General features: G+C 48.8%; 1 protein-coding gene across 1 annotated transcript; it reads right to left on the minus strand.

The window, feature by feature from the left end:
- Positions 1–411: 411 nt before the first annotated feature.
- On the minus strand, positions 412–55,653 carry adamts18 (ADAM metallopeptidase with thrombospondin type 1 motif, 18). Its single transcript, XM_042340381.1, has 23 exons — positions 55,621–55,653; positions 50,255–50,357; positions 48,877–49,196; positions 31,510–31,774; positions 29,759–29,958; positions 29,414–29,497; positions 28,978–29,137; positions 28,617–28,722; positions 26,268–26,405; positions 25,756–25,909; positions 23,608–23,703; positions 22,118–22,266; positions 16,918–17,090; positions 15,423–15,553; positions 14,980–15,103; positions 14,115–14,359; positions 10,557–10,698; positions 10,029–10,155; positions 4,941–5,145; positions 2,627–2,836; positions 1,791–2,036; positions 1,192–1,336; positions 412–657 (listed from the first exon to the last, which is right to left on the minus strand). Exons 1-23 carry the CDS (start codon positions 55,651–55,653, stop codon positions 542–544), a joined length of 3,672 nt encoding a protein of 1,223 aa, XP_042196315.1. The 3' UTR covers positions 412–541.
- Between the last annotated feature and the right edge of the window lie 16,436 nt (positions 55,654–72,089).

The following is a 72,089-nucleotide window of genomic DNA, read 5'->3' on the forward strand; positions in this document are numbered from 1 at the left end:
AAGGATTCCTCCCCACCCTCCGCTCCCCTCCCCTCCCCCCACCTCCCCCCACCCCGCTCCCTCTGCTTTTCTCTTTGCTCTTTGAAGAGGAGGGAAGGAACAACAATCAAACATGGACCTTGACATCCGAATCCTCCGGGGAACGGAACGAGTTCATGTCCACAGCTGTTCGGCGTAAGAACCCAGACGTCTTCTCGCTCTCTCGTTAAAAGTCTTTCAAGCGATTCCGGGAGGGGGGGGGGGGATCCGCTGCGTCCGTGTTGGGAAACACCCCCCCTCCCCACCCAGCGCAGGCCCCACCCCTACATCAAGCCAAAAAGGCGGACGCGCACACATAGATCTTCCTCTGAGCGAAGCGGGGCGCGGGGGGGCGGGGGGTGGGGGGTCAGTTTGTGTGTCCGAGGAAGGTGGAAGCTTGGCTCTTCTCTACGTCTCTTGGCCCCCAAATAAATAAATTACTGCCGTGGGGAAAAAAACAAAAAACTAGGCTGGAAAATAACCGGGTGCGTGCCAGCGGCTGGGCTGGCGGTGACATTTCCCGCTACCGGCCTCGTTTGCTGCAGGATTTGCAGCACTGTTTGCCGTAGAACTTGTGTCCGCACACTCCGTGCTGAGGCACCAGGTGACACCAGGAGAAGAAGTCAACGCAGCTCAGGTCTGGCCGGTCGGAGAGAGAGGGAGAGAGAGAGGGGGAGGGAGAAATCAACAACAATAATAGCAACAGCGTCCTTCCCATTTGGATGACGTCTTGGAGCACTTCATAATAATAATAATAATAACAATCCTTGTATTTGACACAGTGCCTTATCGCGGCATTGAGACGTCTCAAAGCGCTTCACAGAATATACCGTAAAGTGGAGTGACTTTGTATATGTTGTGGTCGAAACGCGGCAGCCGATCGCGCACAGCAGTGTACCCGCAAACAGTCGTGGACCGAGTGACCAAATTATTATTTTTTTGGAACGGACTATTACCCCCGGAAAGCGATCCGCCAATCGACTAACAACCGGGTTCCTACTGACCGCTGGTAAACAGAGGCGCGTGTGTGGAGTAAGGAAAAGGAACCTAAGTCCGCTCGCTTGCGAGGCGAGCCCACTAGCCACGAGGCTACGGGACTCCACAAATGGCACAACTCTGCAAGAGAAGTGGGATTAGAGGGGAGCGAGAGAGCGAGCGAGGCTACAGGCTTACCTTTCCTGGGGGATGGGCAGTAGTTGGTGTGACAGGCCCTGGACGTGGCTGGCCTCTGGTGGGGGAGACACCCGGTTGCTGGTCGGCCCTGCCTCAGGCAGTGTGCGGAGCGTGTCTGCACCCCTCCCCCGCACGTCACTGTACACTGGACACGGGAGAGGATCAAAGTTCACGGACATTAATTCCCCTGCGCCCGACAAGCCAATGCCACGTCAACACATCTCGTAGGGAACTGGCCTCAGGGTTAATAATAATAATAATAATAATAAATAATTGGCTGTGTTTTTTGTGGGCGAAATATCATTACTATCGTTATGCCCAGCAATGCCCCACAAACAGCCGTAAAGTGAGCGACCAATTTTATCTGGAGTGGTGTGGGAGGGTGGGCGGGGTGGGGGTGTGGGGGCTGGTTGAGGGGGGGTGGTTACTGGCCAGGACAACGGAAGAGAGAAACTCCCTTCTCGTGTCTCGTGGTCTTTAAGGTTCGGCTAAACGGCTTAGACGGGAGAGCTCGGTTTAATGTCTTGTCCAATGTCCAAAGGAGCGCACCAACCGCCCCCACCCACCAAGTCCACCCCCTACCCCTCCACCCTACGTACCTGTTGCCACGGAGACGCGTACCAGGCGGAGGCGACGTTGCTGAGCACCCGTTCGGCCGTGGGTTTGGTGGGATTGTCTGGTTTGGTGGGACAGGCTCCCGGGTTGCAGCCTCGCTCCAGCTCGGCCTTGGGTTTGCTCAGGTGTCGGCAGCGTCGCTGCGGGAACTCCACGTACTCGCCGCTCACCGTCTTCTCTGCGCACTTCATCACCCGCTTCTGCAGCCCGGCCCCGCAGGACACCGAGCACTGTGACCGCAGGCAGGGAAACACCAGCAAACAATCAACACAAGGTCCACACAAGATCGGTCTGGGTGAAGATAGCCCTTTTCCCAACCCCTTCCCCATACCCCCGTCTCTTCCAGAACACCTGCTCCACCATCCCGTCTGCTTTCCATTCCCCCCCCCCCCCACAACACCCCAAACCCCCATCACAACAGCACCAACAGATTACATTTGCAAGAGGACGTCCCAAGGCGCTGGACAGTCAGGGATTTGGACCCAAGCTGGAGGTTGGGATCAGGAGGGAGTGGAGGGCAGGGAGGGTGGGGGGTGACCGAAGGAGCGGTCAAAGTGGAGGGTCTTGAGACTTGCCTTGAAGTAGACGAGGGAGGGAGTGGGGTAAAGGGACTGTGAGATGAGTTTCCAAAGGGTGGGGGCTGAGAGGCTGAAGGCCCCACCATTGCTGGTGATGTGGGCAAGGTGGGCGATGTGGGGCAGGCCAGAGCCCACTATGCAGAGGGATGGTATGGAGCATCGAGCTGCTTTCTCGGGTAGGGGAACAGAGGAAAATCAGCCACCGTGAACCATGAGCCGCGAGAGCCAAGCTTTGCCCGAACCTCGGTCCAGGCTGACGTGATCCAACGAAGTCGTTCGTTTTTCGGGCATCTCCTCAGCACGCACACCTCCTGGCTCTTGGGCTTGAGTTTGGGGTGGCACTGGGGCCCGCTCCCCACCGCCGGGCCCCGGGGTGACCAGGCTGCGGGGGCCTTCGTGCTTCTGCAGAACACGTCGCGCTTCCGGAGGCCTCGCCCACACGTTTTGGAACACTGGGGACAAGTCAAGCGTTTTATGTTATAACACAATAACAACTTATGTTTGTACAGCGACTCTCACGTCGGGAAGACGTCCCAGAGCGTTGAACCTGCTCGCAGCATCGCAGGCCTCGAATTCCCCCACCCCACCCACCACCCCAATTACATTGTCTTCCAACTCAGTATTGGGGCTGAAACCTGGACCTCCCAACCTCAAGAGAAGGTCCAGTGATGATAATCATCACAATCCTCTCATTTTTACACAGTGCCTTCTACGCTTGGGAGGATTGTCGACCGGGAGAAGACACAGGAGAAACGCACGCTGTGGCGTGTTTAACCACCGAAAGCCTGTGCTGCATTTAAAGGGTTAAATCCAGATGAGTCTCTGAATAGTCTCTACACCAATGTCTCGTTGCTGTACATTACCACCTGCGTGATATTGCTGAGTGGGCTCTTAACAGGAGAGGAAACAGGGAAAGGCTCAGGGATTGGCTGGGAGCCACCTTTTAACGCAATTCATGAGCACGACTGTGCCGAGCACTTTACTGGAGAGTCCAATTCCCTTGATCCACTCCAGCGCTCATTGGAACTGTCTCTGCTGGAGCGCCCACCAGCGCTCCCAAGCAATTTACTGGCGAAGCACTGGATTAAAGCGACAAGCACCACGTTAAAATGAAAGTGGCAGCAGTGGGAGACCTGCTGTTACTTTGTGAATCGCACTGTAACAGAACACAAAACATTGCACTCTACAGTGAAACTTGTGAAGTGCTTTGGGTATCCTCCGGGGGTGGGGGGCGCGGGGGCGGGGTGGGGCTGGAGAGGCGGCGGCAGGGAGGCGGATGTGAGTGGGGTCTGGCTCCAAGGTGACGTGCCTGGCAACGGAAAGTCGGAATCGAGCCAGCGCTCTGTGACGGTCTCTCCAGGCTGGTTCCGGAGCCAGGAGGGTGCAAAGTATTCCAGGGCACTCACTGCTGATTACAGAACAGCCCAACCTGGCTCATCGGCAGGACCTGGGAGTGAAGACCAGTCACTGGGGGCAGGTAGTCCTCCCACTCAGCTCCTGTTAGCCCTGCAGCCAAGGGGGACGCATGGAATTCTCAGTTTGGTTTGGACACTGTTCACCACAGTGATGGGTTAACTACAAATAGCCAATCTCCTCTCATCACCTCACACAGGCACTCGCACTGGGAATACTTTCACTTGCAGTGAGAAATTACTGTTTGTACACATAGCCCTGGCTGCCAGTCTCTGTTAAGAATGGCTTAAGTACCTCTTTGTACAACAAAAGGTTCATAGACAAGCCCACGATGGGAGTTGACCATTGCCAGTAACTCAGGGTAAACAGTTTCCAAACCCCATCTCGACAGAAAAAGCTAAAAAGATAAACCCTCATCAAATATTGGACAGAGGACTAAACCACAATCATCACATATAATGACAGGAGCAATAACCTGTACCTCGTCACCCAGGCATTTGTCTTCAAGTCCCAATGCCAACTCCCCAACCCCCCCCTGCCCACCCCCAAAGAAATCATCTATCAACATTCACAGTCCCACACCCCCATGAAGAGAATGTGGCCAATTGATTGACCAGCGTAGGATGGACTGAACCGATCACTCGCTTCCCGGCTGTTTGTGGGGAGGTCGCTGTGAGCAAACTGGCCGCCCCCTTCGCCTATCGCAATAAACAATCACTGCACTTGACAGCAATGTGATGCAGCAGTTAATTTGGGCGCAGCAATTTTCCGAAAGAGCGCCGCGGGACCTTTAACTTCCATCTGAGCTGGTCTGACGCTCCCTCAGCAACGAAGCGCTTTGGGACGTCCTCCTGACGTGAAAGGAGTGACCCCAAAGGGAGGGACGATGGGTGAACTTCAAGGGCAGAGAGCCCCTCAATCCCTGACTGTTCCTCACCGTGAATGAAATCCTCAGGATTACCTATGGAGGGCAGCAGACAATAATAGAGGCACCGACTCAAACCTCACACTGAGGAACACAGGAATATGAACAGGCAGCAGTGCTGATAAGAGGACGTCAGCGGTTACCCAGCGTGTGGATCAGGGGGTCATGCGACCATCCAATGTGTGGACACTGTCATGTTGTTCTGCCCAGACCTTTACCTGGCTCCAGGCCCCGGTGGTCCACTCCGGGGGACACGCCTGGGTGTGACACGGCTGGAGCTGGGCCGGCGTGACGGGGGGGCACATGGAGCGCGGCACCGCCTCGTCCCGCTGGAAGGACGCCTTCCGGAAACACTGGATCTGCCGCGTTTGCTGGCCCCCGCCACATGAGCTGCTGCACTCGCTCCACTTGCCTGTCGACCAGCTGCGATTAGGAGAGGGGGAGGGAGAGAGAGAGAGAGAGAGAGAGGATTGGCAAAGGATGAAGAGCAGAGAGACTCCTGCGGGCCGCAGAATACGAGCAAACAGATGTCCAATTCTAGACAGCCCTCACTTGCCCCTTTGGAACGATCACATGTGGCTGTGGTAACATTCAGGAGCTGCTATTTATAACACGGAGGGAGGATGGGAAGTGCTTTGGGCTGTGCTGTTGCCTTCAGCATTAACCATTGAACAGCTCAGAAGGATTGGCATCAAGTGTTAATTGGTGGGGCGGTGGGGGTGTGGGAGGGCGTTCATTTTGTTCTCTGTATATCCCACCAGGCTCTGAGGCACCATTTAGAATGGAGAGCAGTCAAGGGGCAGCCTGGCTCATTGGGTAGCGCTCTCACCTACCCAGTCAGAAGGTTGTGGGTTCAAACCCCCTCCCACACACACACACACGCAGTGCTGGTCTTGTGAGGTAGGTGGGTGGGGGGGGGGAAAGAGAGAGAGTGCTGCATTGTCAAAGGTTCAGGGTCCAGTGGTGAGACTCTCTCTTTACAGTGTTGTAGGAACCCCCTCGGGATGTGAAAGGCACTTTACAGTATAAATGTAGACTTGCCTTCGCCGAGTCTCCAATGTGAGACTCTCTCAATCTTTACTGCTCAGTTTCAGCACAAAGTACAAAAGTCGTTAAACCACCCACAACCTTAACAACCCAACACGACTGTGTCTCAGAGGTAAGAATCCCTCTTTAAAAAAAGCGGTCTCGATGGTGAGACTCTCTAACTACTGCACCAGTTTGACCACCGAGGCACAAAAGCCATCTGTTGTGGCAGAACCCACTCACAACTTTTAACAACTCAACACATCTGCGTCAACTCGTGAGCCTTATCTCCAGCGATTGCCATTGCCAGAGCCTCTCCGTGGACTGACAGCTTCAGTTAAGGGAAACGGAGACTTATTTTGGCAGCGCATGAAAGATAAAGAGACCCGAGAGAGAATGCGCAATGGCAGAGATGATGATGATGTTAAATTAGTGCTCGGGAAATACAATGGGACACTGGCCCAGGCTGAGAGGAGATGTCACAAAGATTGCCACGTCAGCCAGATCAAAGTTTACAGAGAGAGCGAGACAGAGAGCAACACAATGAGAGACGGAAGTGCGAGCGAGAGAGTAAGAGAGCAAGAAAGCAAAAGAGGGAGCGAGAGAGAGAGAACAAGAAAGCGGCAGAGAGAAAGAGAGAGCCAGAGTGTGCCAGAAAAAGAGCGAGAGCAAGAGAGAGGGAAATGAGAGTGAGACACCGTCCCGTGTGAAATTGGTTATCAGCATCATGGCTGTTTGTGGGACGTTGCTGTGCGTGAACGCACTGTCACTGCACTCAACGGCATTTCATCACCCGTTCTTACAAGCAGCACGTCCACCCTCGCCTTCGCTTCTCAATCCCCACAGCCAGGATTTCTACCTTTTGCCAAAAGCAATACACTTTCCCTGACTAATGCAGCTCTTGCCAAACTTTCCAGATTCCAGATTGTGGGTAGCCTTAGGCCCTCCCTCCCTCCCTCCCATAATGCATGTTTCCGCTAGCATCAGTTCATACACTGTCCACAGAAAGCCCTGCTCCATCGCTGACAGCCATGTATCAGCCACACCATCAGTATGTTGCTTCAGGTATTTTATCCTCTGCTGACCTACCAGTAAGTAGGAACCTGGTTGTTAGTCGATTGGAGGATCGCTTTCTGGGGGTAATAATTTCGGGGGTAGGTACAATAAAAAAAAATCCCCGACTGTTTGTGGGAACGTTGCTGTGCGCCATTAGCTGCTGTGTTTCGCCCATAAAATATAGCCAATTCGCTTTACGGTGTATCCTGTGAAGTGCTTTGAGACGTGTTGAAGACCTGATAAGGCGACGTCTCAAATGCAAGGATTATTATTATTATTATTATAATATTTTGAGGACTTAGCTTCTGACTTGAATCCCTGGTTCCCACTTGCAGTGAGAAGCTAGGAACCTGTGCTCCCTACACAGCGACCTCTGGGCTTCCCAGTCCGCCTCCCGGTCGATCGAGTGCAATCGCAAGCACGAGGTCTGGCCGTGTTACAACAGAGTGCGGGAAAACAAAAATGCCCACTTCCTGCTCGTTGGGAAGGAAATGGGTCGAGCTTCCGGCTTCACTTCCTTCGTGAGGGTGCGCGAGACAGCTCAAGTGCAATTGTTCCAATGAAAATAAACCTGAAACACGAGCTGGCCCTAATAATAATAATAATAATAATCCTTGCATTTGATATAGCGCCTTATCATGCCTTTGAGACGTCTCAAAGCGCTTCACAGGATACACTGTAATGTGTAGTGACAGTGTTTTGTGGGCTTTCCTCTCTTCGGGGCCTGATTTGCAATTTCCCGGCAAGTTCTTTTCATTTAAGATTTGCCGCTCCCCCTCTCCCCCCCCCCCCACCCCCCACCCACCCTCCTCGCCCCCCCACCCTCCCCCCGCTTTTTTTTCTCCCCTTGTTATTACAAAGTGCTGAATGGACCCTGTCAGATTCTGTGTATTTAAGACATCAATACAATATTCCTGCAAGTTGGACAGGATCCCAATCACACACAGACATACACACAGACACACACACACACACACACACACACATATACACACCCACAAACAGACACACACACACACACAGGCAAGAGAGATCAAATCCATGTATTTATCCAATTTGTCATATTTTCCCGATCTTCCATGTTACGACTAAAACCCACAGGAAGGCGATTTCACCTGTCAAAGTCAACTCGTCCCACCAACAAACACTCACTGATTGAAACCTCCCAAAACCAAGCGCTCCCTACAGCTGCCTGTGTTATCCATGAGAGAGCCGGGAGTCAACCTGGCGCCTCCGGTAACCCATTCCCTCGAGTACTTAGAGCCCGAACTTCTGACACCTCAGGGCTGACGTTCCCCACGCAGTTCTTATATCATAAAACGCCCGTGTTATTTTATGATAATAATCCTTGTATTCGATACAGCGCCTTATCACATTGTTGAGGCGTCTCAAAGCGCTTCGCAGGATATACAAAAGTGTAGTGACTGTGTATTTTGTGGGTGAAATACGGCGGCCAATTGCGCACAGCGGCGTCCCACCAACAGATGCGGATTGAATGACTAAATATTCTTTTTTTCCGGCAGGATTTTTACCCCCGGAAAAGCGGTGATGCATCAATCCGAGCGCAAAACACAAAACACACCCAGTCACCGGAACCTTTTTGGTTATCGGCGCACCAGTGAGCAGGGCTGTGAGGGCTGGAAGCGGCGGCTGGAGAGGGAGTGAATGATGCCAGGGACAAATTGCCATTATGTACCAATTTCCTCTGCGAGGATCCTGCCAGAAATTTCTTGGTGGATTTGAGTGTGTCCTGTATTGTGTTACGTCTCTGGTTTAGGATATATATTGAAGGTGTAAGCAGTGTGGACTACTTTGACTTGATATTGGCCAACCAACTCAGCTCCTTGGCTCAGGCACAGAAACCTGTATCAGATCCAATAATTGTTTAGGGGTTCAATGTCGTCTGCGCAGGTTATAAAGCTATGGTGCTCTGGATTCCTTTCAACACAAGCTATTGGAGTGGGCCAACCTTTGACAACTGTCCAGTTGGCTACATTTGGGTGAAACAAAGCTGTGTAGATTCGCTTTCCTCAAGGAAGCGTTCAATCTCAGATATAACACACACACACACATCCGCACACACACACATACAAAGCCAACACAAATACTCCACAAACAATCATGTTGACCTGGCGATCTTTCTTAAAGCCTTTGGGGCTCCGAGTTCCACCTAGTCTTTGCCCCACTACTCCACAGCCTTGGTACATCCTAAAGCAATGATCTGGGTTTTACTAAAGCTCAACCCAGAGCTATCAGCTCCCCTCATTCGCCCCCCCCCCCACCCCCCCCACCACCACCACACAGTGCTCTGCTCTCTGAGCTACCTGGGACGCTCTGCTAAAGCCACGTGACTTATTGAACTCTTAGCACTCGCTGCCTGTATTACACGCCTGGCAAGATGTTGCTTTGCACCATCATCGAGTCCAATGCATTAGTAACCCGGAGAGATTCACCCACGGAGCAAAGTGAAACGCACAGAAGCAGCCTTTGTGTAACCTACACGTGGGGATATAGGCTCCAACTTGTTTGACACTTGAAACTACAAAGTGAAATCCATATAGCTCAGCAGAAGAAATTAGCTGGAGGGGGTGGAGGAGGGGAGAGTGCGGGGGTAGGAGTGGGGGAAGCACGGCAAATAGATGAGTCCGGGCCTGCAAGCAGCAGATAAAAAAAATTTAAGCCAAGTGGCTTTAACATCTCTGTGGAATTCCTCATGAACTTCCTATTGATACCATCACCCACCCCATCCCCCCACAGCACCCGTTGAAATGTTATTAATCATTTGGGTTTGCGACGCTGGTTGGCTAAACCCAAGAGATATTCAATGTAGTGGCCGCTAGTCATCAGGGGGAGCAAGCAGGGAGGGCGAGGGATGGGGGAAGAGAGTAGAGGAGAAGAGACAAGGCAATGGCAAGACCTGGGTGGTGGATAGGTTGATATGCTCACAGTCAGCGGTCACATCAAAGTCCCTGTCTGAACCCCATTTATTTCAGTGGAAACACGTTCACGCAGTGAGGTGGGGGGGGGGGGTGTGCGGGTCGTGGTGGGGTGGGGGGTGGGGGGTTGGTGTGATCCGTCTCTCTTTTGTTTGTTACCAAAATGTTGCGAAAGGCTTTGGTGAACGCGGGTTTTCCTTTCGCGTTAATGTTCCCCAGGCAGTCGGGGGTTCAAGGCGGTTGCCCGCCTGCGCTGTGCGTGGGCCTGTGGAGTTGTTGGGCTCTTACCTGGCGGGGCAAGGCTGAGTGTTGCAGGTGATCGTTCCCGTGGCGGGCCTCATCCGTGGCTCACACAGCGAGGAATTCACCTGAATGAGGTGGTCCTGAAGGCAATAGGCCGTGGTCATCATTTTACCTGCAAGGCAGACGGCAAATTCTTTTATTTTTTTTATTTAATTGGGTCAGCCGGGGGTCTGACACATCCAGAAACCCATCGCCGCTGTTTAAGAGTTCTCCAAACCCGAGCTGAGAATTCCACGCGTCCCAACTACACATGGAAGTCCCAGAGATAGATTGTTGGAATGGACCTTCTCTCTCTCTGGAGGGACAGACGCATCCTGGGGATCGGGGATCAGGAGGGGTGGAGAATAGGGACGCTGGTGGGGGGGGGGGTTGGCACAGGAGGGTGACAGAAGACGCGATCGAAGAGCAGGGTCTCGAGACGGGCCTTGAAGGAGGCGAGGGAGTCACTGTAAAGTGTAGTGACTGTGTGTTGTTGTGCAGGTTCACCCTCAGGCGAAGAGGGCAGTCACTCACCTCCAGCACACGAGGCAGAGCAATCGGAGCGCTTGACCAGCCAGGTGTGATTGTGCCTGGGCAGGGCTGCCTGGCTCTCATTCCCTGCCTTCGCTATCGTGTACTCCCAGCCGATCCCTGGGTTCTTCCCCTGTAAGAGGATCTGGAGAAAATATACAATACAATACATAAAATAAAGGCAGACAGGAACATAGGAACAAAGGAACTGGAGGAGGCCATTCAGCCCTTCGAGCCTGCTCCACCATTTCATTAGATCGTGGCCGATCTGTACCTCAACTAATCCTTTCAATTCCAATTTCCTGCTTTCTTCCCATATCCCTTAACACCCTGACCTACCAAAAATCTATCAAACTCACTCTTGGAAGGTGTGGATGGATCCAGCATCCACGGCCTATTGGGGGAGAGAATTCCAGATTTCCACCACCCTTCAGAGTGAAAAAAAATGCTTCCTGATTTCACTCTTAAGTGGCCTCTTTAAGACATTTACGTTATTGTAAATAAAGTTACTGCGGACTCCCAGCAAAAGCCGTCGAGTGGACTTTCTACACAGTGGCACGGAGATGCTTCACCAGTTAACATGTGAATTGCTTCCTGCAAGATTAGCAAAATGATAGATTCAGATTGATACTGGGAAACCTCGATATAATAAGGCTGAATGAATGGCGTGCTGTCCTTAAAATAGGTATGTAAGTGTCTGCGTGTGTGTGTGTATATTTGCGTGTGTACGTATGTGCGTGGGGGCGGGGGGAGAGGGGAAAGGAGAAGGAGAAGTGGTGGGTGAGAGCATGCGTTCAAATCTCAATCTGAGATGCAGGCTATTTATTGTTCTTCACCGTACGATGCCCATCAGTGACGGCTGGATGCACAGCTGGCCTGAGCTTGACTGTAAAGCCTGTGGCGTACCAGTGGGCAGACAGCCTTAGCCTGGCTCCCTCACTGCAGCAGCACTCCGCCACTCCGAGCAAGCCAGGCGAGCAGGGATTAAACAGCTACTATAGACAAGATTTGTCTTGTGATCTGTGTCTCAACCCACCACCAGAGCGTTGACCCAGCAGTAGCAGTCTGGCACGGCAGTTTTCAAAGCAATTATCAGAGCATTTTACGCTTAATGTGACTTAATCCGCTCGAGATCACCAGGGCTAAGTCCCCCGCCCCCCTCCACCCACCCTTTCCGAGGACCGGACACATTGACTCTACCAACTAACCAACCCTCACGCCAACCCCCAGTGTGTGTTTCATCGTGCAACCGGGAACTGCAACGAAACAAGCGCAACCTTTGGGGGGAGGGCGGGGGAGCGTTTGGCAAAAGGGGAGGGGGACATGGAAATAAGAAATTGTAAAGGTGTTGTCCTTTTTTGGGGGGAGTGGTGAGGTGAGATATTTGCAGGCTCGGAGGGAGTAAGGGAGAGAGGAAAGAAGGAAGGAAAGAAAGAAAAGAGAAAGAGGAAAAAAGACAGAAAGAAAGAAAGAAAGAAAGAAAGAAAGAAGACAGAAAGAAAGACAGAAAGACAGAAAGACAGAAAGAAAGAAAAAGGCAGAGGCGAAGGGAATGTCACACCTGAAATTCCCAGCTATCTATGCATCAACGTGCAGAACCCTCCCCAGCGGCCAGGCCAGACCAGGCTATTCTGTGGGCTACAGTGCGAGGAATTTACAAGCCAGCCTCGCTTACAGGCACTGACCTGCACAACTGCATCCCTGCAGAGCCTGACATTCCAGCACAGCCAGACACCCGCCAGGTAACAACTGGTCCCAAAACATACAGCTGCCAGAGAACAGAGAAACACCCTCAGGTAACCAGCTCCCTCCCCCCACCAACCCCCAGTTTCTTCGCAGGGCTCCGAACATCTGCCCTTATATACGGGCTCTGGCTGACAGCGAGGCCAACGAGTTCCCCTCTTTGAACCTTTGGGTTAGCGCAGTGCATTTTACAGCTTCTGAACACGCTCCGGACACGCGGCGCTGGGATGAGCTGGATTCTTTGTTAAAAAAAATGTTTAGATCACCTCTGAAGACAAACGCTCGAGGCGAAAGACAATGGCCGGGGCTGGGGGGTGTGGGGGGTGGTGGGTGGTGGGTAGAGGACAGAACACTCATACACTCACACATACTCACACTTACACGCACTCACTCACACAAAGACCCGAACCAAACAACAGAGCATCAGCCTAAACTGTGAGCTCAGTCGCAACGGGGGGGGGTATTCTGAACCCCCGCTACCTTCGGACTTGTACATGCCTCTGGTAGCAAATAAAAACAACAACAACAACAACAACTTGCATTTGCACGGATGCATCATTCACAGGGAAACCGAGACAGACCTGCGTGGCAAAGTGGGCGAGGATAAATTCCTTTCACCCCGGGGACATGGAATTCCAAACCCACGGCAGAGAGATAACGATCTTCTTCTAAGAATAAAACAGCAACAGCCTGAGGGACACTGTCCAGGTAACAATCCCGCAGGTAAAATTGATCACCCCCTCCCCCCCCCCCCCAGCTGTCTGCTGGACCTCTCTCTGACCAAAATTGCTATCTGCAATGCCTGCAAACACACCATCATTACGCTCAACAGTAATTACTGCTGGGCGTTTAAAGATGTTTTGACGTGATAAGGTCCGATAAAAATACAGATAATAAATAGTCTTTGCATCTTCTTTCTTTCACCCCTTCACCCCCGACACAAGGCTCAGCCCTTATATCCTCAGACCAATCGAGCATACACTTCATCACTGTTTGCCGGGAGGTCACTGGGCACAAAATCGGCTGCTGAGTCCGTCCACACAAACACACTGTGCTTTGAGGCGCCCTCCTGACAAGAAAGGCGCTGTGTCAAAATATGAGGACTGCGATTATTATTATATTAATATTATTATTAATAACAACAACAACAGCGGGAGAGAATGGGTTGCAGGGGAATAAAGGCAGCAGCACGTCACAGCTACAGGCTGCTCTTGAACTAGGAAACAGATAGTCGCTGTTTATTAACACGCGCTCTCGACTTTACTGATGTGCTTTTTTGACTGAAAATTTAATTGTTGTTGTTGATGTTTTAATGAAGTCTTGGACTTCGAGGTTGACCAGCCACATCTGCACTGATGTATTTGATGGATCTAACCCACTGCTCTCGGCTGAAACTCGCTTTCATCTCTCGAGACATAAGGAGGGGAGGCAGAGTCATTACATCATCCTGTCTGGGCTTTTAATGTCCGCACTGAAAAGGGAAGAAACACACACACACACACACACCACAGAGACAATTCCTTTTGTCACAGCCCGGCATCTAATGATGGCAATACGGCAGCCAGAGACCCTTTATTCCCACATCCCAGCGTGATTAAGCGCTCCCCTGTTTTGGGAGATCACTAAAGAGCCGGGATGACACAGAGCGGGACTGTAATTAAGGGTGATTGCATGCAAGCCATTCGCGCCCCCTCCATCTGACTGGAGTCTGCCGTTCACTGCCAACCTGTCACTGTTAATAACGCACAGGACACAAGAGATGGAATGGGAGCGGGAGAGGGATGGGGGAGAGTGGGGGCGGTGGGGGGAGAATCTTACTTCAAAGAGCAGCGTCTCATTAGTCGGTCCAGTGGAGTACAGGCTTTCTGGCTTGTTGAAGGAGCGTTGGTAGTGGAATGAAGCTCCCCCGAAGCTGAACTTGCCTGGCCAATCCACCGTCCAGTCTCCTGTCAGGTAGTATTTGTCTTTCAGGCTGCGCACTGCCAGGTAGCTCGTGGAAATGTCCAGCTCGTACAGACGGATGCTGCGAGCTCCAGCTGGCACCGTGACCACTGAGTAATATTCTGTGGTGGGGGAGGGTGGGGGGAGGGGGGGGAGGGGAAGGTGGGAGAGAGAAAACACAACCTCAACACTTGTCGTGAGCTGCGAATCCGTAAAATAAGAATTTCCGATGAATTCCGGTCACTTTTTTTTGAGTCTCGTACGTGGTAAAAGGAACGGGAGACACACTCCTCCTACCACATATACCTCCTCCCCCCACCACGTGCTAACCTCCCCCCACCCATCCCCCCCAATGCACACACACACCCCTACTCTCCCTTCCGCCAACACACAACTTTGCCCAAACCCAAGTTAATCATAACCCGTCCCTCCTTGTGGGGGAGGAAGGGAGGGGAAACCGGGGTCTCCTTGGAGCTGATCTGAACTCCAAGGTGATGTGCTAAGGCAACGGCATCTAGAGATCAAGACCACCTTCTGTGGCTCTCTCTCTCTCCCTTCTTTCATCCAATTCCCGAGCTAAGTGGGTCAGTCCACTGTACTCCCAGGGCCACTGCCAATGACAGTGGGGAGCTTGCCAGTGAGCCCCAATAGCTACCCCTGGACACACACACTCCAAGGGTCCCCCCACACCAAGCCTCGGCTCTCTCCTCCCACCTCGCACCTCACGATCTGGTGTACTTGCCGTTGGCTCGGTGCTGCTCGTGGTACTGGCCTCGGAAGAAGGTGCAGGTGGAATTGTCCCCGTTGCAGACGCCACAGGCGTCCACCACAGCATTTGATCCCAGAACGCGATCACATCCCACTGCCTGGAGCAAGAGAGGTCACAAATTACACTGCAATTTAACCACACGAGGCAAAGGCAGTACTCACTCCCACTGCAGAAAGAACTGTCTGTGGGGACGCTGCTGTGCGCAATTGGCTGCCATGTTTCGCCCACAAAATATACAGTCAATTCCCTTTACAATATACTCTGCGATGCGCTTTGAGACGTCTCGAAGACGTGACAAGGTCCTCGATCAAATGCAAGGATTATGCTTCTTATTCTTATTAGGATCTTGTGAACTTGGGTGGGAAGGTGGCGAGGGGGCCAAGTAAAGCAGGAAGGAGAGAAGCTGGGCATTTTACCTCGCAAATGCCATCGATGCAGACGTCAAACCTGTTCTCCACGCAGGGAGTGCCGTCCTTGACCTTGCTGGACATGGCAAAGAAGAAGTCAAAGTCTTCAGCGATGCAGTACAGCTTGCAGATGTCTTCCTCTGGAAACGCAGCACAAAGCAACGCGTCATTTCTTAAATAAGAAAAAAACCTCTCTCCCCGATTACCTCCTCCACTTTACCTGGGAAGCATTTGGGATGTCCTCCCGCCGTGAAAGGCGCGCTACCAAACGTAAACATTCCAGAAAAAATTGGGTCACTCACTGCTGTTGGTGGGGACGATGCTGTGCGCAAACTGGCTGTGGGGTTTCCCCCACAAAATACACAGTCACTATACTTTACAGGATATCCTGTGAAGCGCTTTGAGACGTCTAAACAACGTGATAAGGTGCTGCGTCAAATGCAAGGAGTATTTTAAGGGGTCGGATTGCGAGGGGCCTTGACCGGGGTCTGGTGTTGATCTCCCCAAGTGCGTCCCCACGACAAAGGGTGCCAGAGTGGGGAATCCTCAACACCAGAATGTGGGTGGTCTCTCGTCAATCACTGCGCTTAAACTCCAAACAACTGGCAATCCAGTTGTTCCTGTCAGATACCTGGATTGCTCCATCGCTGGGTCAGAGAGAAGAGCTCTCTCTGTGTTATCCTGTGGTTCAAAATCAACACCTTCATGTACACGTGCAATGACTGACAGACAGACGCTCTATAGAAAGGCTGAGAAAACACTCGGGCTTGCACCAGCTTGTCAGCAACTTACAGAGAGGCTCAAGGAAGACAGCCCGAGAGAACAACATCCAGCCTTTCCACACTCTCTTCCCCATTTCTCTCTCGTTCCCTCTCTCCCTCTCCCTCTCTCTCTCTCTCTCAGAATGATGTGTGTGTATCTGTGTGTGTGTCTCTCTCTTTCTCTTTTGCTGCTTGTCCTTGCTTGCTTACCCTCTCACCTCGTTCGAACCCCATCTCAAGTCGTACCTCTTTGCCTGCGCTTTCAGTCATCTTTTCCCCTCCTCCCCTTTTCCCAATCGGCTCTCATCAGCCCTCCCCCATCTCCCCTACCCCAACCCCCTCCACCAGCCCCACCATCGCCAGCTCAGGTGCCCGGCAATGGCTCATGACATGAAAGGCGCCGCGTGTAAATGTAAATTGTATTGTGTTGGATTTAAGGCCCAAAAGATGTTCCTGGTCTGTATCAGGTTAACCAGATCCATCGCTGGTTTCAGTGGTAAGAATTCTTGCCTGTCAGGCGCGAGACCCGGGTTCGATTCCCGGCCGACCCAAAGTTTTTTAAGACCCGTGTGGAGTTCAAACACCGACCGGCACAGACGAGTTGGATCGAAACGGCCTGTTTACTTGCTGTAACGTGTTCTATGTCAGGTCACCCCTAGAATTTACTCAACCCCGATGAGGAAAGAAAAGCCCTGATCTCCACGCCCCGCGACGCTGGCTTCCGCACGCACTGGGTGTTTTACCGTCAACCTTCAGGTAGGGTTTCCACTTGTAATACCAGCCTCGGAAGGGCCGGCTGTTGTACTCGGCACACTGCTGGGCTCGGAAGCTCACCGCGTGCCGCTGGCAGGCCTGGGCGTTGCACACGCGGTACACACGGCTGGAGCCGTAACAGAAACGTCCCCCGTACTGAGGCCTGGCAACACACAAACGGGGATGGTGGGATGCTGCTTCTTGTCGGAGTCCGCGAGTGTGTGTGTGTGTGTGTTTTGTCAATGGACCCGGCAGCCAATCTGAGCTCAGCCGTGAAGTGAATCAGGGTTGATGTTTGGGGGTTTTGTGGGGCGGGGTTGGTGGGAGCGGGGGATTGTTGGCCAGGACACCGGCAGAGAGAGAGAGAAACTCCCTTTCCCTTTTCGAGTAGCGCCGCAGAGATTTTTAACGTCCAATCGACATGCATTAAGTGCATCTCAAAGGGGGTTTTGAAGGACATGCTCAAGCTCTGTTTTTTTTTCTTGGTCAGCCATGTGTCTGACACGTGCGGAAACCCATTGCCAGTGTTTGAGAGTATCCAAAACAGACTGAGAGAGTTCCACATAATGTGGAACCTCCACGTGCAAATTTATCCCCTGCCTGGAACGGAATGCTCTCGCTCTCTCTCTCTCTGTACCCCCTGGAGGGATGCACCCTGCTCACTTAATTCCCGGAGAATATTAGACACAGGTTGGCGAGACACAAGACTTTGAGGGGAGTGAGGGGGGCGGGGGGAAAGTTGACCCTTCCAGTGTGGATAACTGCAGGCACTTGACCAGCTAAACCCGTACAACTTGTCATCGTGATCAGACAAGGGATGGGGGTAACCTGAGCGCTGGCTACACTGGGAAGGAAGACGGGAAAGGTTTCCTATTGCAAAGATCAACTCCCTCTTCCAATACGCAGGGTCTGAGCAGATAACCCGATGGGCAATCGGCATGAAAAAAATAAAATAAAACTCTGGTTGAGAAGGGCAGCTTTCTGTCACCAACAGACAACTTTGCATTTTCTGCTTTACCAACAAAAAAAAGAAGGGGGCCGTTTCGCAAACACTTGATTTATTGAGCTGCTTGTGTGCGCCACACACACCCGCCTTGGGGGCCAATCTTAAATCATTCCGGGAGGTTGAGTGAACGGGTTTTATTATTGGGATGGTGTCTGGCTTCCAGGATACTGCACACAGCTGTAAAAACTCCCAACTACTCACATCTGGGCTCAAGTGCAGGGTTAATCCGCCATCGAGCTCAGGGACTGGACACGACCGAGCCTGAAATTGCCCCAAGCTCCCTCTTCCCCCCACACCCCCCACATCTCTCTATCTCCCCCTCTCTCTGACCCAAAGGAAACATCTTGTCTCACCTCAGACACATGTCCTAATGGGAACATTAACATTGTGCTCAGCAATGAGTGGAGACGAGTCCAGGGGAAAAATGCTGGAATTGTGAATTCCAGGGCAATCCTGTTCTGAGCTACATTCCATCAACTGAGTCCAATGTGTGTGTGTGTGTTGGTGGGGGGGGATAGGGAATCCCTGGTTCCCCATCAAAGAGACAGTAAAACTCCCCCCACCCCCCCCACAAAAAAAACATAAGTGTAAATGGGAATATTTTCCCTGTGATTATACTGGAATAATTTCCTTGTAAAGCGATGGTGGTGGGGTAGTGCGAGGAGGAGGGGTGTGTGTGTGTGGGGTGGGGGGGGGGGGGGGGGGGGCGGGAGGTGGAATTGGGGAGATGGGAGGGCAATTTGGACTGCTTTACGTCACTTGTGATAATTATCTCCAAATTTCCCCCCAGCCCGCCCCACATACACATAGACACACACATTTCGCCCACAAAATACAGTCAATTCCCTTCATAATATATTCTGTGAAGCGCTTTGAGACGTGTGAACGACGGGATAAGGCAGAATGTCAGATGCAAGGATTATTATTATTATTATTACTATTTCCAAATGTGCGTCAGCCCCCACTAAGGGCATCAGGACACACACACACACACACACGGACACACACGCATGCACACATACACTCTTATCCGTGAAGTTTTTTTCCACATGTCATTCCGGTCACGTTAGGAAGGAACACGCCATCAGCGTGTATTGAGTGGAGAACGCCATGTGTGTGCCGAGTCTCTAACCTAATTTAAATTACAACAACCCGCAGGCTTGGAGTTTTTTTTTTTTGACATGGTCGTTTGATCACCTGCGCTGGAGAGGGAACAGCTGGCCGTGAGCGCTCGTGATTAATGACGGGATGGAAAGGGGGGGGTGGGGGGGGAACACATTGGAGCGTGACACAGGAGGACAGCCTCAACAAATTGAAGGCAGGTATTAGTGGAGTCATGCAGTGAATTGTTGAGGTTGACTCTAACCTAGTGCTCAGCCTGGCTCAGTCAGTAACATAGTCCTCTCCGCATCAGAAGGTTGTAGGCTCAAGGTACCCCACGTAAGGGGGGGGTTTGAGATCACATAGTCTAAGCTGATGCTCCAGTGCGAGGGGTGGGTGGGGGGTGGGGAGCGCACCTTTGGGTGAGATTTTCAAGATTCCGGTGGTGCTATTCGCAAAAGAGGAGGAAGTTTCTTTCCCCCTCTCTCGCTCTCTCTCTCTCCTGGTGTCTTGGCTGACAATCCCCCACAGATAAAATCAGTCACTCACTTCACGTCTGTTTGTGGGGACGTCGCTGTGTGCAAATTGGCTGCCAAGTTTGCCTGTGAAACACGCAGTCGCTGCAGTTTACAGTAAATTCCTGTGAAGCGCTTTGAGACGTCCTCCCGACATGAAAGGCTCCGTATCAAACGTGAGGACTATTATCATCGTGACGTCTTTGAATGCAACAGTGAAAAGCATTGCAATAATAAAAATCTTTCAAACGAGAGACCTGAGTTCAATTCCAGGCAGAGGGCGAAACCTTGGGCAAGTTTCCTTACTCCACACAGAGCCTAATAATAATCCCTCCAAAACCAAAAACAATAATAAATTGGTCATTTTCAATCTACGACTGTTTGTGGGACATTGCTGTGCGCAATTGGCTGCCGCGTTCGCCCACAAATATACTGTCAATTCACTTTACAGTGTGTTCTGTGAAGCGCTTTGGGACGTCCTCCCGACGTGAAAAGCGCTATCAAATGCAAGGATTATTATTATTATTATTATAAATGGAGCATCCAAACACAATACAATGTAAAATTACTTTCACACGCCTTCACAGGTAATTCCCGTCAAGTGCAGGGACTGTGGCAAACTCAGGCGGCTCGGAAGTGCAGAATTTACCCAAATAATGCGGAGAGATTGCTGGTCGGAGCATTCCTACAGTTAAAGCCTCCTATGCTCTATAAGAAAGTGTGTAGCTTAAGGATCATTAGCGATTCCCGAGAAAACAGTTGAAGTATTTAGCTGCTCTGCTGGGCAGTGCTTTAACAAGCGGTAACATTGAACCTCTACAGATAGAAGTTACAGCTGACAATGTTTATTAACTCTCTCTGATTCGCCTGGCAATGGATTGGCCTCTCCTCGTGATTTACCGTGAGGAGGTTCCCGCTGATCCGGAATGGAAGCACTGACAGACGTTTAACTGTTTGTGAACTGGGATCATCCGGAGTCCTGTGGCGTAGTGGTTAGCGAGAGGACCCGTTTTCGATTCCCAGGTAGGGTGAAACGTTGGACAAGTTTCCTTACTGCACTTGCCTCCGCCTTCAAACCTCCCCCACCCCGCCACTAAATAAATAATAATAATAATAATCCTTGTGTCTGACGCAGCGGCCTTCATGTCGGGACGACGTCTCCAAGTGCTTTGCAGGAATTGTTACTGCGGATAAATATAATATAATAATCCTTGCTTTTGATCTGGCGCCTTATCACATCCTCGAGACGTCTCAAAGTGCTTGACAGTATGACATTGTAAAGTGGATTTGACCGTTTTTTTTGTGGTACTGTAATGTGGAGTGACTGTGTGCTATGGTTTACTCGAGGCTTCTGGAAAAAAAAACGCTTCGGTTGTGGTTTCACTCAATGCGCTCAAACTGCCCCTCGTCTCTCCTCTCTCCCACGCTTTGTAAAGTGCTTCGAGATGTTCACCCCATGAGAAACACACCAAGACACAAACACAAGTCTGGACACTCCAGGCCTTAACAAAGGAGCGATGATAAGACACGCTGTGTCAGGGACGAGGCTTTTTCTCTATTTCTCTCTCTCTCTCTCTCTCTCTCAGCCTGACAACCCCCACTTTCAATTTTAATTAAATTTGATAATCTTGAGCCGTGGCACAAAACGCCTCTTTTATTTTACCCCAATCCCCACCCCGCCCACGCCCACCCTCGGAGTCCCCGGCTTGTGCGAGTTATCTTTGCGTGGGCCACCGCCGCAGTTAAACGTTAAGAAAACAGAGACACTCGGAGGTTGACAGCTGGCATCAGCAGCCTGTCAGCGGTGCTGGGGAGGGCGATACCGGGGCTGGGAGGTTACAGCTCTCAGGACAGACCGGCTAGTTTGGGCCTTTCTTCACTGGAGAAGTTTAAGAGGGGGAACTTAACAGAAATAAAAACAGAAGTCGCTGGGAACACTCAGCAGGTCAGGCAGCATCTATGGAGACCCGAAACATTGACTCACTTTCCTCTCTCCGTAGACGCTGCCTGACCTGCTGAGTGTTCCCTGCGACTTCTGCTTTTGTTTCAGATTTCCAGCATCTGCAGTATTTGGTGTTTTGACCCTAATAGAAATGTTTAACGGTACCAAACAGATTGAGGAGGTTAACATAAATAGGCTGTTTCCACTGGTTGGGGAACCTGTAACCAGGGGAACGTGTGTAAAAAATAATGACTAGCGGGAACCTAAAAGAGAATTGAGGATGTATTCAAGAGGAAGCTTACGAGACCTTCACACGAGGGAGAGGGGAATAGAAGGGTTTGGGAGGGAGTGAGGATTGGGATTGAGGACTCGTGTGGAGTATAAACACCGGCACAGTGCTGTACATTCTTTGTAAATCTTTGTAGCAAAGGGGAGCTTCGGGGGATGAACACAACATATCTGGCGAGGCGACGAGCCATTGAGGAACTGAACCAAGCAGAGAAGGACGCCCCTTTTCACCCCCCCCATCCCCCTCCCCATCCACCCCCCCCCAGCTCTGACCTCTGCTCTGACTGCCGAACATGTTCCTCTCACTTGCTCACTCTCTCGCTTGTTGGGGGTCTTACTTTGGGCTGTCGCAGTGTCTCTCCTTGTATGTCACTCCGCCCCCGCAGGTCCGGGAACACTCCGACCACTCCGACCAGGGAGACCACTGACCGTCAATAGGCTTGGGCCCCTCGTCTCCGTACACCAGGCACTGCCCTCGCCGGCACCACTGTGAAGGGAAAGCAACCGCAGGCGTGAGACTCGGACACGCGCCAATGCCATCGGTAAATTCATCTGGGACTTTGTTCCCAATCATGTCGCAATCATGGCGGGGAGTTGGGGAATGAGACAGTGAGCTTATCTACGTCTATAACAATAACAACAAATTGCTCTCGCCCGAACTGCGCCTGATACTTCCCAGATTAGTTCAGCAGAGTGAGTCCCTCCAGGGAGAGATGGAGAGAGAGTATGCAATCCATTCCAGACACAGGGAAATTTCTGCGTGGAGGAAACTTAGGTATGTGGACCTCTCAGTCTGGTTTGGAGAGTCGGAAGCACGGCGATGGGTTTCCACGTGTGTCCAACAAAAAAGTTAGCAATGATTTAGCTCTATTTTTTTGATTAGATTTAATCCGATAGGTAAATAGGTACAGACGCACTCGGAGAGGGACAGTTACATGTGAGAGGCAGAACGTCTGACTTGGTGGAGAGAGGGCTGCCCACGGAGTCAGGCTGACCCACCAGCAAACTCTCTGTAGTCTCCAGCAGCCTAAATAGTTTGTAAAGAGGATTAACCCTGGAAGCATTATCTGACGGGTATCAGAAGAGCCTGCTGGATTGGCACAGAGGACGGATGTGCGTGCGTGGCTCTCCTTTGGGGTTTGGGGGGGGGGGGGGTGTGGGGGGAGCGAGACCTCCCTGTGGCAACCTGTCTCACAATCGTGTGATGGATATCTCGAGATCCACTTGTTGAGGAGGAAAGAGACAGGGGGTAATTAGTGTTAGCAAATGGGTCTTGGCATCTCGCCAGGTGAACCGCTGGGGCTGAGCGAGTCTTGTGAGCGCTCAGCTACAAACTGATCGGGGTGGGGAGAGCGAGGAGGGGGTGGGGAGAGACTGAGGAAGTAGGGAGGGAGAGCGAGAAGGGGTGGAGGGGGAAAGAGCAAGGAAGGGGGTCAGAAACCACATCGAAACGGAACAGGGGCGGAAAGCTCAACAAAACAAATAAAATCCGTCACGCTCCTCATGTCCTTCTAACCCCACCCTTTGGAACTCCAACCCGCAATCCCTCCGTCTCGCCTTCTTCCATCGCCCCCTTCAAGGCCCATCTCAAAACCCTCCTCTTCGACCATGCATTCAGCTACCCTCCAACCCCTCCTGATCCCAAACCCCAGCTCAGGTCCAAATCCCTGACTGTCCAGCGCCTTGGGACGTCCTCCCGACGTGAAAGGGGCCATGAAAATGATGTTGTTGAGGAGGACTTTGCTGCTATGCACAAATTGGCTTCCACGTGCGCTTACAGCAAATATATATATTATATATATATATACACACTGTGGATATTACTCACCATGTTCAATCCGCAGACAGTGCCTTCAGCGGCTGGCATGAACTTGGTTTCGCACCGGTGCCCACTCCTGTGGCACCAAAGAGCTTTGCAAATGTCCTGCAGCGAGACATGGAAGAGAAATGCTCATTATAATAACAATACGCACTAATCCTTGCATTTGATACAGGCGCCGTCATGAAACCCAGCATTATAGGTGACCATTGAGCTACTACTTAATGCAGGAATACTGACGATGTTGATTTCTATTGGGAGTTTCTCACTATAATCGCGCACTCTAATCAGAGGAACTACTCGGGACTCTGAGTGGCATTGCAGCTCTCTTTACGGTCTCATCTGCAGGACGACACTGCAGTGTGTCGGGGTTACAGCAGCACAGACGATCGTACCAACGACCTCCCTTTTCTTCACAACCCTCAATCCCATTTCCGATCAGGTATTAATAAACAACGTTTGTTCATAATTGCTTCTGTTGATTTGTTTTCTCCGGCTCAGCCTGGCATCCGACACACGTGGAAACCCATCTCCATGCTTAAGAGTATCCGAACCAGACTGAGAGCTCCACATTATGTACTGCCCTTGGGACGTCCTCTCGACGTGAAAGACGCTATACAAATGTAATTTGTTGTTGTTGCCCCTTACAGGTTGTGATTTCTTCGTGTCTCTCTCTCTCTTTCTCCTCTCCATGGAGGGACGCAACCTACTTAACCAATTCTGGAGAGTATTAGGCGCAGGTTGGCAAGAGCCAAGGCTGGGGGGGATCCCAGAGTGTGCGTTGGGGTAACTGCTGGAGTCAAACCAGCTAATACGGTGTAGCTTGTCCATTGCGAGCCCTGGCTGACTCCACATCTCCCAGTGAAACAAGAAAAAACATCGCACAAATTCGAAAAAAATCAAAAAATCTGGGACAGATAATCACATCTGCTGCAAGTTAAACACAGCCCAAAGCTGCATCCCTCCCCCCGGCCCACCTCAAACTATCACACAGATGGGCTCAGCATTTTGCAAAGAAATCTCCCCAATTTCTGAAGGCCAATTCCGCACACAGAAAACATAGGAACCGGAGGAGGCCATTCAGACCCTCGAGCCTGTTCTGCCAATCTATTAGATCATGGCTGATCTGTACCTCAACTACAATTACTGCCTTTGCCCCGTATCCCTTGATATCCAAGGTGGGGAGAGGGGTTGTTTTTAAAAACTGACCTATATATATATATATAACAACAACTTGCACTTATATAGAGCCCCTCATGCAGGTAGGGTCTCAGAATGTTTAAATACATTTAACATATATACTATATAATATATAAGTACACACACAACACATACACACAACACTCACACACAACACTCACGCACATATTATATATATATATATATATAAAAAAACTTTGACTTGGATCCTTTTGATGAAAGAAATAAAGAGAGAGCTGCTTAACACACCCTGTGGATAAACCCAAACCCAAGGTTGGATGAGAGCCAATTGGCAGCGAGTCCTCTGCCTAAAAGCTGGTAACAATGGTACAGTTTGAAAAGTCAATCCCCCTCACCCCCCACTCTTCTCCCGCCAAACCCCCCTCCACACCCACCCCCCACAAAGCGCATCTCCCTGAGTAAGCAATGATAAAAAGCTATTGGATTCACACTGAGCATTTCACAGTTGTGCTCTGCTCATTAAATGTATTGTAGTCGCTTGATTCCCCTCGGAAACTTAATCAGCTGTTGCTCTGAGACGCCCTTTCGTTTAATACATAAATTCCGAAAGCTTAGGGGTTTCTTAGCAGTTTCCCTCCTCCCCTCCCACTGCCGACTGACATAAAACACCCGCTGGTTACGGACATTCACACATATTCACATGCCCTACCCCCCCCCCCATCCTTCACCCAAGCCTTGGTTCTCGCCAACCTGCGGCAAATACACTCTAGGTATTAGCGAGACACGATGCGTCGTTTTGAACGAGAGAGAGAGAGGGGGGGAGGGAATTTCTGGTTTGGTTACTCTTCAGTTTCACATGAGTTTCAGACACTGAGCCGCTGCCCCCTGCAATGCTCATCAACCTGAGCTTTTCTGAAAGGCAAGACACTGTTTAATGTCAACAACAACAACAACTTGCACTGATGTAGCGTCTCGAATCGCTCAACCGGCAGGTACCTTAACAAAGTCCAGAGAACACAGCTTGGCCTTCGGTCCGAACTGCCACTTGCACTGGGTGTCGGCGTCGTACATCTGTCCTGGGAGCCCCGTGGGGTACCTGTATTCTCGGGTTTGCTTGGGTTCGTCCACCAGGCAGGAGGCCTGAGCTGTGCTGTGAAGACATTCCGGGCAGATAAGAACACAAGGATTGCTGGACGAAAGAAGATCAAAGGTCCACCCTGTTCGCTTTCCACCATCCTGGCAGTCGCTTGCATATGTCATTGCCCAACTAAATGCTGTATCCCAAGATAAAGGCAGAGCAAGCCATCAAGCTTACCCCTGGTCAAGCCGATTGAAGAAAAGGGGAGGATGGGGGGAAGGGGGGAAAAGGCTTCTTTAATCAAGAAGCCTGACTGTGATTGTCTCTGTGCATGTGATAATGTGGTGTGTCACTGCGTGTGTGACTGTGTTGCGTGTGACTGCGCAGCACGTGACTGGCTGTATGTGTCCTGTGCTGTACACACGCCTACCTCAGAAAGCGGTTGAGATACTGCCTGCTGCAGGCCGACCAGGAGAAGATGCCATTGTTTCCGGCCAGGGTGGGAGACATGATGTTGCCCTCCGTTTTCCGACAGGGATTTCCCTCCCCGTCGTGGATCATCCCAAAGCTTCAAAACAATCAAACGAACCATCAGTGCCTTACTTTACAAGGGGCGGTGGGGGGAGGGGAGGGTTAGTTGTTGGTCAGTCAGGTGCGGCCACACACAGAAAAATGTCAGTCACCGTGCTTAAGAGTCTCGAAACCAGACAGAGTTCCACATATGTATGCCAAACGTACACATGGAAATTTCCCCGTGTCTGCAATGGAATGTGCACGCTCTCTCTTTCCTTGGAGGAATGCACCCTGCTTAACTAATACTAGAGAGTATAAGGCACAGGTTGGCAAGAGCCAAGGCTTGAGGGGAGGGATCGCTGAGTGTGCGTTAAGGGGGTAACTGCTGGAGTCCAACCAGCCCAAAAAAAACTGAACTGCACAGCTTGCCCAATGAGAGCACTATCTGGCAAGCTTCACGCTGCTTTGTCTTGCTTGGATCACCCCCATTAGGGCTCTGGCTTGAGTTAATAAGAGCTGAGTGGGAAGAATCCCTGGCCCCAGTGACCAGTCTATGATGGCGTTACAGATGTGACTGCATTGAATAAAAGCATATAAATAAAATCTGCTTTCTGTCTGTGGACAGTCTGGGCTCTCAGTCCAGCTCTCAGTGTAGTTTCCAGCAGCCAGATGTGCAGGGATCCAACTGAAATAATACTGTCAGGAGTCTTGGTTGAATGTCAAGCACAGTATTGGGGATGGGAGGGGTAGGGGGGAATTTTTCAGAGGCACTGTGCTTTGGACGCGATGTCCAATTGAGGTCCCGGTCTGTGCCCTGTTCAGGTGCAAGTTAACGGTGCCTTGATACTATTTGTAAAGAGAAGGAAATTTCTCTCTGATAAAATTGGTCACTCGCTTCATGGCTGTTTGTGGGGATGTCGCTTAGCACAGAATTAACTGCCTAGTTCACTCATAAAATACTTTGGGGGGGTGGGGGGTGCTGTCAGCCAGGTGTCTGACACGCGTGGAAGCCCATCACTGTTGCTTAAAAGTCTCCAAACCGAACTGAGAATGTCATGCTTCCCACCTCCCACATGGAAATCCCAGAAAATACAGTCACTACACTTGAGACCCTGTGCGTGACTCTACCTCTGATCATGTGTGACAGAGACAGAGGGGAAGAGATTGAAAGCAGAAGCAAAATGTCGAAAGAGAAAGGAGAGAGAGAGAGAGAGAAAAAGAGAGAGGAGAGAAAGAGACGGGAGAGGAGAGAGAGTGAGAGAGAGGGGAGAGGAGATAGAGAGAGAGAGAGAGAGAGAGTGAGCCTTAGACATTGTATTTCTGTTTAATTCAACACAGATACTTCCTCCTGGCTCCTGCAGTGAATTAGATCCTACTGATGCAGAAGCCAGTTCTCACAGGGCAGAGAGCAAGCTGAGCTGCTCCACACAGCGCAGGCTATCTCCCAGCACCAGCTAACAGTCACTGCCGGGCTCCTTCTCTCCCTCGGCCCATCCTACCCACCCACCCGCCCCCCGCACCCACCCTGAGCCTCCTTTCCCCGTTCGTCCTCCTCATGGAACGGACTTGTCAAAGCAAAGCCCTTTTTTGTGGGGGGAGAGGGACACCCCCCCCCCCCACCCTAAACAAATTTAAACCGCTGACTGCAAAGGAGATGGGTTGATATCCTGGAGGGAGGGATGGATGGGAGGGAGGGGAAGAGCGTTCATTGCTCCGTGATAGCGATAAAACAATCCAGAAGGGTTTGGCCAGAGGCGCACAGCACTGCAGAACAGGATACATTTTTGATGAATAAAATAAAACACACCAGCCCATTTTCTCTCTGCGTGGGGCAAATACTAATGGCAGAGAAGAGGAAGCAGCAGTTTCCTCGGATCATTTCCAGCAAAGAGGCCGACCAACATGTTAGCAAAACACCCCCACCTGCCCTGCCCCCATCCCTCCTCCCTCCCCCTCCTCGGGTCAATTAGTTTCCTGGTGAGTACAATTTCCCGAGCAATCCCAAACCCACCAACTTCCTATCCTCGCGTGAAGCCCACACTTTTCGTGAGAGGTTCTGGGTTTCGTCAAACGACCATGAGGCTGGGCTTCCTGACCACTACGGTCTGCTCTTAATTATAAATAATAATAATCCTTGCATTTCATGTCGGGTCTGATCGCGTCTTCGAGACGTCTCAAAGCGCTTCACAGGATGATAGTGTAAATGGGGGCGACTGTGCGTTTCGTGGGCAGGAATCTATTCGGAGGTCAAACCGTGGTCACTTACTTGTGGCCGGACTCGTGAGCGATGGTGAAGGCCAGGCCCAGACCCGTGTCCTCGTTGATGGTGCAGCTCCGGTGTTTGCTGCACATGCCGCTGATCGGAGCGAAGCCTGCAACACAGGCAGGGTCAGGGCGAGGAGGGAATGGGACACACACACACACACACACACACGTGCCACACACACGTACCACACACACACACGTACCACACACACGTACCACAGACACACACGCACCACACACACACACACACAATCACACATACCACAACTGAGCCTAGTCCTGCCTGAAACCATCAGACACATCACAGGGCAGGGGGATGGATAGGGCTCAGTTCAGGGAGCAGTCTCTGGTGCCTCGCTTACCCAGGGTGTCACAAGGCTCGTTCTTCCAGGAGCAGATGTCCAGCCCGGTCAGTAGCACTGCGTGGTCGTGCCGCTTGCCGTTCTTGCCGGTCAGCCCCGCCTGCCACTGGCAGAAGCTGTTCAGTGACTGGTCAGCGTGATGGTTTATCACTAACCCAGACTGAAGGGAAGCAACACAACATGATTAGTGTTCGTTCCGAATCCAGTCTCAGCGACCGGCAGACACGGGACGGACCCTATATTTATTTACATATAAAACATACAGTGTGTCACTGCTCCCTGTTATAACTCATCCCATTAAAGCGCTGGCTTGTTTAAATGTCAATGAATTTAACAGGAAACTTGACGCATAGATGAGAGAGAAGAGAATAGAAGGTGGGAGGCGGGAAGCGGCTGTGCGGTGAGTTCAGGTGTGAAGACGATAAGAAACACCCACCGGATTCTGTTCCAGCAGCAAAAGGCTAACGATGGCGATGCGGATGTCAGTCCCTATTGTACCATCTTTGAAAAGGCTGGAGACCTGCGAGTCGGGCAGAGACAGCAAATCACCGAGAGCACGGCCTCACACACAGTCCTCTAACTTGCCGATCTGTACCTCAACACCAAATCCCCTGACACCCTGACCTATCAAACATCTGTCCAGCTGCCTGCTCCGCTGGAGCTTTCCATTTGGTTTGGATACTCTTAAGCACGGCGATGGGTTTCCGCGTGTGTCAGACTCCCGGCTGAACCAAACAAAAAAAAATCACCCTCGTCCCCACTATCACTGCAGGCGTCTCACCATGTTCATGACGGTCAGGACGTAGGTGGTGACGTTCTCGTTGCCGTGCTTCTCCAGCATTCTCTTGTCGGCCACCACCAGGATTTCCACCGTCAGCCCCTGCCTCTTCCGGGAGTCCAGCAGCGATCGCTTCCACCTCATCTCGGGGTCTCGTTCATCCAGGGAGTGTCGGGGGTCCTGCACGGGGGGTTGAGGCATGTCTGGGAGGGGATTGTGGGTGGGTGGGGGGGTTCAGGGTCAGGTCGTGTGGGGAGAGGAGATGAGGGGAGAGGGAGAGGGGCGGGGGGAAAGAAAAGACCAAGACAGTTCTGGAGAGAGGTCAAACTTCACTGACTCTGGTTACCTGCACAAACAGAGACGTTTTCTAACCTACAACCCAAGACCCGGTGAATCCAATCTCAGATCCAATTATAACGACTCAACTGTTATTGCCAGCCCAGTAACTTGTCCCTGTTGCATTTACACCCCCCACAAAGTACCTTTCTCCCACCTCCGCCTTTTCTCTCCTTTCCCTCCCAGAAGAGGAAAGTCTTTGGGTGCGCTGTGAAGATGGGCAAAGATGGTGGGTGTGGGGGTGGCGGGGGGGAGGGTCGAGGCGGAGGAATTGAGATAGGGAGTTCCCTGAGCATCAAGGCACAACAGTTTCTGATACCCTTCGTCGACGATGAAGGAAATGTACGAGAGGCAAGAAAGGCAGAGGAATGTATCTCAAACATATTGTGTGTGTGTGTGTGTGTGTGTGTGTGTGGGTGGGTGGGGAGGGGGGGGAATTGGCTCGCGGTTTGCTGACTGTGAAATAGCTAGCCATTTGCAGCCGTTGTTGGGAGATTGCTAAATATTTTGTTTGACTGACAGGTTTCCCCGCGTCACCTGCACCTTACTGTGTTGAGGCCCAAGGCCATACTTATGGGAATAAACGTCTTGGCAACGGGATAGACAAAGCGACAAGGAGAAGATACTGCAGCAATTTGCCAACACGATGACTGATGCGTTTAAAATACCACAGGGCCTACTGTCAGCCAAACTACTCCCTCTCTCCCTGCCTGCCTGCCTGCCTTCCACCCACCCAGCCCAAAGCCAAGCAAATGTTAGCCAGAGGTGCCAAGTCTACACAGGCGTGTGTGTGTGTGCGTGTGTGTGTGGTTGTGGCGGGGAGGCTAACATCACAAACACCGACTCCCCAGGACCTGCTTTCCGCACCAGGGAAGTTAATGTGGGGATAGAGTCCGCTTGCAAACCGGCGTGGGTATAAGAGAGGGAATGGGACAATGAGAGAGGGAATAGGAGTGCGTGGAAGTGGGGGTGGGGGGGAGAGGGGTGACTTTTGAAATTAAGACAATGGTCGACCTTTGGTGGGATGTCCCCCCATTATAAACCGCTTGTCACTGGCCGGTAGTTTCAGCACTAATTGCGTTCGACGTAGAAGCTCTTGGAGGGAGGGTGCGGGAGCTAAACAGGGTTTATGCAGGATTTAGCGCCTTGGGACGTCCTCCCGATGTGAAAGGCACGACACAAACATCCTTTGTTGTTGTGGTTGGAAGCATCCTGTCGGAAACGGGTCTTTGAATTGTAAACATACAGACGTGTGTGTGTGTGTGAGAGAGAGAGAGAGACACACAGAGAGAGAGAGAAAACCTTTTGGCACTCAACATCATTGTTGAACAATTTGAAAAGCGTTCGCGAGTTAAGCTGTTCGCCCGCTCGCCCGCTCGCCCGCCCGGGTGAAGTTTAAAAAGAGGTTCCTTACATACATTTCTTGCGTCGTCCACAGAAATGCTGCTTCTTGGGGTCTGCTCGGTGTCGGAGGTGGGTGGTGGGCCGGTGGTGTTGTTGGCGAAGGTGGCTCTGGGGTGGTGGTCCGTGCCCGGCTCGCCTGTGTACCCTGCGCTCCGCTGATCTCCTGTACAGCACGTGTGGGCGGTGGCCTGGGGCCCAGGTGTAATTGTGACTCAATGCCAGGTGATGAGGTAATGGAGTTATAAGGTATTCAACCTGCTGGCTCCGCACTAAACCCGACTGAAAGACAAATGTGATTTTTTTCTCTCTCAGACGCTGCTAAGTACATGTCTTTCTTTCTTTCTTTCTTTCTTTTTTTTTCTCAGTCTCACAACCCTGTTGACGTCCGGGCCAAAAGCTTTCTAGACTTAACAGTGCCACTCACTCCCTCGCTCCCTCCTTCGCTGGCTCTGACACAGTCCCATGGCCACTAATTCATCACAGTGAGAAAGCTGGCTGGGAGGTGGCAGTAAAAAGAGAGGAAATAAAAAGCTTTGGTGGATCCAACTCTCAGCAAAGAACTGTGAAGCTTGACGTTTGGGCCAAAACACATTTTTACAGTTTTCTTTAATTGCTGGTATGAATAGGACTGGGTTTACAGCACAGAATGGAGGCCATTTGGCCCATCGTATCTGTGCTGGTGCTCGCTCCCCCACTGGAACTCTCTACTCTAACCCCATTCGCTGTCCTGTGTGAGCTCAGAGCTACAAATTCCTCTGCAGGAAAAAGAGATGGTTCCTTTCCTGACCTCTCCAGGGTTCTTTTGAGTTCAACCACAAATGGTTCTCCTCCCATCAAGCTTCCTCCCTCAAAGACAGCTCAAAGACACCCAGGCCTCTGAGTTCTCAATGGCCACATCTAATAGTCTTCCCATATTGGGTGACAGGTTGTGCTCTCTGAGGAAGGGCCTCCAAGCACCCCCCTTGCCCTTCAGCTTCCACCCCCACCCCCTCCTCGCCTTGGGCTTCCCAACCGCCCTCCCCTTCACCCTCCTTTGATTTCAAGAGTTCTGAGAGCTCCATCTGGAAACAGTCAAGGACCACAGAGCAATTCATGTGGTGAGACAGGTGCCAGTCAACAATGCTTCTCGTTTATCAGTCCTAACACTGTGTACAAGGGCCCTGGGCTATGAGGGCCCAAGTCTCTGATCAAACCAATCCTTTGTGCATTTTCTTTTTATTCCAATCGGAGAACAGGCCAATCCAAAACCAAGTTCTTCATGATGATCGCACGGCTCGGTTTTGGCAAAGGGACACGATCATTTTTATTATAATAATAATATAGTAATATAATGTTATATAATACCAATGCCACCCTTCTTCTTCCCCTTCATTCCTAATCATTTCAGCGCTCCAGGATGCAGCCCCACGTGAAGGGCACGGTATCAATGCAAGTTGTTGTTGTTACTGTAGAATTTGCCATCTCTTCACCCCCTCATTCACACTGCCCAGAGTCATCCCTCGAGAGTAACACCTACATAACAAATTCCTGACCAGAGGAGACCAGTTAGTCTGCAACTGGACCGGGCCTCGGACCAGTCAACTGACCACCAACTGACATCAACAAGAGCTCCAAACACTGTTGTGAGGTTTTCTTTTGGTTTCCGCCCCATCATTGTCCGCCAGCAACAATAACAACTTGCATTGACACAGCACCCCTCACGCAGGGTAGAGTCCCAGAGCCAGGCTGGACGGTTAGATCTTGAGCGAATTGCCGAACGCTTTTTTTTTAAATGACAAAGATGGAGCAAAAAAAAAAAAGATTTTAGATTTGATATTTCGGGGGTAAAATAAATCTGCTTCAATCCCAGAGTAACCCTGATCTAACCATAGCATTTCTTGGCAAAGCAATTTGTGTCGATGGCAATTTTTGTTTTACCCCCTTCAGCAATGCACCGTACTTACAAGAAGCGAAACAAAGGGAACTCTGTGTTCTCTGCATCTGTTTTACACCAGTAATTACTCCCCTCCAAGCTGGACTCAACCGAGCTAAGCTAACCCTGGAGCAAACCCTGACTGGCCCAGAGACAGGGAGGGTTACACTAGGGCACATTAGTTCAGGGGAGAGGAGACACTGGTAACTAAGTCAATAGGATCAGACCAGGTCTGATGAGAACATCATATAGATTGAGCCATACAATAATAATGATTATTGTCATTATTATCAATAATTATTATATTAATACCTCTTATTATTATATTGTTACTATTATCCTTGTATTTGATATAGCGCCTTATCACGTTTTTGAGACGTCTTAAAGCACTTCACAGAATATATCGCAGAGTTGATTGATTGATTGATTGATTGATTGACTATTTTGTGGGTGAAACGCGACAGCCACAAAATATTATTATTTTAACAAGGCAACAGTCACTATAATAATAGTAATAATCCTTACATTTGATCGAGTACCTTTCACGTTTGGGAGGATGGCTCAACATACTACAGAAGATATACAGCAAAGTGGAGTGAACGAGGCACCCAATTTACACCCAGGGAAGTGCCCGCAAACAGCCATGAAGAGAACGGCCTATTATAAATGAGGGATTGTCGGCCAGGACACCGGGAGAGAGAGAGAGAGAGAGAGAGAAACTCCAGTCTCTACAGTACTCCATTGGGTGAAGCGCTTTATGTCGTCACCGGAGATTTGGTTTTAAAAAAAAGTAATTTCCTGCACCCGATGCAGCGCCTTATCACGTCGTCGCGACGTCTCAGAACCGGTTCGTGGGATTTTACCGTGAAGTGTAGCGACTGTACATTTTTGTAGGGAAACGCGGCAGCCAAATTGCATGAAGCGAGTGACCAGTTTTCTTTTATTTGGAGGGCTGTTGGCAACGTAACTATTAATTACAATAATTCGCTCATTCCAAAATCCTGGGAAACACAATATTTGCGAGCTGAGTTTTCACATCACCCAAAATGACCCACTCCGCCCTCCTCCTCTCCCTCTCGAGGTGAAACCCTATTGAGCTCAAAGATGTTGCTTGATATTAAATCCCGATAAACAGTCGTCGGTTTGCCAGGAACACTGGATTACGCTGAGATCAGATTTGTTTGGACTCCCAACAACCAACAAAACAAGAAGAGAGAAGAAATGGCCAGTTTGCTAATTGCAGCAGCTTGCCATGAAACATTACACTCGGATTAAGTTCTATGAACAGCTGCTAAAAATAGCAGCTCCTATGTAGTGAGGTGCACGTAATCACTCATTAACGTGAGAGAGAGAGAGAGAGAGAGAAGGGGGGGTGGTGAAACACACATATCTTACGCAATATTAATTAGTGTCTGAAAGCGCCTTATTGTCACCCACAGAACCGTAATGAGCCGAGTGCACAACCAAACGGAGGCTTGGGAAACGTCCAACACTTGAACCACGGAAGAATCGTACAATCTTACAGCACAGAAAGAGGCCATTCGGCCCATCGTGCCTGTGCCACCTCTTTGAAAGAGCTATCCAACTAGTCCCACTCCCCCACTCTTACCCCATAGCTCTGCAAATGTTTCCTTGTTAAGTGCCTATCCCGATTTAACCACTGGCTTGAAACGCGTGTCTTAATTCTCTTTTCAAAGCTGTTTACGGATTCTGCTTCAATCACTGGTTTCGTTCAGGGTTGCCACGTCCCAACAACCCTGTGTGTCTGTTTGTGGTGTATGCCTGTTCATGTGTGTGTGTGTGTGTGTGTGTGTATCTGTGCGCATGTCTCTCTTTATGTGTTTGTGTATGTGAGTGTGTGTCTGTGAATGCGTGTGTGAGTGTGTCTGTATTTGTACGTATATGTGTATGTGTGCGTGTGTCTTGTATGCTTCTGACCTCTGGTTACCAAAGTCACTGATCAGCAGAAATGGTTTCACTCTATTTATCCTATCAAGATCCTCCCTAATTATAAAAACGGAATGAGGACTGTGGACTGGGTATCTGTACTGAGCCAGAATGTGCGAGTGGATCTTGGGCACGAAGGTGGGATTCTATGCTTTGATCAAGTATGTGTTTATCAGGGGCTGTTTTTACAAATCTAATCCACCCATCTAATCCACCTTCAGAATAATTCTAGGTCTCTGCCTTTGTAATAGATGTCTTATCTATCATGCTATCTCTGTGATTATATACATATATATATACACATATAGATTTTTTTTTTCGCAGGCAGCTTCAATTTTTAATTAAAAGCCACTCAGGAAACCCGAAACTGCTTACCTCAAGTGACCGACGAAATCCAAGAGGCGAAATCCGAGAGAAAAATTAATTCAACAATACGGATGAAGAAACGAATTGCAAAGAAAAAAAAACCCCTGAAAAACCTCTTAATCGCATTAACGTTGAAGTTTCCCGAGGAACCCAAGTTCACTTTCTGCCACTTGGCCTTTGATCTCATGAAATGCCAACAGCATCTTTAAATCTCTAAAGAGAGAACAGAGATCTAACCAGAATCCACTGGAATGATTTCAAACACATCTTCCTGTGATCGCTCTCCATGTCAACCCTCGGTTACAGGATATCATTTAATGATCTCATGTGTGGGGGGAACAGACAAGAGAGAGAGCAATTGCACCTGGCTCTAGATTTACTCTATTTATGTCGGATCCAACATCGGGACATGAACTCATATCGTTTAAGCGGACAATGCAACCGCCCACCCACGTGGGTGGGGGGGGGGGGTCGCATTGTCAGAGGTGCCGTCCTTCATGTGAGATGTTAAACCGAGGTCCCGTCTGCCTGTTCAGGTGGATGTTAAAGGGTCCATTGCGATGTTCAAAAAGAAAGGGAGTTTCTCTCTCTCTCTCCCCTGGTGTCCTGACCAACAATCCCCCAAATAAAATTGGTCATTCAGTCCACTACTGTTTGTGGGACGTTGCTGTGCACAATTGTGCTGCCACGTTTGCCTGCAAATACACAGTCAGTCCGTTTCACAGTAAAAAAAATTAAACTTCACATTAAAATTAAATTAAATTTCACAGTAAAATTCCCTTCCTATTTTCAGGTCTCTGCTGAAGACCTTTCTTTTCGACCGCGCCTTTGGTCATCTTTCTCCCCCTCTCCCCGCCCCCCCACCCCCGGCTCGGTCCCGGGATCCGTTCCTGTGAAGCGCTCTGAGACGCCGTCCGGCGTGGGGGGGGGGCGCTATATAAATCCAAATTGTTGTTGTGAAAACCTGCGAAGCGAACGCAGTCACTCCATTTCACTCTCGGATCCCAACCTGCAGCTCGGGTGCAAAGCTCTCGTTGTCCAGCAACTTGGGACGTCCTCCTGACCTGAAAGGCGCTGCATAAATACAATTTGTTGTTGCTGTTGGTTGGTGCACAGCAGAGCCTTGCTTAAAATACCAAAACACACATTAGGGTTAGGGGGAACCTACATACCCCCTCACCTGCCCGCGCGCACACACACACTCCAGTGCAGTGCGTGCGTGCACGCGAATTACCATCTCTGTCCACTCTCACTGCAACTGCACATGCATCTAATACTGTGCCGGTGGTACTGGATCACTTCTGTTTGGAGTTAGAATTCTGTATTTAGTTTTGCTGAACGAGTCCTATATGTCCATCTTAACTTTCTTGGCATGCGGGTCTCACCGTGTCGATGTTATAAATGCTCTTCTTTAATTCTTTCCTGGTTTTTGAGGCAACAAATTTCATTGCTAACTGGTACAGTACAGGATTTACCATGAGCCACTCTAACCAACAATTTTAGCTTCATTCTTAAAACGACCATAATTGCAGAACATATCAGCACAATATTCATAGCTCTGGCACGTTAAAGGGAAGCAGATTTCAGCAAAATCTTCCCGATATCTCTCTCCCTCTTTCCCTCTCTGATAATAAAAATAATAATCCTTGGATCCGACACAGAGCATTTCATGTCAGGAGGACATCTCAAAGCACTTGATAGGATTTTATTATAAAATGCAGTGATATAGTGCAATGATATAAAGCGTATTTTCTAGGCGAACTCAGCAGCCAAATCTGCGCACAGCATCGTCCACAAACAGCCACAAAGTGAATGATAAATTTCGCTGGGGGGGGTTTGTTGGCCAAGACACCGGGAGAGAGAAATTCCCTTCTCGTTTTAAATAGTGTTATGGGATCTTCAACGTCCGCCTGAACAGGGCGCAGACGGGACCTCGGTTCAATGTCTCACTCGCACCTCTGACAGTGCGGTGTTTCCCTTTCCCCAGAGTTTTCGGGCGCAGTGGCTGAAAGCTTGGCCACGAGAGCAAATGTACAAACAATAACGCGCAGCCAATAAGAAGCTTAGGTTTTCGTTTTAATGGAGCAAATGATGTGGTGATTCTGATCGAGCACCAACTGGAACATGGAGCCCTGTACTGATACAACGCTTTGGGACGTCCTTCCGACATGAAAGGCGCTCTACAAATGTAATTTTGTTGTTGCTGCTGTTCTTGTTGTTGATATGAACACACGGGGGAAACAGAGCAGGGTGAAAGCTCACTGGACTGGACAAACCCTTCCCTCGCCAGTTATGTAAACCCATTCAGTAACTATCAATCACAGCTGTGTCTGTAAGTCCAGTCATTAATACGCTGCCCTACCCCAGCCAGAGAAACGCATCTGTTAAAGTCATTTGGGTACTTTTGAAAGATCGTATGACAGCGAGATATCTGTTAGAAATTTGTATCTGCTTCTCATTTCCCATTTATAAAGTTACCACATCGATGATTTATCCCTAGGGTTCTATTTGTTGCTTATTCCAACCATATGGAATAGAAAACAATTTCTATTTGTACGATTGCTCTCGTGGTCTCCTCGCATCATCGGCAAATCTTGTTTGGAAGCCACCCACTCGCCCACCTGCCCCTCGGCCAGGGTAATGCCTGGGGAGGAGATACAGTATACGGGTCATTTGGAACATATATGCATGCGATCGCTAGGAAGGTGGAAGGCAAATTAGATGGACCTTGGTCTTTTTTCGTCTAGCGTTTCTTATGTTCTTATGAGATGGGACGTGCTCACAAGATCAGATTGGACAAAGAGGTCCCCTCAACCCATTTCATCCCATCTGCCTGAAGAACCCACTGCACTGTCTTTCAATTAATTGCAGCTTCGAGGAGGTTCTTAAGTGAGTCCCAGTGTCCAAGCCTCAACCATCATCTGTGGATCAACCACCAGATCAAGACATATTTCCTGGTGGGTGCCCGAAATTAGCTCTTCACAGCTTTGGATCTGCCTCACACTGAATCCTCTGCCTTGATACATTTCTTTAAGTGTCGGTCCAAGTTATAATATATGGCATCAAGCATCTTATACACGGCATCTCCATGACATCACCTCTGAGATGGATCCTGTTGAGTCTTAGTTCATTGTTTTCAGAGCACATCCCCTCAAGTGTTCATGTTTAAATTCGAGAAGGGAGTTCCTCTCTCCCTCATGTCCCTGGCCAACAATTCCCCTCTATCCATGCACAAGATACATAGTCACTACACTTTATAGTGAATCCTCTGAAGCGCTTTGAGATGTCCTCGTAACGAGAACTCTTCTGCATCAAATGCAAGGATTATTATTTTGTTACGTTTGCCAAACATTGGGGGGGGGGGGGGTGGTGAAGTGTGGGGAACTATTAAGAGATATAAAGACAGTCTCTAATTACCTGTGTAATGCCTGAGATGTGGATAAGCAAGTCAGAGGAACTTCCAAAAAACAGTGACTTCTGCAATGACGTTCGCTCACGAGAAACATCCTGAAGAACTTTAGACCACAAAGATTGATCAGAAGTGCAAGTCAATCAGGCAAATTCGGCAGCTAATCTGCCCAGCGTTGTACCATAGGTAGCAATGAGATGAAGAGCCGATTGACCAAATTTAGGGGTGAAATTAGACGGGGAGGGGGGTAATAGAAGCTAGAAACAACCGAGAAACCTCTCCACTCTTTGAAATAGCATCAGGAAAGAGCTGGGGGTGGATGGGGGGGGGGGGGGGGGCGAGGGAGGGAGAAAGGGAGTGGGAAGTTCGAGGGCAAATGGGGGAAGAGGGGAAGCAGAGGGGCTTATATAATGTCCACCCAAATCACAATGCAGATAGTAATTAAATTAATGACACGATTAGGAAATAAATGCGTAATAAAGCTGCATTTAGTGCAGAACGGCGTTGTTATAACCAACCACTGTTTTATTCCATCTCGTACGCTCACAACCTTTAATTATTTTCTTCCCTTTTTTCTTGAAAGGAAAAAAATGCCACAAGGGGCAAACTCGCTTTGAAGTCATGCATTTGAATAAACCATTAGTTTCAATCACAGGGTATCTACAGTCAAATAGATGGGTCTTTAATCCTGCGGCTTTGCGGAATTCCTAATATCTGTCTGATTAATTTTGATTAGTCATCTGGTTTTACTTTGCTGGAAATCTAGCAAACACTCGGTCCTTCTCAGACCCCCTGGGGTTACTGTGGAGCCCAACAGAACAGCGTTGTCCTTTGCCATCTCCGGAGGTAGGAGAGGAGAGCTTCCGATTGCCCAAGAAGACCTTTTCCGGTCTCGGGGGCAGCTTTGGATTCCCAGCGCTTTGATAATAACAATCGTTGCATCTGATATAGCGCCTTTTCATGTCAAAACATCTCAAAGTGCTTCAGAGAAGGGAGTTTTTCTCTCCCGGTGTCCTGGCAACAATCCACCCCTCCCCCCCCCCAATAAAATCGGTCACTCGCTCCATGACTTTTGTGGGACCCTACTGTGCGGAAGTGGTTGTCACGTTTAACCCATAAAATACACAGTCGTTCCACTTTACAGTATATCCTGTGAAGTGCTTTGAGACCCCTTGGCGACGCCATATCAAATGCAAGGATCTCTATTATTATTAATAATTATCATTATAGGGAACTGATAGCAAGTGTAGTGACTGTGTATTTTGTAGGCTAATGCGAGGCCCAATTTGCGCACAACAACGTCCCACAAACAGCCATGATGTGAGTGACTGATGTTATGTGTGGTATTGTCAACCAGGACACAGGAAGAGAGAAACTGCCTTCTCTTCTAGAAAAATGTCACGGGATCTTTAACGTTCACATGAAGCCCAGGTAGACGGGGCCTTGTTTTTTAACGTCTGATCTGAGAGACGGCACCTCCGACAGCACAGCACTCCCCCCATTCCCAATCCTGGCCTGGCTTGGTAACTATTTATTGACCTGAACAAGGATGAAGAGTGAATTGGGTTTAGAAACCCAAACCATCCAATCCCCTGGCGGCCTAACTTAACCAACCAAGACTCAGTCCAAACTCAATCAATGAAAAACTCAATGCCAGTAGGAATTGTGATGCCTTTAGATTTTTTTCCAGACGCCTTATACACGGCACCTTATCAAACGCCTTTTGGAAAATCCATACAAACCACATTCACCACGTTCCCTCGATCACAGCGAGAAAGCTAAAGAACTCCACGAGACATGTTGAGCACAAGTCTGGTCGTCCACACATCACAGAGCCCACCGCAGCCACCCTGACAGCGTGTCAACCCTGCCCAACTGGCAGCTGGAGCAAAGGGAGGAGGGAAATTCAGAAAACTTTCCGTCCAACTTGTAATTAAACTGCAGTATTACATTGCTTTTGGCACAGGAGATATTGGAGCCACATTACACTGTGGCCAAGACGTTAAACAGTAAAACTCCTGTTAGTGTCTAATCATCATCCTCTGGGTCAACTGGAACAGTTAGAAATAGCGTCCAGAAACCCAGCCTAATGGAGCCAACCTTCCCTTCCACTGCCATCTCCAAATCCATACAATAAGTGGGGCACTTTGGATGAATGAGTCAGGTGGACTTGTGAGTTGTGTTTTACATCGAGCTCAGAAATCAATCAGGTACCAGTCAAAGAGGCAGCAAAACATTGGTGAGATGCACAGGAGAAAGAGGAATTGGAATTCCTCTCCCTCCCTCTCTCTCTCTCTCTCTCTCTCGCGCGCGCTCTCTCTCGTTCACCTCCTTTTATAAATGTAACACTATTTACAGTAGTGGTCAACCTTTTGGGTCGGCCAACAAAATAAATGTTCTTGATTGAATATTTCTTGATTGTGCCATAAATCAAGAAATGTTAAATCAAGAGAAACCTGGTTTGTCTGTTCAGATAGACATGAACAATCACCTGGCCCTAGTAGGAAAGAGAAAGCGGTTTCTCTCTCTCTCGCAGTGTCCAGGCCAACAATCCCCCAGATAAAATCAGTCACTTACTCCATGACTGTTTGTGGGACGTCGCTTTGTGCAAATTGGCTGCCGCATTCGGCTACAAAACACACAGGCACTATGCTTTACAGTGAATCCTATGAAGGGCTCTGAGATGTCCTAATGACGTGATTAGGCGCCGGTTCAAACTCAAAGATTATCATTATTATTAAATGGGATTAAACCGAAAGCTCTTTTGGACGGCCAGCACTGGCGAGATGGGTCAAATAACCATCTTTTGCCTATAAATGTCTAACAGATCCACGGACCTAAACAGTGTGCCATCATTTGCCGGCTGTGCTTTAATACAGCTGCCTGTCTGGGATTAAACTCTCCCTGTTTATTGCCAGGGCGAGGCGTGTTCTGCAGAGCACGCTGTTTGATGAGTAGGATGTCAGTGAGATCCTCAGTCAGTGTATTTGAAGATCAGGCTGGAAACCACAAGACAGACAAAAGAGCAGGGGAGGAGGGAAAGAGAAACAGAACACAGGCGGATGAAGATTAATCATTTAAGAAGAGACATGAGGCAAGATGACATGTGTGCAACATAAAGCGAGCGACTGCACTTGACTGGAGATCGGCAAAGGAGGGACAGTCGAGGCAACTGGGGAAAGCTTAAACTTTAATTAACTCTTTCCCTCACTTGAGTTTTTTTGTGCAAGGATTAATATGATTTTTATTATTATTATTCACTTCAATGTTGTGGCTTGGTAGCAGCACTCTCACCACGGAGCCAGAAACTCGTGGGCTCAACGCCCCCATGTTAGGACTTTCAGCTCACAGTCTAAGCTGAGCAATTTCAGTCGTAATATTAGTAATAAAACAGAAAACGTCTTTATAATTCAAACAAAAAGCTTGCACGTAAAAAAATCACAGGACACAGGATTCCAGCTAGTCCTAGCCCGCAAGACCATTTGGTCTCAGATGGTCCAGGGTTGCGAGCAGTTTTGTAACTTAAGTCTCAGTTCAGAAGCCGTTTCCAGGTATTTCTTGAAAGATTTAAGAATTTACTTCAACAACGTTCCACGAATCTTACATTTTACGGCAAAAGTGGTCTCGCAGGCTGAAAACAAAATTGTGTTTTAATTGAATCTACGACTGGCTTTACTTTAATGAATATATTAAAAAATTGCAAAGACAATGCGTTGTTTTTCAATTTAATTAAAACAAAAATATATACGCTTCCCATCCAAAAGCAGGGTGGGGTTCCTGAGCGGGGGCTAGGCCCTGGGGGCGTGAGGGGTGGGTGCTCGCGGTTGGGAGGATGGGAAGGAGACAGAGATCGAGCGCGGAGAGAGAGCTCCCTTTAAAAGGAAACATCTGGTTCCAATCCCGAGCGAAGGGAAAACACTGAAAGTGAAAGCGCTTGTTCAGGGATATTTTTTTTATACACAGTTTATACATATATAATTTACACACACAAAAAATTAAACGGTTAAAAAGGATGCACAGAGCAAACGTTCAATTTCCTAAAGTGAAAGTTTCCGTGAACCGCCCCTCCTTTGCTCCTGGATACAATAGAAAGGGTGAAAGTTTTACACTGCTGACAGATTCCACCCCCCCCCCCCCCCACCCCCCCCCCCCGCCGTGCGCTCATTAACACATTGGGTGGGTGAGCAGTGCGATCTGTACAATTCTGCACAACGCCTTTGATCGATTTGCAACTTAAATGGGATCCACACACACAACCCCTCGTTACAATCACACATCACAAGCCCCCGCAGTGGGACTTTGAACTAACAGCCTGGGTTAACACTCCAATACAATCCGTGGTTGGGGTGGGGGGGGGGGGGGAGGGGAGAGAGGAGAAACTGCAAGGTGTTGACCTGAGGTTTAAGCCATCAATGTCACCTCAGTCAAGGTCGGCCAAGGACATGTGATTGCCACCCTCCCACTGTAAACCTTCTCGTGAGGTGAGCTCTGGTTATAGCATCCTAGAGCGCACGTGATCAATCAACAAGAAAAGCGATGACGAGCGGGGGAAGGATTGACAATATCCCAGTCTACATATTGCCTCCACTACAACTTGCATTTGCGCGGTGCCCTTCACGTGGGACGGCGTCACACACCAAGCCGGGGAGAGGGGGAGGTGACCATAGGCACGGTTGAAGAGGAAAGTCTTCAGGTGCGACAGGCTAAGAGGATGGGGGTGGGGGAACGGCGGAGGGGCTGAGGCAGGGAGTTTCAGAGGGCTGTGGGGCAGTGGCTGAAAGCACGGCCACCGATAGTGGAGTGGAGGGATTGAGGCACACACAGAACTACCTCTTTAACCGCCCTTTTGTTAACCTTCCCCCTCTCCCACCCCTTTCAGTTCCAATCCCCAACTCGGATGCCCGATCAGCAGTGTCAGGCGCCTTGAGATACCGTCCAGACATGACAGACGCTGTACAGAGGTTAACTGTATAAGACATTGGGATGTGGACGTCACTCAGAGAGGTCCTCTGTACCCTTTCGGGCTCATGTTAGGAGCCAGAGCTGCAGACACACCAAAGGCCAGCGCAGGCAATGAACAGTTAAACTCTCCCTCCTCAGTCTCCCTCCTTGAGAGCTCACGGGTGCCCTCTGCCTGCCTCCTCAGGTCACCACTATTCACAGGCAAGATCGCCTTGTACAGTAATAGCAATGAAAATAGTATTCCTTGAATTTGCACTCGGTGTCTTTCAAGTCAGGAGGACGTTTCAAAGTGCTTCACGGGACACACTCAAATTGTAGTGACCGTGTGTTTTGTAGGCGAACATTCAAGCTGTGCAGAAATCAGCTACGGCATTTTGCCTACAAAAGGCACAGTCACTATACTTAACAGTAAATCCTGTGAAGGGCTTCTGAGACCTCTTCCCATTGTGAAAGGATCTGTACACCTTCACGTGGGGTAGAGTAGCGGAGCAATTATTGTCACATGATGAATGTATCAACAATATTAGTTTGCATTGTTAATCATAATCTTCATCGACAGGTGAAAGAAAGAAACAAGACTGATTATTATTGGCCCCAGAGCCAAGAGCCCAAACCCGCCATTGTCACTGTAGTGTGGAATCCCTCATGGTGTGAGTAGTGACTGACGTTCTAACCGCATGCTGCATCTCTGACACCAAGCCTCCCTGTGAAAAGAGCTTCATTCACCAATTGTCCATTTATCTCAAAGAAGCTTACCCAAAAATACAGCCAATCCACTTTACAGTATATTCTGTGAAGCGGTTTGAGACTTCCTCTTGACGTGAAAAGGGCTACATCAAACGTAAGGATTATTATTGTGATTGTTGTTGTTCACAAATGACTGAGCCACTTGACAAGGCAACTTGAGGGGCTGCTTGTGTACTGATCGGCCATGGTCAAGTAGAATGGTGGAACAGTCTCGAGGGGCTGAATGGCCTACTCCTGTTCAATATTCCTATAATATTTGGAGACCAGGAAGAGTTGGGATGTGAAGCTGCCAAGATGAAATGCCTCTCCCATCAGTAGCTCTCAGCTATGGTCATGCAGAGCGAGGCAGTGGAAGATAATGGAGCAATGATTCATTGGGCCACTTGTCTCGCCATTTGTACAACTCCTACAAGGAGTTCCTGTTTATTCACACCCTGAGCAAGGGCCAAATCACTGCTCACAGCGGTGGCCTGTGAAAACTAAAGCAAATTCCTGTTTACTCAGTGGGCTGAGGGTTAGAATAAGAGCATCTAAAGAAAGTATCAACAGGAGGTTATTGTCAAACACAACAAGCAAGAGAGAAACCATAATAGCCAGCCTTACATTTGACACAGCGCCTTTCACATCGGGAGGACACCTGAAAAGCGCTTCACAGTCTACACCGTAAAGTGGTGTGTGACTGTGTGTTTCGTGGGCGACTGCGGCAGCCAATTTGGGCACAGCGTCATCCCTGCAAACAGCCATGAAGTGAGTGAACAGTTTTATCAGTGGGGGGCGGGGGGGAAAGATTGTCAGCCAGGACACGGAGAGAGAGAGAGAGAGAGAGAGAGAAACTCTCTTCTCAGGCTTCATCTGGTCTGAAACTAAGCATTTGGAACAGCTGGAAATAGCACGCTACAGGAGGAATGTCTCAATTTGGAAATACACAGGTGTCCCCTCAGTAGCAATCCTGCCTCTGGGTCAGAAGGCTGTGAGACCAAGCGAGTAGCAGGGGGGACTGAGATGGACATTGAAGATCCTGTGAATTTGTTGGAAAAGAGAAGGGAGTTTCTCCCGATGTTCTGGCCGACAATCCTCCCAGATAAAACTGGTCATTTGCTCTCAGGGATATACTTAGCGGCCGGTTTCGCCCGCTAAACACACAAGTCACCTCACCTCACGGTAAAACCTTGTGAAGCGCTTTGAGACGTCTTGGCGACGTGAACAAATGGCGCTACGCCGAATGCCAGGATCATTATAAAACCTCAATTGCGAAGGTCAGTTCATTAAAATTGTTCAATCTTGAGTAACGAACTGCTTCAGAAACATGAAACAAACGGCCAGGGGTAAACATGGGGCCTTTCTACATTCCGAATCACGGCTCCAAATAAATCTCTTATCAAGCAAAACAAACAACGGCACAAAGGGCTGAATAAACAAGCACGGCTCCGGGCAGTTGAAATGGAACAGTTCATACAGTTAAAAAAAACCCTGGATTTCATAGCTCGCCCACTGCACCAATGGTTTGACTCCTGGAACTTGCAGCAGGGTTTGCAGTTCAGAACCGTTTCCAATGACTGTGGCTCGTTCCTTCGTGCTCTGAACTCTGCAATAGCGGAAACATCCAACTGAACCCAGTAGGAATTGTTGTTGGTCGTGACACTGATGATGGAACTCCCAATAAATAGTGCCAGAGACAGGAACCATAGAAATTCTGTAGTGTAAGTGGTTAGTGTGCTCGCCTCGCGAGTGAGAGGACCCGGGTTCAATTCCCGGGCAGGGCGAAACCTTCGGCAAGTTTCCTTACTCCGCGCGCACCTCTGTTTACCGAGCAGTGAGTAGGCACCTGGTTGGTGGCCAATTGGCGGATCGCTTTTCAGGGGCTAATCATAGGATCATACAGCATAGAAGGAGGCCATTTGGCTCATCGTGTCTGTGCCAGTTCTTCGAAAAGAAATCCATGCCTGTTTGCGGGACACTGCTGTGCTTAATTGGCTGCCACGTTTCACCCACAAAACACATAGTCAATTCACGTTACAGTATATTCTGTGAAGCGCTATGAGACGTCTCAACGACGTGATAAGGCGCTATATTAAAATGTAAGGATTATTATTATTAATTCTAGAGCACAGAAAAAGGCCATTCAGCCCATTGTGTCTTCTCCTTTAAGAGCAATCCTTTCAGTCCAGTTTACCTGCCCTCTCCCCCACTCACCACTCCAAACCCCTGCAGTTTACTCCTATGCACTGCATTGGAGTATGAACTCAAAGACCCATCATGAGGGTTGAATCCCCTTAAGGAGTCCTGAAGCTCAGTGGTTAGAGCACTCGCTTTGCAAGTGAGAGACCTGAGTTCAATCCCAGGCAGAGGGCGAAACCTTGGGCAAGTTTCCTTACTCCACACAGAGCCTAATAATAATCCCTCCAAAAAACAAAACAATAATAAATTGGTCATTTTCAATCCACGGCTGTTTATGTGACGCTGCTGTGCGCCATTGGCTGCCGCGTTTCGCCCACAAATACAATTCACTTTACAGTCTATTCTGTGAAGCGCTTTGAGATGTCGAGAAGACGTGAAAAGCGCTATATCAAATGCAAGGATTATTATTATTATTATTATATGGTTGAATCCATAAACTTCCAACTCAAGAGGGAGAGTGCTACCAACTGAGCCAAGCTGACACCCAAACTTCTTGTTGTGTCATCGTGGAACATGGTGGAACTTAGGGGCTTTGTTGCTTTTGATGAATACACTGACATTTCGCGGACCGTCCATCATTAAAGTCGATCATTTTTTTTGCTAAATTATTGAACATCGCTCATAAAGTTTGAGAAATGAGCACTTTGCCATGTCTATGTAAGTACCTGCCTACCTGCCTACCTGCCTGCCTACCTACCTGCCTGCCTGCCTACCTACCTGCCTACCTGCCTGCCTACCTACCTGCCTGCCTACCTACCTGCCTGCCTACCTACAGCTTCATGTGGTTTCACTGTAGGCAAAGCTAACAGCTAATGAGGAGTTGGGGGATGAGGGGAGCGTGGGTCAAACTATCTTATTGAATGATTTTATCTGAACCAGGAATCAAACTTCCTTTTCAACTATATATTTGGATACACACTTGAAAAGGAAAAATTTGCGATACTGTGAGGAAAGAGTGGGGGAGTGGTACTAGTTGGATAGCTCTTTCAAAGAGCCGGCACAGGCACGATGGGCCAAATGGCCTCGTTCTGTGCTGTAAGATTCTATGATATCCAAAAGACACACTCTCTCGATCTCTTTCTCTCTCGCTCTACTTCATGCGCAATTGACGAGACAAAAGACAACAGAATAATTGGATCCCTGCCTGGGGTCATGTAGAAATCAGATCAAAGAGAAGCCTTACATCTTTTCTCATTCATTTGTTTTTTTTTGTCCCAGTTCACATTGTGGAGACAGAGGGCTTCAAGAAGAATGGTTGGTCACTGCCAAAGCTTATTGTAGGGGAAGGCACGGTGTGTGTGTGAGAGTGAGTGTCTGTGTGTGTGTGTGTGGGTGGGGGAAGCCTGTATTCATAAAACGGGCGACAGTAAAAGATAAATGCTCAGGGCTTTGCAGAAAAAAAGAGACATCAATTTGGTTTAATTGTAGGCAAGAGGATGAAACAAAACAACAATGCAAATGGGGGGACGGGCGATATCAATGGCAAGCTTTGCAGTTTTGGCTGCTTAGATTCCAGCAGTTACCCCCAACGCACACTCTGGGGTCCCCCCAAGCCTTGGCTCTTGCCAACCTGTGCCTAATACTTTCCGGAATTAGGTAAACAGGATATGTCCCTCCAGAGAGAGTGAGAGAGAGAGAGAGAGAGAGAGAGAGAGAGCGCATTCCATTCCAACAATCTAGCTCTGGGATTTCCATGTGTAGGTGGGATGCAGGGAATTCTCAGTTTGGTTTGGAGGCTCTTTAAGCAACGATGATGGGTTTCCACATGGGTCAGACACCCACCCGGCTGATCAAACAAATATATTATGGCTTGCAGCAACCACACACTGAAAGAGAGAGCAAGTTGGGCTCGCAACTTACCAGACCCCCACACGTGGACAGTGCGACAGCTGATCGCTTCTCATTCCTGATGGACCCCTGATACAGACAGTCTGCGCTGGGCTGAAACATCTGCGTCCTTGTGCCCTGTTTGCCCAGAGTCTGCACGGTAAAGCCCTCAGCCAGCAGGTTGGACGGTGTCAGGTCTAACTGCAGCTCCTGTCCCAGGAAGTTCAGTTTGTAATGTAGAGATTCCCCGGGCAACTGTCCCTCCGATCGTTTCCTTCGACTTCTGTGCGTGAGGTCGTGTGATAAATAGGTCCCGCTAGCATCCACTTTAACAGGTGTCAGCAAGATATAGTCTGGAAAATTATGAATGGTAAGCGGTCAGAATTATTAATAAAATAACATAATGCCATATTGCCCCCCAAAACCTAATGTGTTAATCTACCCGCCCGCAAACCCTTACTGTGCTGCAGAAAAACACGTCATCGAAATGCTTATTATTTTGTATCAAAATATACTACAATATAAAAGTATATGAACAAGAAATAATAATAATTTGGTCACTCAAATTCGCGACTGTTTGCGGGACGCTGCTGTGCGCAATTGGCTTCCGCGTTTCACCCACAGAACGCATAGTCGATGCGCTTTACAGTGTATCCTGTGAAGCGCTTTGAGAGGTCTCAAAGGCGTGATAAGGAGCTATATCAAATGCAAGGATCATTTTATTAGGGCACATTTCCCAAATTTGGCGGCTAAAAGTAAAATAGAGATAAAAGTGCAACTTTAGCTTTACGTTTCTCTCACTCTCTGTCTCTCTTAGACATTGGGAAAAGGGTTCATCAGATACTTTCACTTATTTTCCTTCTATCTCTCTCTCTGTCTGTCTGTCTGTCTGTCTGTCCATCTGTGTCTCTCCCTGTGTTGCTGCCTGTGTCTCTCCCTGTCTATCTCTCTGTGTGTCTCTCTGTGTGTGTGTGTCTCCCTGTCCATCTCTCCCTGTTTATCTCTCTCCCTCCTGTGTTTTTTTTGGGGGGGTGGTGGTGGTGGTGGGGTTGTGTTGGAGGCTGTAAATATGATCTTCTCCTGCAGGCAGAGAGTCAGCACTGAGGGAAACCCCAACCCAGAGACTGACACGAGGTGCCCTCGAGAGTACTATTGCGCTGTGCAATGGTTGCAAACTGTGTACAGTTAATCAAGAGAGGAGATAGATGTGCATTTCACAATGACATGCACACAAATACAGTTTGCTTTTCCTTTCCCCCTCTTCCCAACACACACACACACTATTATTTTTTTTGCAAAGCAGAGACAGGGAGAGGGTGAGTTGCAACACACACACACACACACACATTAATATTATTTTTGCAATAGCAGAGAGAGAGAGAGAGAGATAGAGAGAGAATCAGATACGAACCATCCTCTAATCCAGGGCTGTGACTGTGGGAGCGAGAATGTGCAGCAGGTTCGGTCACAGGGAACAATGTTGAGACGTGGGAAGCCTTGCAACACTGCAAAGTCTGCAGATATACAGTATATATATATATATTTTCCAAAAATTCATGGGTTTGGGATGAGTTTCTCTACCCTCCCCCCCCTCCCCCCCCCCTCACACACACAAATAAGAAACTGTTAAATAATAAAAGCTCAATTCTGTCACTGCAATAAAATATACTGCTCGACACACACACACACACACACACCTGAGTAATTTATACATTATGCACACACACAGGTGATCACATCACATAACACACACACACACACATATATACACAGGTGATCATATAACACACATATATACACAGGTGATCACATCACCTTATAACACACACACACACACACACAGGTGTGCAATGCACACATTGTAATTTACACATACACACAGGTGATCAACTTCACGGTTATACACACAGATCTGATCAACGTCCACTTTATACGCATTGCACCTGAACAATTTACACATTATACACACACAGGTGAGCACTTCATGCATGACACACACACACACACATCACACATCACAGGTAACGAATTCACTCACTCAACACAGAACTTAATGACACTCTCACACACACAGACACACACACAGGTGAGCAATCTATACATAACGCACAGACACCCACACAGGTAAATAAGCAATTTACGCATTATAAGGTGAGCAATTCACCCACACACACAACACCCCCCACCCCCCCCCCCACACACACACACAACAGGTAAGCAATTCAGTCACTCGACAAAATAAGAGACTGAGGGCACCTGCCTGAATGGTGTGGCCAAGCCAGATTGCAGTGAACAGATGCATCACGACGTGGCTGAATGGAGCAGGTATATTCCAGAGCAGGTAAAGACTATCCATTTTTTTTTTGTTTTGTTTGGTGTGTGCCTCTTATTTTCTTTCCCTCCTCTCCCCAAAAAGAGAGAAAGAGAGAGAGGAAGGAAGGAAGAAGAAGAAGAAAAAAAACTTTTAAAAGCTTTGCCGCAGCCTGTAACCCCCAGGGACACACATGCACACACACACCCAGACTGTGAACGTTGCAATCCACTGCTTCAACATATTGCTGGGCTCAGGGTGTCTCTGTGTGGTGCTGGGGGTGGGGGGTGGGTGAGGCGAGGGGGCTTGTGCATTAGAGCTCTGAGGCTGGCAGACAGACAGGGATGGGGGTGGTGGGTTTGGGGGAGAAGCTAGCAGCAATGTCTCCCAAATCAGAGTTTGTATGACTGAGAGAGAGAGAGGCTGAGCTGAGCTGAGCTGGGCTGGACTGGGCTGGGGCTCACTTTTACAAAGTGCTCCAGCTCTAACCAATAAGCTTCTGACTAAGCACTCAGTGCATCACACACACACACACATATACACATATGCCTACACTGTACAATGCTGTGTGGACAGTACACATCTCCAGGCTTCCTCCCCCTCTCCTCTTCCTCTGCATTCAATCCTTTCTGCAGGGTAAAGACACTTTGTTATATAGTGATGATGATGATGATGATAATAATAATCCTTGCATTTGATATGGCACCTTATCGCATCATTGAGATGTCTCACATCGCTCCGCAAAATATACTGTCAAATACTTTGACTGTGTATTCTGCATTTGGCCCACACAATATACAGTCAATCCACTTTACAAAACTGCACATTCTGTGAAGAGTTTGAGACATCTCAACGACGTGATAAAGATATCAAATGGAAGGATTATTATTATTATTTACCCACAGTACAGAAATGTGTTTTTGCCTTTTAAACTTTGCCGCAGAACAACACAATTACATTAAAAGAACACTCTTCACGTCAGAAGGACATCTCAAGGCGCTGGAATAAATAAATAAATAAATAAATAAATAAGCATTTCTTTTTTGACACACAAAAAAAGTCAAACACTGTTTTGAGCTTGTGCCACAGCTCAGTGATTGTATGTGATAACAACCCTTACAATTGACACGGCGCCTTTCTCGTTGGGAGGACACCTCAAAAGGGCTTTGCGAACGTCGCTCATTGAGGAGTGGCAACTGACCTCAACAACCCCAGGCTAGGGAGGGGAGAATCATCAGCCAAGGTTCCCACTGCCAATCATTGCTCTCCCCTGGAGAGTCCTCAGGTACGAACGCTGGGCGAAGACAAGATCAGGCTTGGCTGCAAATTCTCCCTCTCTTCCTTGAGCTCACACTGCCATTGATGCTCACCGGCTGAGCTGACACATGAAGAATGATGGCAGCTAACGAGGGTGCTGGAGGAGACCCATGGGGACTGAACCCTGAAACCTGTCACTGGAACTTGCACGTGCAAGTGGAATGCATGGAATGCTCAGCTTGGTTTGGTTACCCTTAAGCAGGATGATGGGTTTCCGCATGTGTCAGACAACCGGCTTGAGCAAAAATGCAATGTGAAAAAAAAGTTACCAAGTTGGATTTGTTTGTACAACTTCCCTGCCTCAGGAATCCGTTCCCCATTTTTCTGGAGGGACCTTGAGGAGGAACCCGCAAGGAGGCACTTGAGTCGGCTCAGGTTTCCTCCGAGGTCATGTTTGAATGAGATTCAGAGGCTGGTTTTCATCTCACTCCATTAGTTACTTCACCACGAGCGGAGATGAAGACCAGACATACCTCAGCCTAACAGGTGTGAGATGATGGAGGAGTGAAAGGGGCTGAAACCTACACAAGCGCGTTATCATAACCTCTTTAGATTACAGCACAGCTGACAAAGTTTCGGACCCCTTAAGGGAACGTTACAAGCCCGACATCTGACCCATTCTCAGGCTTTGTGGCATTTTTTCTTCAGCAGCTGATGAGCCCAGTTATCAGGGGTAAAGTAGAAATTTCTCTCAAGGTATGTAGAAAAGCCCTGAATTGCTTCCAATGAACGTGGATGTACATATTATCAGTATTCTGAGCTCCATTGGGTCCAACTTGTCCACAACTCCATCGCCTGCATCCTCACCCTCACCAAACTCCTCACGCCCAAAACTCCAGTTCTTGCCAGGCTCTACTGTCTCCCTGCTTCCTAAATTGATTTCAAGGTTCTTACCCTTGCCTCCAAATCCCTACACACCCCAGCACCTCCTAGCTCTTTGATCTCACCCTACCCCATTCCTCTGCTCGCCCCCTCCGCTCGGCTAACTCGGGCTTGCTCCACGTTCCCCCCAACTTATCCATCGGGGGCTGAGCTCTCTCTGACCCTAACCTCTTGATCTCCCTCCCTCGACCCCTCGGTCTCAACCTCCCCCCCACTCTCTGTCTGTCTTCAACGACAGCTTACATTTACAGATTCTCTTCCCAATGCCAGGCTCTCTGTCATTTCCCTTGAGAATCCGCCAAAGGTCCTTTAAGAACCAGATGTCTCACCCAGCTCTTTGCAATCCACATTAACTGAGGGACATTCATTGTTTGCCTACACATGTTTTGTATTACCTTACATTGCCCACGTTAACAAAACAGCTGCCTTCCCTTAGTTCATCCATTTAGTCCAGATCCTTCTAAACGCTATCGACACTGCACATGCCTACGTTAGGGAGTTTTGCTGTCAGCAGCAGGTTTAGTGAAGGCTTCTGTAAAGTGCCTGCTCCTCCTGTGACAACAGATAACAGATCGGATTTACAGTGAAGTCTGCTTTTGTACACTTGCAACCAGGGAGAATTTTTTGGTGAATGAAAGATCCTCAGTAAGAAGCTTTGGCAGGGAGTGAGCATGGCTTCCTGTGGCACAGACTCAAAAGGTCGAGCTGTTTATGGATGTGACTGACACTGGGAGGCCACTCAGATCTCAGCCTTCTCACTGTACAGACTTCCTTTCTGCTTCTTTGTTCCCTGCACTCCCCTCTCTCAGGTCTCTGACTGTCCAGAGTCTTGGGACGTCCTCCTGACGTGAAAGGCGCTATACAAATATAACTTTGTTGTTGTTGTCTCCTCTTTATATCCAGCCTGAACAAGAGGGCACTTGCCTACCTTACACAATGGATGTCTGTAGCGTTCTTGCCTCCAAGCCAGAAGGTTGTAGGTTTAAAGCACCCCCCACCCTCCCCTTGGACCTCTGAGCTCATGATCGTTCCAGGCTGATGCTCCAGTGGTACACTGCATTTCATAGGTGACGGCCTTCGGTAGAGATGTGAAACTGAGGTCCCTTCTGCCTGAGCTGGTGGATGTTAAAGGATCTCTGGCACTACTCACAATGGGAAGGACGGAATCAGCATTGAGGACTATTCAAGCACTTTTATTAGAACTGCTTCAGTTAAAATTGGTTCGTCTGGTTTTACTTCTGGTTTCATAATCCGAGGAAGGACATCAAATCTTCTTTATATCTTCAAGACCAATCTGTTGGTAACTTTTAATTGATACTCTTGGTGCTTTCCTGGTCAGAAAGCGACACCCAGTAATTTTTCCACCCCACCCACCCTCTCTAAATTGTCTGTGCAATAATTATTCGAGAAATCTGTGATAGGATTTTACCAGCAAATCTTGTTAGTAATTGGCAATAATTGTACAATTTAACTGCTCTGCTGTTGGATGTCTGAGAAGTGGCTTGTTAAACCCGGCTGGTTCTGTGAGTTGAAGGAGAAATACCAAGAGGGGGAAATCAGACTTTATTGCCAGCTCGTTCATAAAAATGCTTTAGGTTCTCTCTGCAGAAACCATAATTTGCTTCTTTCTTTCCACCCAAGTAGCTTCGCCCTCACAAATACAGTCAATCCACTTTACGGTATAACCTGTGAAGCCTTTTGAGACGTCTCGACGACGTAATAAAAGTGCAATATCAAAGGCAAAGATTATTAATATTATTATACGGAGTGCATGAGCCTGGCTCAGTAGGGAGCCCTATCGCCTCTGAATCAGAAGTCCAGGCTGGCATAACCAGTGTAGCCCTGGGGGGAGAGAGAGCACCGCTGCACTGTCGAAATGGCCATCCTTTGGGTGAGATGTTAATCCAAGCTCCTCCACCTTTCTCCCCCCCAGCTCTCGTTCCCCCGACTGTGTCTGCTTGGGTGGACAGAAACCTGCAGACCATCACAAGGAAGGCTTTGTGAGACGCTGCAAAATAAGGCGCAATTACGTGCTTAAATAACACGCTGGCCTGGATTCCTCCATACTGTATCTGACAGGTGACTTTGATGACTTGACAAAAAAAAATGATAAGCCAACTCACCACAGCTTTTGTCTGAACCCACCACATGGATTGTATTTCACCCCGGATCAGCCTGTCTGTCAAACTCTTCCCAATCGCCCGCCCCCTCTCATCTCCCGCCCCCCCCTCCTCCGCCTTCCCTCAACCCCCACCTGCCCAACTTACTCTGAGAAGCCAGGCGAGTTTCTGTTGTGTCATGTTTGCAAACTTAAAACCCCCAAAGAGTTTCCAATGCACCATGATCATTGTTATTACTGTTCTCATTCAAACCTTAATCCACTTGATGTGAAACCTTAAACTTTCATTCACTCCCACACACTGGGTTCAGGGTTAATCATTTCTACTTTGATTGTGTGTGTTTTTTTGCGAGTGACATCAGGAGATAGACAATTTTTGATCGGACTTGTCTGAGAAAGCTTCATTCGACACAACCTGAAAGAGAAATGAGAGCAAAGGAAAAGCTATTCTTCCATTCCCCCCCCACCCCCACTCCCTCTCCCCCCATACACACACACACACACACACACACACCTCCTTCCCTCCGCTACCTATCAAACACTACCTGAAAGCTGCTCTCAGGAGCCCTCAGGCTACTTGAATAAGATCCAACACATCCACCTGGCTCTGGCTCCAGCTTGGATCATTGCCAAGCCTATCAGGGCTGCTGTCTCTTTCACTGTGAATGTTCCTGTCCTCATCGGGACCCCAGGTCACTGAGAACACTGCTTTGGGCCGCTGTGAGTCAAAGGAATACCCCATGAGAGGCTTTACCATGGCCTGTGCACGGAGGGTAATTGACGACTGGAATAGGGGAGCGGAGGCTAGCACATTTCACCTCTGAGTCATGAAGTTGTGTGTTCAAGTCCCTGACTGTGACTGTATTTGTAGGAGAACTCTGCAGCCAATTTGCACACAGCAACATCCCGCAAACAGCCATGAAGTGAATGAACGATATTATCTGTGGGGATTGTTAGCCAGGGAGGGAAACTCCCTTCTCTTTCCGAATTGTGTCCACGGGGATCCCTGACATTCATCTGAACAGGGTCGCGGATGGGGAGCTCGGTTTAACATCACATCCAAAGGATGGCGCCTCCGATAATGTAGGGCTCCCCCCACCCAGCACTGCTCAGTGCAGTGTGTCAGCTGAAAGTCCACGACGTGGGGCTTGAACCCACAACTCTCGGACTCAGAGGCGAGAGCGTGACTTAGGCTGACATAGCCGACTTCCGTTGTTTGACTGTAACTATCCCGAGCCATTGTTCTCAAGCCACATCTTTGAAAGACCAGATCTTGGTGCCTGGAGGAACGGGCGACTCTTGGCTGCGATGGAGCGCAGAGCTTTCCTCCAGCTATCTGGCAGGTTTCAATCAATGCTCCATAACTCCTCGAGGGGCTCCTTCCCTCCCTCCCTGCCTGCCTCTGTGCTCGCAGCCCATAATTAATGCAAGCCTGGTAAGGATACCAATTGCAGGGATTGATGATACGAGGGGCAGGTGGAGGAGGCATTCCACACATGCCCAGTGCTGCAGATTCCACTGAACAAAGAGAGAGTGAGGTGCTCCGCTTGAGAAAATGCTCCCGGCCGCCTCAGGGGATTGGTTTGACAGAGCTCCCAGTCAGGCAAGGGTCACCCGGAAGCTGCACAAGGAACCCAAATGCTTGCAATCAATAGAAAGGGACTCTCAATGGGGAACGGAACGGATGCCCCTCGAAACCGAGGGGCGGTGGACAGCGAGGCGAAAATTTGCCCCCCGAGCTAACAGATAAAATAATGATAAAACACTAATAATAATCCATTTTGTGCAGCGTCTCATCACGTCGCCGAGACGTCTCAAGGAATTTAGGTCAGAGAATTTACTGTGAAGCACGGCGACCTTGTACTTGTGTAGGGGAACGCGACAGCCAATTTGCGCACAGCGACGTCCCCGTCCCCCACCCACCCCCAAAACAGCCGCGTGAGATGAACGAGGCATTTCACTAGCAGTCGTTTGCGTTTTAACGCCCGATGGCTCTTCGGGACGTGGAGCAACCATTTTGAGGCAAGCCCGCGGGACGTCTGGCGTGGGCGCACAAGTTAAAAGGTTTCGCCGAATGCAAAGAGCACTACAAAGTGCAAAAAAAAAATCCTAATTACAGCTGTCCCACAGCTTGCAAGTGATGCTCACCATCCACCCCGCCCGCTCCCCCCACCACCATCCTTTGCTGAGGTCAGATAATAAGAACGAACCACCACAAAACAGCTCGCTCCCCCACAAACAAACACTGTGCGACGTGTCTGAGCGCAGTTCAATTCAAAGGCAGGGCTCTTAAAGGGGCTAAAGTCTGAGCCAAGTATCTGGCAAATGCTTCCCCCCCCCAAAAAAAAACCCACACATGCCCTTCCTCCCCAATCCCCCCACATGCCCTCTTTCCGCAACCCCGCCTTATATGCCCTCCCTCCTCATCCCTCCAATTCTGGGTCTTGCCCGCAGACACGTTGAGAATGACGAGTCGTTGATTTGCCTGAGCTCAGATTTCCAAATGATAAAAGGCCCAGGTTCTTTTAAAGTGTAAATTGAATGTTGCTCCGTAATATAAACACAGCTTTACAAACAAGCCTTTAAGGTGGGAGCTCGGTCACCGGCGGGTGTGTTGCCCCCACAGTTTCACGACGTCTCCGGAATTCCTTCCCTCCTTCCCACCGGGATGGGGGGCACAGACGCTCGCTGGGAATAAACTTGGGATAAACTTCGGAAGGAACGCCTCATAAAACTTCACCAGCTCGACTCCCAATTTTTGGAAATTACTACACCTATTATTAATAATAACAACCTTTGCATTTGACCGCAGCGCCTTTCCCGTTGAGAGAGGACCTCTCAAAGTGCTTCGCAGGATTTTACTGTAAAGCGTAGTGACTGCGAGTAAAGCATGAGCCGGTAAGAAGTCACTGAAATAAAATCGACGCCCAGCAAACGGCTCTGGCATATGGCCAAAGAAAACACCGTGTGTGTGTTTGTGGTGGGACTCTCTTGTGTTGCGGACTGGCCTATCAGTGGGAGTCACACACAGCGGGTGGCCGGCAAGCCGAGCGTGAAGAAATCCTTCTCTCCTGAAGTTCACAGGACACATTAACACTCGCTCAGATGGGTTTCCAGCTAGTTACAAGGCAGACCTCCTTGGGTAAACATTAATTCTCTTCCATTTTAATACTGTACCATCCAACCCGATCAGCACGTCAATTAACTTTCTTAAGTCGGTGCAGGAATACACCTCTCCCAAAGCCACAGCCACTGTCCTAAGCTTCTGTCTGTAACATTCCATCCAGTCTTGTCAGACCACTTTGCCGCAACATTTTAACCTGAAAGTTAGGTCACAGTACAACGCAATACAGTTTTCGTTCACGTTGCGAGGACGTCTCAAAGCGCTTAACATCTCACTGTGGGTAATATAGCTTTCGCCAACAAGAGCTCTCGCTACATAGGACAATAGTCACTGTGAAGCCCATCAAAACGATTCAACAACTAATATGCTGTAAGAATGAAAAGTAGCTTCCTTCTGTTTTGGCTGCTTCAGGACATTGAGAGGAGGGAGGGAGGGGGGAAGGAGGAGAGGGCGGAAGGAGAGCGGAGTGGGGTGAGGAACAGAGGGGAAAGTGGGGTAGTGGAGGGCATAGACCATGACATGATCAGTCCGTGCTACGAGAGAGTGAGTGATCAAACAAAACTGGCCAGGAGAAATAAACCAAAGGCATGTTTACCACGCACTAAATTACACAGGCGAAACCAAACAATGCAACCAAGGCTGTCTCGCAGGGAAAACCAGGGGGAGATGTGGGCAAGCAAAGTATGTTTATTTTCCAATTATTTCCAACCCCCCCCCCCACCACACTTTTTTTCCATCTCCTGACCAGCGAGGCCGGAAAGGGGAAAGATTCGCTTCCAATGTCTGCGAGCCCACTTGTGGTTTATTCGGTGGAGCCACAACAACAACAGCAACAAAAGACGAGAAAACTGTTCGAAATCTTGTGAGGAAAGGTGTTCTTCCAGCAGATGGGTATTTAGACCCAGTGTTAATGTCCAGCAGCGAAATAGCTTTGTTCTAAAGCTCTCCAGGAATTTCCCCTCTGAGACTTCCAGGATATGTTTTAGCACACACCATACATATATACACACACACACACATACGCACAGCGCGTTAAACCGAGGTCCCGTTCCGTCTGTGCCCTGTTCAGGTGAAGTACTAAAGTTCCCGCGACACTGTTCGAAAAGGGAACAGAGTTTTTCCCGATGTCCTGGCAAACAATCCCTACCCCTCCAATAACATCAATCGCTCGCTTCGTGACTGTTCACGGGACGTCGCTTTGCTCAAAGTGACCGCCTATAAAACACACAGTAAACCTTGTGCAGGAGCTTTGGAGGTTGTTGACCGCCTTCTCACATCAAAAGCAAAAGGATTAGAGAAGGGAGTTTGCTGTCCTGGCCCACAGTAGTCAATGTGCGCACAGCAATGTCCTAGAAACAGCCAGAAAGTGACCAGTTTTATTTGGGCGAGAGAAGGAATTGTCCAGGCTACCGGGAGAGAGGAATTCCCTTTTATGAACAGCACCGTGGGATTTTTAACTTCCACCTGGATAGGTCACAAATTGGGGGTGGGGGGGAGGGGTGGATGTGGGGTGGGGGGAGGTGGGTAGTTTAGGGTCTCACCCAAAGCTCTGTTGATCGCAAAGATCCGAAGTCAAACGTGTCCAGTCGGCTTGAATTCAGTTGGTAGCCGGTCTGCCCTTGTCCTCAGTTCCCCACCAAATTGGCTGCCGGCCTGCGCTGCTCCCTGGGGTGTCTATCCCACTTGGACACCGCTCTGTGGAATGCTGCTCTTTTTTAAACAATCACAGATCTGCTGGTTGAAGCAGAATCTGCAGCAGAAGCCTTTAAAAAGGAAATTAGGAGAAATAGTCATAAGCGGGGGAAATAAATATCACAAGGGTGCGGAGAAACAACAGGGGGAAGTGGCTAGAGGGTACTGCCACGGTGGGCAGAGGGTCTCCATCGTTGGTGCAAGATGCCCCCCACAAGCCCCTAACCTCCCTCTCGGCTCCCGTCAACGCCCCCTTCTCACTTGCTCATCCAGCACTGCGTAGCGCTTTGAGATGTCCTCCTAACTTGAAAGAAGCTGTGTCAAATGCGCTGCTTACTATTATTATTATTATTGATAAATTCTCTTTCTTGCTCTTGACTGAGGCCCAATCCCCATCCAAACTCAACCAATGTACTTGCGCTAAAAAGTCAAACCATCCGCTTGTGGCCGAAGAAACAAAAAACAAGTGTTTCTCCATCCCACCGCCCCCCATTTCCCCCCCCCCCCCCCACACCGTCCCTCTCCGCTCCCCACTCCAGGCGAACCTTGAAATAGGAGCAAGCCAGCCGGAGCCGAGAGTGTGGGGTTATTAGGGTGAGTTGCTCTCTGGGCACAGAGGTACAGGGCAGCACACAATGCACACTATCAAATCTACACACACACACACACGTTTTTGTCTCAGTAACTGGAATGTGACATGTAACAGGTTCGGTTATTGACTAACCTGCAGCCATGATACCCGAGTTGATGCCTCCCATTGTCCTTTGTCTGTCACCATGAATGCTCTTTGTCGTTCGCAGGTAATGTGTCTGTCTGAGAAATGGACTGTATTGTGTTTGCCTCCGGGGCTTCGATGAAACCATGTTATGAAAAGCTCAAGAAGTTTATCCGTGTTTAATGTGCTTAAAAAAAATAGCTCAATTCATCCCCCCCCCCCACCCATAATGCTGGTTGGAGTGGTGGGGGGAGAATTGAGCGGAGTCAGAAGGTTGTCGGTTCAAGCCCCACGTCAGGACTTTCAACTCGCATTGTTTCACGCTGATGCTCTAAGTGCAGTGCTGGGAGAACACTGCCCTGTTGGAGGTGTCGTCCTGTGGGTGAGACGTTAAACCGAGTCTGTGCCTGTTTGGGTAGTGTTAATGATCCCTGTGGGCGATGTTGTAAAAGGGAAGAGACTTTCTCGACGTGTCCTGGCCAACAATCCCCCAAATAAAATCGATCGTTCACTTTATGGCTGCACTTGCGACAAATTGGCTGCCGCGTTCGTCTACAAAATACACAGTCACTGCACTTTACAGCACTATTTGTCAAGCGCTTTGAGACGTACTCCTCAAGTGAAAGGCGCTGCGTCAAATGCAAGGACTATTATTGCTTTATCATGTCGTCAAAACATCTTGGAACACTTCACAGGATATTCACTGTAAAGTACAGCGACTGTGTGTTTTGGGTCATTTGTGGGACTTTACCTAATATTTCCCTATGAACATACAGTGGCTGCACATTTACCTGTGAAGTGTTGGAGACATGTCAGTGCTGTGGGCGCGATACCAAAAGCGAGGCTTGTTATTATTTTAACCCGAGGTATAAGGACGGTCGATGATGTAACCCACAAAGCTTCTAACCTCGCATCTTTCTGCCCCGCAACAAAACAGGATGGTTGTTATGTGAATGAGTTATTTACTTGTGAAATGAAATTATGGGGTGCATGGTGACTAAATAGACAGAGCCTAATTAACCCTAGGAGGGCAGCTTGCGGTAGCGAAAGCTACATGTGCATCCAAAACCCATACAAGATGATTATTTTTCATTTCCCTGACCTAACTCTACCACATCTCAGATCGGAGCATAAACAGAGTCTTATAAAATGGGTATGCAATTTGTTCTCATTACAGTCTGCAATATTCAGCAGGTTTTGCCTTCCTCAGACTTCTTATTTTTTGCAGAATGAGGTGGGTTGGGAGGTGGGGGGGGTGGGGGGTGGGGGAGGAGAAAACAAACCAAAAAAAGGCAATGAAAACTATGTTTGCTTCTCAGATAAGTTTCCAAAAAAATATCCTTCGGCCCTCTGTAAGGTATGGATTGGTTTTGCCTGTTGAGCAGGCGATTGCTTAAAGCTGTGTGGATAGGTAGGAGCTGGATGCAGTGATCCGTCTCTGAATCGCCTCGGTCTCCGTGGTCTTGGGCAAGGAACGATGAGGTGGTCCTGTTCAGTATCTAGTCATTGAATCATAGAACCCTAGAAATATACAGCACAGAATGAGGCCATTCGGCTCCCAGATCAAGCTGCCCATCCAATCCCGCTGCCTTACAGTATCCCTGGAGGGACGAGATCGGATGGTCTTCTTCATCCAGACCAATCTTGTGATGTTGTGAATGTGATCCCCAAACCCCTTCAAGCCTCTATCTTCACATTGCTGTCTACATCCCTCTTGAAACCCACAACGGACTCTGCCTCTAGCACCTGACTTCGCAGAGCATTCCACATCCCAACAACTCTCTCTGTGTGCAAAGATTCTCCTTTTGCTCTTCTTGTGACTGCGTTATAACTATGTCCCCTCCAGTCACTGACTCCCTGAGCCCAGGTCAGTGGATGTTGATTGATGAGAGGATCAGGCTCAGTTCCGAAGCCCCTGGGCTCACCCAGGAAGAATGCTCACTGGGTCATGTATCAGTTAGTTCCCTTCAGACTGAGATACAACCCTTCGTGTGGGGTTAGGATTGCATTCCACAGCAGCCTACAGGAAACCAAACACATTATACAGTCGCTCGTCTCTGTGTGTTTCGTTTTTATAACATCAGTTCTCCTCACGTTTGATATAGCGCCTTTCAGCGGCAGCAATTCCTGTGAAGTGTAGTGACTGTGTGTTTGTAGGCGAGACAAGAGAGGGTCTAACACCAAGAGACAAGACTCTAATGCTGACAGACATTCAAAAAGAATCCCTCCTCCTCCCTACAAGCCCTTACCACCTACACATAAATATTTATATGTGAAAAATGTTAATTTTTAATCAGGTTCAAAAGTTGCTACAGTCCATAAAGCTTAATGTGATTTTTCTCTCTTTTTCTTTGTAAGCACAGCCGCTGAGCTGAACAGTCTCATGATTCACAGAGGCTGGTTCACTGATGGCCCCGTTCGATTGATGCGGGTTTAGAATCACTGCAATTTATAGCGCAGAAGGAGGACGTTCGGCCCATTGAGTATGCCTCGCCTCTCAGAGTGGGTTGAGAGAGAGAGTTAGTGCCCAAATGAAAAAAAAATAATTTGGTCACTCAATCCACAACTGTTTGTGGGGACACTGCTGTGCGCAATTGACTGCTGTGTTTCGCCCGCAAAATACAGTCAATTCACTTTACAGTATTTTCTGTGAAGCGTTTGAGACGTCTTGAGGATGTGATAAGGCGCTATATCAAATGCGAGGATTCTTATTATTATTATTAATGGCTCACGTACTAAAGACAACATCGAGCTGTGGTTAACCCAATCTTCACCACACGGTAACCTGCTCTTGTTTGGAGAGTCAGTGACGGTCAGTGACTGGAGAGCATTGATAACAATAATAATAATGCTTCATTTAAGAGAGATAGCAAACGAGCAAATGGAGAGATTAGGGGAAAAAAATTTCACACACAAAAAAAATCACAAGCGCTTAAAATTGAGGTCCCTGTCTGCGCCTGTTCAGGTGGACATCAAAGGCGCTATTCGATAAAGAGAGCAGGATTTTTCCCAGTGTCCTGGACGATATTCCCCCAGAATAAAGAACTACAACTTGCACTTATAGAGCGCCCTCCACACAGGGTAGCGTCTCAGAGTGCTCAATATTGGCGGAGCCCGACTACGAGTCAGTGGGGGGTGGGGGGAAGGTGACCGTAAGCACAGTCGAAAAGGAAGGTTTTCTTCTTTTTCGAAAAATAGTCATTCACTTCACAGCTCTTTGTGGGGATAATGCTGTACATCAAACGGACTCCTGTGTTTGCCTACAGAACACACAGTCACTACACTTGACAGCAATGCCCTGTGAAAAGCATTGAGAAGTTTTGACGCTTAGGAACGCTGCGTAAAATGCCAGTTATTATTATCTTAATCCCTTCTTATAGGTTCTCCCCCCAATCGCCAACTTACCTCATTTCCGAGACCTCTCTCGTTCGAAGCTTTATCTGGTGTTTCCTCCCATCCTCCCCCGCAAACCCCCCCCTCCCACCCTCCCCCTCCCACCCTCCTCCCACCCCTGACATGAAACAGGAATGGAAAGTTCTCCCGCAGAACCTCCGAGAATTGTCTGGAGTTTGGGGTTTTTTTCTTATAAAGAGACCAGACACCACAGAATGCTTTGGAGGCTGGACCCTTCATCCAGCGGTTTATACCATGTTTGTAATCACTCACACGGTTTATGAACATCAGCCCAGGCCCCGAGATTAGGTTACAGCCTCATAAACCACTCTCTCATATCTGATATTGCGCGTATTTAAAACTCCGGTCATTTGAGACAGCTTCAGGGAGCTCTCTTAAGCTTCCTCGCAGCGAAAGCAAACACATCCAATTAGACGATGCTTACTTTGCACAATTCTCATAATTAAAAACAAATTTCGCAAGCATTATAAAAAGAAAACAGAGAAAATTAATATCCCTCATGTCACAGAAATGTAACTTTAATGCAAACCACATGGAACGTAACCGTTGGTTTTTGGTATGCAGCTCCCAAAGCCCCTGACTGGGGTTTAACATGCAAATACTTTCGACTGTGGTGAATAATAATTATCACAAATAATAATCCTTGCATTTGTTAACGGCATCTATTACACAGAAACATCTCAAAGCACTTCACACAGATTGATTGTAAAGTGCAGCGACTGTGTATTTTTGTAGGCCAATTTGCGCTCAGCACATTTGTCCCACAAACAGTCATGAAGTGAATGGCCAATTTCACTTTGGAGGATTGTTGGCTTGGGAACAGCAGGAGAGAAGCTCCTTTCTCTTTTCCACTGGTGTCATGGGGAGTCTTTAAGGACAACAACAACAACAACAACAACTTGGATTTATATAGCGCCCTCCACACCGGACGGCGTCTCAGAGCGCTTCACATTAACGGATCCCGGGACTGAGCCAGGGGGAGGAGGGGGAGCCAGGGGGGGAGGGGGAGCCAGGGGGAGGGGGGGGGAAGGTGACCAAAGGCGGGGTCGAAAAAAAGGTCTTCAGCAGAGACCTGAAAATGGGAAGGGAGGGAGAGAGGCGAAGGGAGTGAGGAAGGGAGTCCCAGAGCCTCGGGTCATAGTGGCTGAAGGCCCGGCCGCCGAGGGTGGAGCGGACGACTCAGGGGACGAGGAGGAGGCCAGACCCGGAGGAACGAAGGCAACGGGTACTGTTTTGAGGAGAGAGGAGGTCAGAGAGGTCGGGGGTGCAGAGGAGTGGAGAGATTTGAATACAAAGGTGAGGATCTTGAAGTCGATCCTCTCTGGGATAGGCAGCCAGTGCAGTCTGGCCAGGACTGGGGGGATCGGGGAGGGGAGTTTGGTGCGGGTGAGAATACGGGTGGCAGAGTTCTGAATGATTTGGATTTTATGGATGGTGGTGGATGGGAGACCAGCGAGGAGGGCGTTAGAGTAGTCCAGCCGAGAGGTGACAAAGGCCTGGATGGGATGACCTCGATTTGTCTCATCCAAAAGATGACACCTCCGACATTTGCAACAATCTCCTCTCCCCATCCCGACCGATAGCCTGGACTGTGCTATAATTCATCCACTGAAGCTCTTGTTACTGTCTCGACGATCAGTGGAAATGTTTCCCTATTTGCTTGTCAAACCTTGAACAGGTTTCCTGACACTTAACCTTCTCCGCTCGAGTTGAAAATAGCCTCTTGTGTCCTTAATGCAAGTGTAAACACAAGTGTTTGACTCCACATCCATTTCACAATCTAAATTTGCACTTTACGCTCTGCGATGGTAAAAAAATTAAAACACCACTTAAGGTGTGGGCCTTAATCGGTGCCCGCATAATATGTCAGAAGTTTAATGCAGTCCTCAGTTGTAAGAGGTTACAGCACTGGGAAACATGATGGCATTGTGTTACGCTTTGGGGAAGGTCACTGCTCTTAACAGCACCTTCGTTCATTGAATAAAAGTAACCTGGGGATAATCATTAACCGGATCAGACATGGTTTCCCTGCCATTAGGAACTGGGCCAATAAACCACTCGCCCCCAACGTGGACCTGTTACTTGACACCATTGGTGAAAAGTGACCTGAAGGTCTGTCACCTGTTTCAACCTTCTGCTAAACATTCCAGGCAACGAGTGGTGATGCAGTAGAAAGCTACTGTACAATCAGGTGTCTACATCACCTACTCACACTGACACGTTCTCACGGAGACCGCAAACTCCTTATCAAAGGGGAATTAGACAGGTGCTCAAGGAAGAACATCCAAAGGGTGTCACAGGGAACGACTGTGTAGTGACTGTGTGTTTGTAGATTCGAGACGCTACCCGACACGAATGCAAGGTTGCTATTACAAACGCAAGGTTGCTCCTAAATGTTGGAATTAGAGTTAATTGTTCAAAGGCACAAGGGATTCGGAGGAATTGGCAGTGAACTTTGCAGCATTGACATGGCTGATTTGTCAGTGACACAGTCAGTCAGTCGATGGTTCATTTGAACCACAGTCAAATAAACAACTAATTTGCTTGAAACTAAACTAACTTTTGAGGCGTGCCAAAAATCACCAGAAGTGTTGTCACATCAGTTGGCGATTTCTTCTCTTTTTTTTCCAATTAAATGAAAATTAAAACGCGTAAAATACAAACTGAGTGTGGATTTAATGGATTAAAAACCTGTTTTGAACCAAAGACTCTTTTAAAATATTTTTACTGTAAAACCTCAAAAAACGTTGTCATCTGATTGGAGGGTCTGGCACACACATTACACTACATTGCACATTACATTGCAACGTCCCTGCTTTCTGATTGTAACCCTTCTTTCCAATCAACGACCACTCTCCATCTATCTCATCGGGAGCTCCACGCTCCAGTCCTTCAGATCCGCACGCTCTCGCTACACGCAAACGCTCAGACATGTCTTTGACCTCTTTGACCGTGTTTTCGGTCCTCGAGATAACCTCTCATCCGAGGCGTGAGACCTCAAACCGAGGTCCCTTCTGCCTGTTCAAGTGGACGTTAAAGATCCTATGGCACTTTTGGAAAAGAGAAGGGAGTTTCTCTCTCTCTCTCTTCCGATGTCCTGGCCGACAATCCCCCCAAATAAATTTGGGTAATCACTCCAGGGCTGTTTGTGGGACATTGCTGTCCTCCTTTACCCTCTTCGGCTCTCCCGCTGTTTCCTACTCAGGTGCCCAACCAGCAGCGTCAAACGCTTTGAGATGACCATCCGACGTGAAAGACGCCACGTAACTGTAAACGGTGCTTCAATGGCCACAACCCCTCGTGCCAAGCAATCACTGAACCGTTAACCAAACACTGGTTAAAAAAATAAACACCACCATCGTGTCAAGCCCAACACTGCCAAGCTTTGTGATTGACTCGTAAAAACATCCGTTCCATTTACAAAATATTAATAATTGACTTTTATTGCTCTCTCCACCACACACGCACGCACACCACACATACTCACACGCACACTCGATTGATTATACTGTGCCACCAATGATCCATCTGCTGCTAATTAATTTGGGTCTGTCTGTTGCGTCTTTTTGTGTGTGTGTGTCTGTGTATGTATGTATGTGTGTGTGTGTGTGTGTGTGTGTGTGTGTGGCATTTCGGGAAATTCTAACATACCAGAAATAGTGTGTTTAATGGTGACCGAGTAAATGGTGCTCTAATCGCTGAAATTGCAGCTGGCAGACTATTGATTGCAAGTGCGGTTTGTGTAAGCTTTGGCGTGGGCTGGCTAACTGCAGGACTCATGTTCTGACCTAACCCAAATGCTTACTGCACAAATGTCAGAGAGAGAACCGTGCTCTCCAACCAACATGTCCATTCCCAGGCAGACAAACCCCTGGCATCAGCATTCGTCATTTTCCAGCTACACCGTGGATTCTTCACAGAGTCTGGCTTCGGGTCGCGATTGATTTTTTTTGTGTGTTGCTTGTTTTTTTCTCAGCAATTCTGCTGAAAAGAAGGTGCAACTTTCTTTTTAATCCCCATTAATTCAATAACTCTCCCAGATCTTATCGGCTTGAGTCTTTCTGCTGTAAATTTGATAGATTTTTGCCTCCCTCCACGCACGCACCCGATTTGCTGTCACATATTGAAGATTGTTAGCGAGATCAGTTTGGGGTGAAGAAGAACCTTTGGTACCACCTGATCTCACCTCTGCCGACCCCCTCCCCCTCCCATCACAACATTGAGCTGCTTTTTTTAAACGAGTCCCAATGTCCTGGCCCCTTCTGCGGTTAACCCTGTTCCACTTGTTAATTCCCCTCTGGGTAAAGAAAAACTTCCTGGTGTCTGTCCTAAAAATGACCCTTTGCAAACTGTAAACCTGTGTGTTTTTTTCCCCTGTCTCAGCGTATCCCAAAGTACTGTTCTGGGTTTCCTCGTTTGAATTAGAATAGCGAACACCTCTGTAATGTCCCCTGGCTTGTGAAGCGCTTTGAGACATTCCGCTGACGTGATAAGGTGCCGAATGTTAAATGCAAAGGTTATTCGTTATTGAAGGATAATGGGAGCGAGCAGGAGAATGGGATTGTCTGGGTTGGTGGTTTATATAGATTTGCACAGACTGTATAGAATGGGTAAAGAGCACTTGACCCAATCAGTCCATGACGGTGTTTGGACTCCACCCACTCCTTACTCCCTCTGACAACCTTCTATTCCCCTCTCCCCCCTCCCTCATGCATACATCTTGCTTCCTCTTAAATTGGCATCTATACTATCTGCTTCAACCACCGCTGAGGGCAGCGAGTTCCACTCATGGGGTGGAATTTACAGCACAGAAAGAAGAGGTCCATTCAACCCACTTGATCGGCCAAATGGCTGATTTCTGCGCTGTAGTAGCACTTGAGGATTCTACGAATTCCCACCACCCAAAAAAACGAATGATAAACAGTCATGTGCCCCAAGCCCTCGAGACGGGGAAAATTCCATTCCGCAATCATTCCAGGCTCCACTTGTTTACTCAACATTTTGTTTCCCCTCCAGGCCGGCCGGCAGGAGTAATCAACCCACGGCAATCCCCCTTGACTGTAAACACGGAGAGGAATGGTGATAAAAACCTGACTGACACACAGCCCCATTGGGGGTCGCGACCACGGGAACCACTTCTAGCAGCCAACGTGACACCCTGCTGAAATGTTCTCCCGTCAGCCAACGGGACAACAGACACGAAAACAAAAACTGGTTTGTGTTTTTTCTTGATGTGCTGCAGAAATGGCACGTCTACCCTGACCACTGCGATCGGTCACCCCGAACTCATCCACGTCAAGAGCAGACAGCAAATTACTAAACAAAATTGTAAGAAAGTGCAATTCAAAAAGATACCAACAAGTCATAACCATTCTTGCATTTCGTACAGCGCCTTTCCCGGCGGGAGGTCGTCTTAAAAAAGCGCTTCACGGGATCTTACTGTAAAGTGTAGTGACTACGTGTTACGTAGCTGCAGGCGGCAGCCAATTTGCATGCAGCGACATCCCGCAACTCGGCTCTGCTTATTCGGTGAGAGTGGAGGGCAAATCAAAGGCGTCTTCGGGAAGAAGCTCAAAGAAGTTCGAGAGGGTTTGATGTCAAACCAGTCTTCGAGTCTATGCCTCAACCCAAGACATTTAATTGGACGTTTCCAGTCCCATTAGTAACCTGACACTTTCTTATTGCTGACAACGGGTGAACGTATCCGCAAAGTAAAATCCCATTAACGTGCCTTTTAAACGACTGTAATTTTCGATTCTAATCAGTATGTATGCCTCCAGTGGTGCGCACTGTGGTGTGGTTTATGACATTGCCTGCTCGTATGTCCACACAAAAAAAAGCCATGGCTTGTGCACAGAACTTATCATTAGCTTAACTGGTAATGTGGAACCCTAATTATCTCCCGCTCTCTCTCAGCAAGGCATTGGCTGCGTGAAAAATAAGGGAGCCCATGTCACATTTGTTTCAGAAGAGGGTTCTTTTGTTTTCTCAGACAAACCTGTTCTGTATATGAAATTAAAAAAAAGTCAAACCTTCCTTTTTTCATTTGCCTCATTTGTGGAAAAAAAAAGGTGTCGCGCAAGAAATACTTTTTAGGAACAATTCCCCTTATTCGCTTCCCTCCTCTTCTCTCCCTTAATTTTACACGCAGCAAATTTACTCATTACCTCAATGGAAATGCAGCTTTCCAATTGATTCCCTGCTGGAGTTGCCCCCCCCCACCACCCACCACCCACCACCGTTCTTTTATAATAATAATAATAATAGACATGGAGTGCTGTAGCACAGTGGTGAGTGAGCTCACCTTGCAAGCGAGTGGATCCGGGTTCAATTCCCGGGCGGGGTGAAACAGTAGGCAAGTTTCCTAACTCCACACACCTCTCTTTACCTAACAGTAAGTAGGAACCTGGATGTTAGTCGATTGGCGGATCACTTTCAAAAAAAAGATTGATCACTAGATCTATGATTGTTTATGGGACAATGCTGTGTGCAATTAATTGGCTGATGCATTTCACCTACAAAAGAAGAGAAGGGGAGCAATGGAGAGGGAGAGAGAGAGCGTGGAGAGAGAGCGTGGGAAAGAAAGAGGGAGAGTGAGTGAGAGAGAGTAGAAGAGAGAGAGCTGGAAATTCACCATCCACGTGTGGTTGTAATGATAGATTATTAGGAACCCAACCTTGGGTCACAGACTTTAAAAGGCAATGAGTGCGCAAATTTCTCAGCTATTCGGAGCCTAGACTTCTCCTTGGTTCTGCCCTTGATCTACCACAAAAAAAAGCCTTTGACGTCTTTGAACAGTCCAGTCATCGACTGAAAATGAAAGACTAACTCTTTGCATCAGCCTCTTTCATGGTTCACTTTTTGCAGAATCAAGAATAAAAAATGCTGGTGTACAGTTTTGCCTATTTATTGGAATCAAAGGATGCCCTCTGAATTCAAATGAGAATGATTTCAACCAAAAGAGTTGTCCTCGGGAGTACTTTAACTCTACTCTAAGGGGCTTATGTTATTACCCCTCCAAACCACATCACCATCACCAACAACATTAACACAGTGGCTTTCGTGTCGGGAGGACATCCAAGCTGCTGGATAGTGAAGGTTTGCACCCAAGCTGGGGTTTGAAGTCAAGAGGGTTGGCTGACACTTCAGTGCAGTGGGGGGAGCACTAAATTGTCGGCGGTGCCATCTTTCGGACAAGACGTTAAGCGCTCTGGGACACTATCCCGCCAGAAGGGCACTATGTAAATGCAATTGCTGTTCTTGTTAAGCCAAGGTCTTGTCTGTGCCCTGTCCAGGTGATTAAAGATCCTCTGGTGCTACTTGAAAAGAGAAGGGAGTTTGTCACCACCAGGTCCTGGCCAACAATCCCCCAGTAAAATTGGTCATTCACTTCACCTGTGTCCGTGAAGGTATGTGCATGTTGCTATACGCAAATTGTCTGTCGTGTTTGTGTACAAAACACACAACTGCTGCATTTTACAGTATGTCCTTAGACGGCTTGATACCGGCCGAGAGACTGTCTTGACCACTAACTGAGCCTTAAACGAGGAGTGAAAATTTCAGTCATCCTTTAAAATCATTAGTTCCTTTTCTACTTGCAGTGCAATGGAATCCCTCATTCGCTTACTCACAGAGGCCTGAAGAGCTTGGTATGTGTGTAGGTTTGCCCTGG

The sequence above is a fragment of the Callorhinchus milii genome, unplaced genomic scaffold (assembly GCF_018977255.1).
Source record: "Callorhinchus milii isolate IMCB2004 unplaced genomic scaffold, IMCB_Cmil_1.0 Scaffold14, whole genome shotgun sequence".
NCBI lineage: Eukaryota > Metazoa > Chordata > Chondrichthyes > Chimaeriformes > Callorhinchidae > Callorhinchus > Callorhinchus milii.

Bases quoted from the DNA above. Each gene is read 5' to 3' on its own strand.
- adamts18 (XM_042340381.1), bottom strand. From the start codon at position 55,653: ATGACACAACAGAAACTCGCCTGGCTTCTCAGA. The intron at 49,197-50,254 runs GTTCGTATCTGA...ATAATTTTCCAG, and splicing joins CAGCCCTGGATTAGAGGATG to ACTATATCTTGCTGACACCT. The intron at 29,498-29,758 runs GTGAGACGCCTG...CCCGACTCGCAG, and splicing joins TCCTGACCGTCATGAACATG to GTCTCCAGCCTTTTCAAAGA.